General features: G+C 46.5%; 1 protein-coding gene across 1 annotated transcript; it reads right to left on the bottom strand.

Annotated features, from left to right (window-relative positions):
* Positions 1-51017: 51017 nt before the first annotated feature.
* Positions 51018-54848, bottom strand: LOC123091382 (protein transport protein Sec24-like CEF). Its single transcript, XM_044512878.1, has 3 exons — positions 53667-54848; positions 53401-53475; positions 51018-53316 (listed from the first exon to the last, which is right to left on the bottom strand). Exons 1-3 carry the CDS (start codon positions 54699-54701, stop codon positions 51193-51195), a joined length of 3234 nt encoding a protein of 1077 aa, XP_044368813.1. The 5' UTR covers positions 54702-54848; the 3' UTR covers positions 51018-51192.
* Positions 54849-72089: the final 17241 nt, after the last annotated feature.

Genomic DNA, 72089 nt, shown 5'->3' with positions numbered 1-72089 from the left:
CTCTAAGACTACTATGTATGTAGTACTGGTAGATGCTCGTAATTAATTATACAAACTTACGGGCGACACACGCACTAACTACTTCTCACATGCTTCCGTCGGGGCATGCTAGCCATACGCCGGCATTCTCCTACCCGGCCTTGTAGGCGGCTGCCCACCGTGCTTCGATCTCCGTGAAGCTGTCCTCAGCATGACGTGCGGCCTCTTCTTTCTTGCGGCGGCGGGACTCTCTTTTCTTGAGTGCTTTCTGCCTTTTCTGCCCCGCATCGAGACTGGCCATAGGCCCTGTTTGTATCGATGGGTTAGAGTTAGTTTGAGCTAGTTGGGGCTCAAATAGCCCTAAAGTATCCAAGCATGAGGGTTTAAATTGGAGCAAGTTGCACCGAACCCACCAAAAAAAACTATCCCACCCAAGAGGTGCTAACTGGAGATAGTTCTCATTGGGACCACTGAAAAATCACTTTTCTCTCTCCATCAAGTGCATTTATTGTCAATCTAACCCTGTCACCAAAACACCTCTTTGGCTACAGTTAGTTCAGGGTTAGTCATGAGTTAGTCTAACCTCTAGCTAAGTTAGAGTATCAAATAGGAGCAGTATATGACATGCAAAATGCTTAAAGCATACAGTCAAATTCGTACGTGAAAGGATTTTTTTCTTTTTGAAAACGGAACATGAAAGGAATTTTTTTAGAATGCTCTTGGCATGTCGCTAACATGTGATGAGTTAACCGACCTCAATAGACGGCAAAAACGCCAGTCCGCTGCACTTTGATAGAGACGAGGAGGGAGAAGCGATACAGGCTGCTGGATTACTAGAGATAGGTGTCGCACGGAAGCCAAGAAATATGATGATAGCATGGGTTAGCCATGTACTAGTATGATGTAACTACACTGGGCTGCCGTGTTTCGTACTCTTCCAGTCCACTGTGGAGATGATTGGTTGATTTTATATCGCTGAATAATATTAAATATTATGAGTGCAGACACTCCACCACGAGGTTCGTTGCTCCTTCTCGGTCGTCGGGAATCTATGTTCTTCCACTCTAACTTTTTACGTGAGATTTGTTCATCCTTTTGCCAACACGCGAGACATCTAGCACCAAGGTGCACGTGTTATGCAAGGATCGTTCCATCTATATGAAGAACACGTGGGACTGGAACTACAAGATGGACATGTACTAAGAAGTGGACGTACGAACCTGAGTAATGTAGCGCAGTAAGTGAAGTAGAAAGGCACAAATGGTATGAACATGCGTGGCATAAAGGGTGTGTTTGGTTGCGTTCTCGTCTCACCATAATTGTTCCCTCTTCATGCATGCTGAACTCAACACCCCTCTTCATGCATGCTCTCTTCATGCATGCTTCTAGTGTATTTGTGCTAAACTAGTGTGGACTCATGCAGGACTCATGCACCCTCCATACACTCTACCAAACACCCAAAAGTAGGTCGAGAAGGGAACTCTTGGGCGGCATTTGTCTCTTACTACGTACTACCACTAAATGTTGTACGTGCAATGCACGGTGATGTTATGGAGTACGTGCCTAAGTACTCTACTACTACTATATTAGTTGGAGGCACATATTAACTTTTATATTTGTTTACGTGTATGCCCCGAGTCCTTCCAACTAGACGTGACTTTCTCTCCAGGTTGCACTTTGTGTCGTTCATACCACTAAGTACTACTACGTGTGGTCTCCGACCCAGAAGTGGAAGAAGTGGAGACGCTCTACCATGCTGTTTTTTTACGCTGGGCTCTATCACGTTGTTCATGTCCCACTCCTTTCGCTGGCGTGTGGGACATCCAGCACATGCCGTGTTTGGCACCCTTCGTTGTAAGAGTTGAAACGCTAGCATTCATCAGAAATAAAAAATAATTATAAATCAGCAGTGATACTATTTTTTTGAGAACCAATCAGCAGTGATACTATACCACGCGGTTTCCTTGCTCCTCGATATCGAAAAGAATACTTCCGTTCGCCAACATGTGGGACGTCGACCATCCTGGTCCACTTGCCATTCATGCAGAACTCCAAGGGAGAGCCACCCCGGTCATCACACCGCAGTAACAATGACTAATGAGCCGTCAAATCACAAGCCCACTTCCCACTTTGAAGTTGCTCGAATGAAGGAACCATCATGACTTCGTTGAATTCCGCTTCTTGAAGAAAACTACTGTACCAGCAGTACTGCTAGCTACAGTAGATACTCCAACATAGGCCTCCTTTCGTTCATAGGATAGGAATTTCATAGGAATATGAACATCATAGGAAGTGAGATGACATGCATATCAATTCCTATACAGAAAGATATGCCATTTGATGCATAGGATAGGAATTTTTCCATTTAGTCTAGGCTAATGTACTGGTAATTTGCTCTAAAAACTACAGTAGTAACTAGTAGTACTGGTACATGCTCATACTCAGTCACAGACACACACACTAACTACTAGTACTACTACTTCTCACATGCTGGCCAGACGTCGTCGTTCTCCTTCCCGGCTTTGTCGGCGACACCCCACCGTGCTTGGATCTCCGTCGACCTCTCCGCAGCAGCGTGTGCGTCCTTTTCTTTCTTGTAGCGGCGGGCCTCTCTTTTATTGAGTGCTTTCTAACTTTTCCGCTCCCTCTGTGTGGCTTTGGCCGCCTCTTGCTCTACCGCCCATTCGGCCTTGGCATCTTCAAATTCCTTCCACATAGTTGTGAGGTCGCGAGCGGCGATGAACTTGGCATGGCGGGATGCCATCGCTTCCCTACCATTTTGTGTGCGATCGTGGGCGGCGAGGAACTCGGCGCGGCGAGATGCCGTCGCTACCTTATCGGTTAGTGTGTGGCGCGGTGGCATGAACAATGCTTGGTGAGAGCTCTGGGGTGGAGTGGCCGGACAATCGTATAGTGCATTGGTTTGTCAAGAGCTCAAGGATAGAAGACGAAGGAAATTTGGATTCCCCTTCAATCCTGGTCATTTATTACCGAGTAAAATGCAATGGCGGTCATCAAACTTGTCTTGATAGCTCACTTTGATCATTGTATACGAGATATTGTGATTATACAGTCACTAGATCAGCGTTTAGCTCTATATTTGTCTGGTTGGCCAGTCAAACAGTCCGCATGCGCCTCATCAGCTCGTGTTCTTTATCTATCTACGCGGGCCTACCTGTCAATGGAGAAAGAAATACTGTAAAAACCAAACTTATGCGTATGTGGGGAATCATACCACGGACTCGTCGCTGCAACGCACCCTCGTCAGCCAAATGAAAATGAAATACTTCGCGTCAGACACTCACGCTCATGCTGTCAAATCATGCTAATGCATGCACGTCGCCCTCTAAATCAAAGTCCTGCTCATGGCGCAACGCAAACGGCGAGCCCATCACCTGCGTGCCCCGACGGTGCCTGACATTACTGTTTAGACGTTTCATGGAGGCCTACGCGAACGCCGAGCATGTATTCACCTGGATCAACACCAATGGTCATACTCGGAGCGCCTTGCTCATGTATATCGTCCATCATAACGACAATCTATAAAACAGCCTAGCTAGAGAGGGTACTATGGTAGTATGGTACGGAGTATGTACTATCGTGAGCGACCGATCTTAGTGCCACTGCACACCGAAACCCCTTCCATCGCTAGCGCGCGCTTCCCGCTTGAAACGGTCACCGTCTCTCCAGAATGTCAATACCGCATTCACCGGACTTAACTGCAGGTGCAATTGGTGTGTCACTGACATGCGGGCCAGATGTCCGTTGGGCCCACATGTCAGTAACCCAACGCATCTGCAGTTAAGTCACTGAAGCAGTGTCCGCATTCATGCCCGACGAACCTACTCCGGCGCCAGTTGTCCATCCGTCTGCCGCGGCTCATTGCCATTCACCCGCTATATTAACTTGAGCCCCAGCTCCCAGCCATAGCCAAAGACCCACACTTATTCTCCTCCGGTCCCTTCCTTCTCTCGGCACCACTCCAACCATGGCCTCCTGGCGCTCCGAAGCACTCTTGGACATACTGTCGCAGGAGCAGACGAGGGACATCGGCGGCTCCGCTCTAGGCGCACTCCAAATCTCTCTTCGACGTACTGTCGTAGGAGAAAACGAAGGAGATCGCCGGCACCCCCCGGCCGCCCTCCACCTCCATGACCACGAAGCCGGCGCGCGTGTGCAGGCGCAACCGGCAACGAGGAAGAGTAGTACACGGTAGGTCGCTGCCGCTCTGGTCCCAAGAAGGCCACCGCTACTCCACTCAGTCGACGCCAAGCTTGGTGGGGTAAACATCGGCGGCCGATTAGCCACTTGATGGCGACGTGCAAGCGGAAATCTTCAAAACCTTGTGCTCTGGAGGAGGAGGTTCTCGAGGCGGATGAGGAGGAGGCAAAGGCAATGGCCGGCTTTCTTGGGTTCATGGCCGTACATGGTGGTCGGGCGCCGGCGATCGTTTAGATTAGGTTTACAGTAGGTTTTAGTACGGTTTGTGCGAAATATGTAATGAATTTCGTCCAGTTTGTAGGAAAAGTTTTCGAAATGTAATGAATTTCATCCGGTTAATTTGAAATTTTCTTTGTTTGCACGAATTTCGTCTGGTTAGTTCATATAGTTGTCGAAAGGTATGTGGGCAGCATCGGATGGCATCCATCAGTGTCCTCGGACAGATGCCGGTGTAAATTTGTGGGCCAGCGCTGGAGATGCCCTAACTATCATGCTATAATCGCTAATAGTCCTCCATTATTTGGCAGGGAACAGTTATCCCTCAATCAAAATCAGATCCGCGGTGTTTCGCACTCCTCCCGCGTAAGAGTGTAAACTCTTGCTTACATAAAAATGGAGCAAGTGGACGGCACTGTAGCATGTCATATCACTCGAACTAGCCCGCCTAACGAGCGGGAAAGCACCGCCCTCGTCATTTTGTTGTGGATTTCCATCGGTCCATCGCGCGAAAATGTTACGCTTCGCAAGTTCTAAAGGAAAAGGCGGCACACTTACGACTCATACGTGTCGGACCCCCGACAGTCCGGCTCGCACGCCGCTCACCAGAGGGGACACGCGTTGTCTTGCAATTTCACTGACATGTGGGACTGTAATTTAATAAACTATCGATAGCCGAAATCTAATCGCTCGGCGGGCGTCGGCTGAGAAGAGAGAATGGGGGAGGGAGAAGAGATCGCCCGCCCGCCGCGCACGGACTCCAAGAAATGTATGGTGATAATGTGAGGTGGGCCATGCTGGAGTCCGGACCGCTTCCGGAGCCTGCTCTGACTGCCCTGGCCCCTCAAGACGCCAGCTACCCGCCGCATGCATGCATAGCAAGTAGTACTAAAAAACTGGGCTATAAGCCCGCTTATGTGGAGGAGAGAGAGGCATTGACAAAGTCAAGGAGTGGGCTCTGCAAGAGCCCGTCTCTACACGTGCTCCTAGGTATAAAAAAATAATCCCAAAAAAGGCATAAAAACAATTATGTCTAAAAAAAGAAAGGTAAAAAACATTTGAGAGGAAATAGATAGAGAGAAAGTGAGAAAAAGTTGTAACCTTATAGCCAACCTTATAGTCAACAGTATGGTAGCATTACATGAGGAAGCAGGGAGTGGTGTACATGCCAAGTTCACTGGGCTGCCGTGTTTCACACTCCTCCGTCGTAACAGTGGAGACAATAGCTTTCATCAAAAATAAACAATGAATACTCGTTGCGCGTCCTCTATATCGGAAAGAATACTTTCATTCGCCGACATGTGGGACGTCGACCATCCTGGTCCACCTGCCATGCACAAAATTATCCTGGTCTACCCCGGTCGTATCGCAGGCCCAACCTTTCCCAGTGTAAGTTGTTCGGACAAAGGAACCATCATGACTTCGTTGAATTCCGCTTCTTCAAGAAAACTTACTGTACCCGCAATACTGCTACCACACGTGAAGACTGGACGGCACTGTACCACGTCATATCACTAAAACCCACTAGGCCAAACTAGCCCGCCTAGGTCATCTATTTTGGGACGGAGGGAGTACGTCTCTGCACTGCTATGATTTTGTGTTGTATGTCTCTGTACTTTTGCTACGATTTTCCTACCCTATGAACCAAATGAGGCCTGAATGTATCCATGTCGACTATTGTCTGATCGATCGCAAAGCCTACAATTTTAGGAGCTAGGGCTATTGGTCGATCAACGACGGATAAGTATAAGCGTACCACGAGCTCATCAACCCCAATGTTTCTCTTTGGTGAGTGTTTTGCAAGTACTATAGCTCGCACAGTAGCTAGCCTACTAACACCAAGAATCATCAAATAAGCCCTGCTGATATGATAAACAGTTCAAACTTACATCTAAGCATGTGATGTCTACTACACAACCTTCTTCTTGTAGACGTTGTTGGGCCTACAAGTGCACAGGTTTGTAGGACAGTAGCAAATTTCCCTCAAGTGGATGACCTAAGGTTTATCAATCCGTAGGAGGCGTAGGATGAAGATGGTCTCTCTCAAACAACCCTGCAACCAAATAACAAAGAGTCTCTTGTGTCCCCAACACACCCAATACAATGGTAAATTGTATAGGTGCACTAGTTCGGCGAAGAGATGGTGATACAAGTGCAAAATAGATAGTAGATATAGGTTTTTGTAATCTTAAATAATAAAAACAGCAAGGTAGCGAGCGATAAAAGTGAGCGTAAACGGTATTGCAATGATAGGAAACAAGGCCTAGGGTTCATACTTTCACTAGTGCAAGTTCTCTCAACAATAATAACATAGATAGATCATATAACAATCCCTCAACATGCAACAAAGAGTCACTCCAAAGACACTAATAGCGGAGAACAAACAAAGAGATTATGGTAGGGTACGAAACCACCTCAAAGTTATCCTTTCTGTTCTATCTATTCAAGAGTTCGTAGTAAAATAACATGAAGCTATTCTTTCCGCTCAATCCATCATAGAGTTCATACTAGAATAACACCTTAAGACACAAATCAACCAAAACCCTAATGTCACCTAGATACTCCATTGTCACCTCAAGTATCCGTGGGCATGATTATACGATATGCATCACACAATCTCAGATTCATCCAACCAACATAAAAGTACTTCAAAGAGTGCCCCAAAGCTACTACCGGAGAGTCAAGAACGTGTGCCAACCCCTATGCATAGGTTCCCAATGTCACGAAACCCGCAAGTTGATCACCAAAACATACATCAAGTGGATCAATAGAATAACCCATTTTCACCACGGTTATCCCATGCAAGACATACATCAAGTGTTCTCATAAAAGACTCAATCTGATAAGATAACTTCAAAGGGGAAAATCAATTCATCACAAGAGAGTAGAGGGGGATAAACATCATAAGATCCAACTATAATAGCAAAGATCAGGATACATCAAGATCGTGCCATAGAGGGAACACGAGAGGGAACACGAGAGAGAGAGAGATCGAACACATAGCTACTGGTACATACCCTCAGCCTCGAGGGTGAACTACTCCCTCCTCGTCATGGAGAGCGCCGGGATGATGAAGATGGCCACCGGTGAAGGATCCCCCCTCCGACAGGCTGCCAGGAAGGGCCCCCGAGAGGTTTTTGGTGGCTATAGACGCTTGCGGCGGCGGAACTCCCGATCTATCTTCTGTTCTAGAAGTTTTACGATACGTAGGTATATATGGGTGAAAGAAGTACGTCGGTGGACCGAAGGGGGGCCACGAGGCAGGGGGGCGCGCCCTAGGAGGGTGGGCACGCCCTCCACCCTCGTGAGCACCTCCCTTCTTTCCTGACATGCACACTACAAGAAATATGTCAACTTATGACCTTCTGTCAGTGACCCTGGAAGAATTGGTCATAGATTTATGACCATTTGAGACCAATTGGTCAAAAGCTGTTTGAGGGGCTCCAAACCCTAAACCATTGTGACCATTTTGGTCAGAAAGGTCATAATTTCCTTACATGAAATGGTCATAAAGCTAACATCGCTAGTCCGCTGCCTTATTTCTGTTGGGGAACGTAGCAGAAATTCAAAATTTTCCTACGTGTCACCAAGATCTATCTATGGAGAAACCAGCTACGAGTAGAAGGAGAGTGCATCTACATACCCTTGTAGATCGCTAAGCGGAAGCGTTCAAGTGAACGGGGTTGATGGAGTCGTACTCGTCGTGTTTCAAATCACCGATGATCAAGTGCCGAACGCACGGCACCTCCGCGTTCAACACACGTACAGCCCGGTGATGTCTCCCACGCCTTGATCCAGGAAGGAGAGAGGGAGAGGTTGAGGAAGACTCCATCCAACAGCAGCACAACGGCGTGGTGGTGGTGGAGGAGTGTGGCAATCCTGCAGGGCTTCGCCAAGCACCATGGGAGAGGAGGAGTAGGGAGAGAGGTAGGGCTGCACCAAGAGGGAGAGAACTCATGTGTATGGCAGCCCCAAAACTCATCTATATATAGGGGGAAGGGGGGCTGCGCCCCCTTTAGGGTTTCCCACCCCCAAGGGGTGCGGCCAGCCCTAGATGGCAAAGGGGAGGCGGCCAAGGGGGGGAGAGGAGAGGGAGGCGCACCAATATGGGCCTTAAGGCCCATCTGGACTAGGGTTTGCCCCCTCCCACTCTCTCTTGCGCCTTGGACTCCTTGTGGGGGGCGCACCAGCCCTCCTAGGGGCTGGTCCCCTCCCACACTTGGCCCACGCAGCCTTCTGGGGCAGGTGGCCCCACCTGGTGGACCCCGGGACCCTCCCGGTGGTCCCGGTACAATACCGATATCGCCCGAAACTTTTCCGGTGACCAAAACAGGACTTCCCATATATAAATCTTTACCTCCGGACCATTCCGGAACTCCTCGTGACGTCCGGGATCTCATCCGGGACTCCGAACAACATTCGGTAACCACATACAAGCTTCCTTTATAACCCTAGCGTCATCGAACCTTAAGTGTGTAGACCCTACGGGTTCGGGAGACATGTAGACATGACCGAGACGTTCTCCGGTCAATAACCAACAGCGGGATCTGGATACCCATGATGGCTCCCACATGTTCCACGATGATCTCATCGGATGAACCACGATGTCAAGGACTTAATCAATCCCGTATTCAATTCCCTTTGTCTATCGGTATGTTACTTGCCCGAGATTCGATCGTCGGTATCCAATACCTTGTTCAATCTCGTTACCGGCAAGTCACTTTACTCGTTCCGTAACACATCATCCCGTGATCAACTCCTTGGTCACATTGCGCATGTGATGATGTCCTACCGAGTGGGCCCAGAGATACCTCTCCGTTTACACGGAGTGACAAATCCCAGTCTCGATCCGCATAAAACAATAGATACTTTCGGAGATACCTGTAGTGCACCTTTATAGTCACCCAGTTACGTTGTGACGTTTGATACACCCAAAGCACTCCTACAGTATCCAGGAGTTACACGCTCTCATGGTCAAAGGAAGAGATACTTGACATTGGCAAAGCTCTAGCAAATGAACTACACGACCTTTTGTGCTAGGCTTAGGATTGGGTCTTGTCCATCACATCATTCTCCTAATGATGTGATCCCGTTATCAACGACATCCAATGTCCATAGTCAGGAAACCATGACTATCCGTTGATCACAACGAGCTAGTCAACTAGAGGCTCACCAGGGACATATTGTGGTCTATGTATTCACACGTGTATTACGATTTCCGGATAATACAGTTATAGCATGAATAAAAGACATTTATCATGAACATTGAAATATAATAATACTTTTATTATTGCCTCTAGGGCATATTTCCAACAGTCTCCCACTTGCACTAGAGTCAATAATCTAGTTCACATCGCCATGTGATTAACACTCACAGGTCACATCGCCATGTGACTAATACCCAAGAGTTTACTAGAGTCAGTAGTCTAGTTCACATCACTATGTGATTAACACTCAATGAGTTTTATGTTTGATCATGTTGCTTGTGAGAGAGGTTTTAGTCAACGGGTCTGAACCTTTCAGATCCGTGTGTGCTTTACAAATCTCCATGTCATCTCCTAGATGCAGCTACCACGCTCTATTTGGAGCTATTCCAAACAACTGTTCTACTTGGAGCTATTCTAAATTATTGCTCCATTATATGTATCCGGTCTCTCTACTCAGAGCTATTCGGATAGGTGTCAAGCTTGCATCGTCGTAACCTTTACGACGAACTCTTTTACCACCTCCATAATCGAGAAAATTCCTTAGTTCACTAGTTACTAAGGATAACTTTGACCGCTGTCCTATGATCCATTCATGGATCACTCTTGTACCCCTTGACTGACTCATGGCAAGGCACACTTTCGGTGCGGTACACAGCATAGCATACTGTAGAGCCTACGTCTAAAGCATAGGGGACGACCTTCGTCCTTTCTCTCTTTTCTGCCGTGGTCGAGCTTTAAGTCTTAACTTCGTACCTTACAACTCAGGCAAGAACTCCTTCTTTGACTGGTCCATCTTGAACACCTTCAAGATCATGTCAAGGTATGTGCTCATTTGAAAGTATTATTAAGCATTTTGATCTATCCTTATAGATCTTGATGCTCAATGTTCAAGTAGCTTAATCCAGGTTTTCTATTGAAAAAACACCTTTCAAATAACCCTATATGCTTTCTAGAAATTCTACATCATCTCTGATCATCAATATGTCAACAACATATACTCATCAGAAATTCTATAGTGCTCCCACTCACTTCTTTGGAAATACAAGTTTCTCATAAACTTTGTATAAATCCAAAATCTTTGATCATCTCATCAAAGCGTACATTCCAGCTCCGAGATGCTTACTCCAGTCCTTAGAAGGATCGCTGGAGCTAGCATACCTTTTAGCATCCTTAGGATCGACAAAACTTTTCTGATTGTATTGCATACAACCTTTCCTTACGAAAACTAGTAAGGAAACTTGTCTTGACATCCATCTGCCAGATTTCATAAATGCAGCTAATGCTAACATGATTCCGACGGACTTTAAGCATCGCTACGAGTGAGAAAATCTCATCGTAGTCAACTCCTTGAACTTGTCGGAAAACACTTCGCCACAAGTCGAGCTTCATAGATGGTGACATTACCATCCACGTCCGTCTTCTTCTTAAAAGATCCATTTATCTCAATGGATTGCCGATCATCGGGCAAGTCCATCAAAGTCCGTGCTTTGTTCTGATATATGGATACTATCTCGGATTTCATGGCTTCTAACCATTTGTCGGAATTCGGGCCCACCATCGCTTCTCCATAGCTCGTAGGTTCATTGTTGTCTAGCAACATGACCTTCAAGACAGGATCACCTTACCACTCCGAAGTAGTACGTGTCCTTGTCGTCCTACGAGGTTCGGTAGTGACTTGATCCGAAGCTTCATGATCACTATCATAAGCTTCCACTTCAATTGGTGTAGGTGCCACAGGAACAACTTCCTGTGCCCTGCCACACACTAGTTGAAGAGACGGTTCAATAACCTCATCAAGTTTCCACCATCCTCCCACTCAATTCTTTCGAGAGAAACTTTTCCTCGAGAAAGGACCTGATTCTCGAAACAATCCCTTATTGCTTTCGGATCTGAGACAGGAGGTATACCCAACTGTTTTGGGTGTCCTATGAAGATGCATTTTATCCGCTTTGGGTTCGAGCTTATCAATCCTGAAACTTTTCCACATAAGCGTCGCAGCCCCAAACTTTCAAGAAACGACAACTTAGGTTTCTCTAAACCATAATTCATACGGTGTCATCTCAACGGAATTATGTGGTGCCCTATTTAAAGTGAATGTGGTTGTCTCTAATGCCTAACCCATGAACGATAGTGGTAATTCGATAAGAGACATCATGGTACGCACCATATCCAATAGGGTGCAACTATGATGTTCGGACACACCATCACACTATGGTGTTCCAGGCGGTATTAATTGTGAAACATTTTCCACAATGTCTTAATTGTGTGCCAAAACTCGTAACTCAGATATTCATCTCTATGATCGTATCATAGACATTTTATCCTCTTGTCACAATGATCTTCTACTTCACTCTGAAATTACTTGAACCATTCAATAATTCAGACTTGTGTTTCATCAAGTAAATATTCTCAACATCTACTCGAATCATCTGTGAAGTAAGAACATAACGATATTCACTGCATGCCTCAGCACTTATTGGACTGCACACATCAAAATGTGTTACTTCCAACAAGTTGCTATCTTGTTCCATCTTATTGAAACCGAGGCTTTTCAGTCATCTTGCCTATGTGGTATGATTTGCATATCTCAAGTGATTCAAAATCAAGTGAGTCCGAACGGTCCATTTGCATGGAGTTTCTTCATGCATATACACCAATACACATGGTTCGCATGTCTCAAACTTTTCAAAAACGAGTGAGTCCAAAGATCCATCAACATGGAGCTTCTTCACGCGTTTTATACCAATATGACTTACACAGCAGTGCCACAAGTAAGTGGTACTATCATTACTATCTTATATCTTTTGGCATGAAAATGTGTATCACTACGATTGAGATTCAATAAACCATTCATTTTAGGTGTAAGACCATTGAAGGTATTACTCAAATAAACAGAGTAACCATTATTCTCCTTAAATGAATAATTGCGATAGACATAATCCAATCATGTCTATGCTCAACGCAAACACCAATCTCGGTGGTAGAGGGAGCGTGCGATGCTTGATCATATCAACCTTGGAAACACTTCCAACATATATCGTCAGCTCACCTTTAGCTAGTCTCCGTTTATTCCGTAGCTTTTATTTCGAGTTACTAATACTTAGCAACCGAACCGGTATCCAATACCCTGGTGCTACTAGGAGTACTAGTAAAGTACACATTAACATAATGTATATCCAATATACTTCTATCGACCTTGCCAGCCTTCTCATCTACCAAGTATCTAGGGTAATGCTGCTCCAGTGGTTGTTCCCCTTATTACAGAAGCACTTAGTCTCGGGTTTGGGTTCAACCTCGGGTTTCTTCACTGGTGCAGCAGCTGATTTGCCGTTTCATGAAGTATCCCTTCTTGCACTTGCCCTTCTTTAAACTAGTGGTTTCACCAACCATCAACAATTGATGCTCCTTCTTGATTTCTACTTTCGCGGTGTCAAACATCGCGAATACCTCAAGGATCATCATATCTATCCCTGATATGTTATAGTTCATCATGAAGCTCTAGCAGCTTCGTGGCAATGACTTTGGGGAAACATCACTATCTCATTTGGAAGATCAACTCCCACTCGATTCAAGTGATTGTTGCACTCAGACAATCTGAGCATAAGCTCAACGATTGAGCTTTTCTCCCTTAGTTTGTAGGCTAAGAAAATTGTCGGAGGTCTCATACCTCTTGACATGGGCACGAGCCTGAAATCCCAATTTCAGCCCTCGAAGCATCTCTTATGTTTCGCGATGTTTCGAAAACGTCTTTCGTGCCTCAACTCTAAACCGTTTAACTGAACTATCACGTAGTTATCAAGATGTGTATGTCCGATGTTCACAACATCCACAAACGACGTTTGGGGTTCAGCACACTGAGCGGTGCATTAAGGACATAAGCTTTCTACTGATCGCATAATCGCTACTATCAACTTTCAACTGTAATTTTCTCTAGGAACATATCTAAACAGTAGAACTATAGAGCGAGCTACGACATAATTTGCAAAAGGTCTTTTGACTATGTTCAGGATAATTAAGTTCATCTTATGAACTCCCACTTAGATAGACATCCCTCTGGTCATCTAAGTGATCACATGATCCGAGTCAACTAGGCCGTGTCCGATCATCACGTGAGACGGACTAGTCATCATCGGTGAACATCTTCATGTTGATCGTATCTACCATACGACTCATGCTCGACCTTTCGGTCTCCGTGTTCCGAGGCCATGTCTGCACATGCTAGGCTCGTCAAGTTAACCCTAAGTGTTTTCGCTGTGTAAAACTGTCTTACACCCGTTGTATGTGAACGTAAGAATCCATCACACCCGATCATCACGTGGTGCTTAGAAGCGACGAACTGTAGCAACGGTGCACAGTTAGGGGAGAACACTTCTTGAAATTTTGTAAGGGATCATCTTATTTACTACCGTCGTCCTAAGCAAACAAGATGCATAAACACGATAAACATCACATGCAATCAAATAGTGACATGATATGGCCAATATCATTTTGCTCCTTTTGATCTTCATCTTCAGGGCTCCATGATCATCATCGTCACTGGCATGACACCATGATCTCCATCATCATGATCTCCATCATCGTGTCTTCATGAAGTTGTCACGCCAACGACTACTTCTACTTCTATGACTAACGCGTTTAGCAATAAAGTAAACTAGTTTACATGGCGTTCTTCAATGACACGCAGGTCATACAATAAATAAAGACAACTCCTATGGCTCCTGCCGGTTGTCATACTCATCGACATGCAAGTCGTGAATCCTATTACAAGAACATGATCAATCTCATACATCACATATCATTCATCACATTCTTCTTGGCCATATCACATCACATAGCATACCCTGCAAAAACAAGTTAGACGTCCTCTAATTGTTGTTGCATGTTTTACGTGGCTGCTATGGGTTTCTAGCAAGAACGTTTCTTACCTACGCAAGACCACAACGTGATATGCCAATTGCTATTTACCCTTCATAAGGACCCTTTTCATCGAATCCGTTCCGACTAAAGTGGGAGAGACTGGCACCCGCTAGCCACCTTATGCACCAAGTGCATGTCAATCGGTGGAACCTGTCTCACGTAAGAGTACGTGTAAGGTCGGTTCGGGCCGCTTCATCCCACAATACCGTTGAAACAAGATTGGACTAGTAACGGTAAGCATATTGAACAACAACAACGCCCACAACTACTTTGTGTTCTACTCGTGCAAAGAATCTACGCAATAAACCTGGCTCTGATACCACTGTTGGGGAACGTAACAGAAATTCAAAATTTTCCTACGTGTCACCAAGATCTATCTATGGAGAAACCAGCTACGAGTAGAAGGAGAGTGCATCTACATACCCTTGTAGATCGCTAAGCGGAAGCGTTCAAGTGAACGGGGTTGATGGAGTCGTACTCGTCGTGATTCAAATCACCGATGATCAAGTGCCGAACGCACGGCACCTCCGCGTTCAACACACGTACAGCCCGGTGACGTCTCCCACGCCTTGATCCAGCAAGGAGAGAGGGAGAGGTTGAGGAAGACTCCATCCAACAGCAGCACAACGGCGTGGTGGTGGTGGAGGAGCGTGGCAATCCCGCAGGGCTTCGCCAAGCACCATGGGAGAGGAGGAGTAGGGAGAGAGGTAGGGCTGCACCAAGAGGGAGAGAACTCATGTGTATGGCAGCCCCAAAACTCATCTATATATAGGGGGAAGGGGGGCTGCACCCCCTTTAGGGTTTCCCACCCCCAAGGGGTGCGGCCAGCCCTAGATGGCAAAGGGGAGGCGGCCAAGGGGGGAGAGGAGAGGGAGGCGCACCAATATGGGCCTTAAGGCCCATCTGGACTAGGGTTTGCCCCCTCCCACTCTCTCTTGCGCCTTGGACTCCTTGTGGGGGGCGCACCAGCCCTCCTAGGGGCTGGTACCCTCCCACACTTGGCCCACGCAGCCTTCTGGGGCAGGTGGCCCCACCTGGTGGACCCCGGGACCCTCCCGGTGGTCCCGGTACAATACCGATATCGCCCGAAACTTTTCCGGTGACCAAAACAGGACTTCCCATATATAAATCTTTACCTCCGGACCATTCCGGAACTCCTCGTGACGTCCGGGATCTCATCCGGGACTCCGAACAACATTCGGTAACCACATACAAGCTTCCTTTATAACCCTAGCGTCATCGAACCTTAAGTGTGTAGACCCTACGGGTTCGGGAGACATGTAGACATGACCGAGACGTTCTCCGGTCAATAACCAACAGCGGGATCTGGATACCCATGATGGCTCCCACATGTTCCACGATGATCTCATCGGATGAACCACGATGTCAAGGACTTAATCAATCCCGTATTCAATTCCCTTTGTCTATCGGTATGTTACTTGCCCGAGATTCGATCGTCGGTATCCAATACCTTGTTCAATCTCGTTACCGGCAAGTCACTTTACTCGTTTCGTAACACATCATCCCGTGATCAACTCCTTGGTCACATTGCGCATGTGATGATGTCCTACCGAGTGGGCCCAAAGATACCTCTCCGTTTACACGGAGTGACAAATCCCAGTCTCGATCCGCATAAAACAATAGATACTTTCGGAGATACCTGTAGTGCACCTTTATAGTCACCCAGTTACGTTGTGACGTTTCATACACCCAAAGCACTCCTACGGTATCCAGGAGTTACACGCTCTCATGGTCAAAGGAAGAGATACTTGACATTGGCAAAGCTCTAGCAAATGAACTACACGACCTTTTGTGCTAGGCTTAGGATTGGGTCTTGTCCATCACATCATTCTCCTAATGATGTGATCCCGTTATCAACGACATCCAATGTCCATAGTCAGGAAACCATGACTATCTGTTGATCACAACGAGCTAGTCAACTAGAGGCTCACCAGGGACATATTGTGGTCTATGTATTCACACGTGTATTACGATTTCCGGATAATACAGTTATAGCATGAATAAAAGACATTTATCATGAACATTGAAATATAATAATACTTTTATTATTGCCTCTAAGGCATATTTCCAACAGTTTCTAGTTGTTAACGACCAATATAGATGGTCATAGCCTTGTAAATTGTGGTGGGTTGCTATGACTAGGCGCCACCTCATCAGTTTTGCCTATGTGTCATGTCCATGTGGCAGTTTTTGCCCTAGGTTGTGAAGCAACCTATATTTCTGTCATTCCCAAAATTCCCAAAAAAATCTCATAAATTCTTTGGGTCATATCTTCGTCAAATATGTAAAAACCTTCCTTGCCTAGTTCAAAAATAATTCAAAAATATTCATTTTCCTATTCTGTTCAGAGTAACAGTTTCTGAAGGAAGTACCACTTTGGCATGTCCAAATAGTATCCATTTTCTACAGTGCTTTCCTATGCCGACGCCCGGATATTTAAGCTACAGTGAACCTCTGCTAATGATGCCACGTCACCTCGATTACGGTTCCTAATCTCGTGTTAGTTCGAAACTGATTCAAATTCAAAATCAACCAAAGAATAAAAGTTTTTAAATATTAAAACTAAAATGTTCGGAGTGAACCAAATATTGCATAGGTTATTATTGGTGGAGTAACCACATCCTTATAAAATATTTAAATACGCTAAAGTGATTAAAACAACATCAAAACAATTAGTTATACTCCTAATATATTTTACCAAATGCTAAACTATTTTTATTCTGAGGTAAAACTTCTTAGAACAGTGAATTAATTTGACACACTATTTTTGGAGCTATTTTCATATTTTACTAAACTAAAAATATAGTGCAGCAGAAAAAAACAAAAAAAAACAAAAACAAAAGGGAAATGCACCCCCCACTGGGCCAGACGGCCCAGCCGGCCAGGCCACCAACCGGCCCAACTGGGCAAAGGCCCAGCCGCCCCCCCCCCATTCCCCATATCCCCCACGACCCAAACCCTAACCCCACCCCGTCACCCACTCGCCCCCTCCCCCAGTCGCTCTCCCCCCTCCTCCCCGATCCAGATCGGATCGAGGGGAACGGCCCCCCGATGACATCGCCCCGACGCGCGTCGCCGTCCTCGGCGCCCCCCCCCCACCGGAGCACCACCCCCCCATCGCCCCACTACCCCGATCCCCTCGCCCCTCTCCCCCGCGCCCACGTCGCCGCCTGGACCGCGCCTCCGCCTCGACCTCCCCGTCGCTGAAACCCCCCTCGCCGCGACGCCCTCCCGTCGCCTCGCCGCACTCGTCCCCGACGACCCGGACACCGCCCCTTCGTCGTCCTCCTTCCCGAGCCCACTGCCACGAACCCTACGCCGCCCCTGTGAGCTTCCCCCTCCTCTCTTCCTCGCGCTCACGCCATGGCCTCCTCCCCCCCCCCCGCGGCTCTGCTGACGCCGCCGTGGCCTCGCCGCGCCCGGCGTGCCCCGCGCCTATTGGTGCCCGCCCTGCTCGCCCCACTGCGCTGCGCTGTTGCTGCCGCCTCTCCCCGCTCGGCTTACGAGCCGCCGTCGATGCTCGTCGCTGCTTCACTGCTGCTGCCTAATGCTACTGCCGCTCAGCGCCGCGGCCCCTGCTCGCCTGCTGTCGCCGCAGGGTGCCGATGGAGCAGCGTGGCCACCGGCCTCCCCCTGCTCCGGCACTGCGCCGGTTCTGCCCGCCCATGGGCGTGTGCCCATTCGGGTGGCGCCCGTCGCCTGCACGCCCGACCCGATAGGCCTATGGGCCATTGACAAGGGCCCCCACCGCCCCAGAACGTTTTAATTAAAAAAAAGAAGAAAATAATTAAATAATAATAATAATAAAATTAATTAATTAATTAATTAAGGAATTAGTTAAGTTAATTAATTATAATTAGGTTAACCTAATCACTAATTAACCTAATTAACTGTCAGTTAATTAAAACAGTGTATGACATGCGGGACCCACACGTCAGATTGACCCAGTCAACTCCCTGTTGACTGCTGACGTCATGATGACGTCAGCGTGCACTATTCTGGATAATGTTAGAATTAAATAGTTAAATAAATTCTAAAAATGATTAAAACTTTAGAAAATCATATAAAATAAACCGTAGCTCAGATGAAAATACTTTCTACATGAAAGTTGCTCAGGACGACGAGACGAACCCGGATATGCAGCCCGTTCGTCCACCACACACCCCTAACATATCAAACCCGCAACTTTCCCCCTCCGGTTCATCTGTCAAAAAACACGAAACACCAGGAATACTTTCCCGGATGTTTTCCCCCCTTCACCGGTATCACCTACTACCGCGTTAGGGCACACCGAACACCGCGTATTGCCTTGTTATTTTGTGATGCTTTGTTTGCTCTGTATTCATTATTTCTTCCCCCTCTTCTCTCCGGTAGACTACGAGAGCGACGCTGCTGCTGACCAGTTCGACTACGGAGTTGACGACCCCTCTCTCTTGCCAGAGCAACCAGGCAAGCCCCCCCCTTGATCACCAGATATCGCCTATTCTCCTCTATACTGCTTGCATTAGAGTAGTGTAGCATGTTACTGCTTTCTGTTATACCTATCCTGATGCATAGCCTGTCCTTGTTACTACTGTTGATACCTTTACCTTCTATCATATATGCTTAGTATAGGATGCTAGTATTTTTCATCTGTGGCCCTACATTCTTGTCCGTCTGCTGTGCTATACTATTGGGCCGAGATCACTCGGGAGGTGATCTCGGGATATACTATATACTTATACATGATACATGTGGAGACTAAAGTCGCGTCGGCTGGTGGAGCACCCGCGAGTGGTTCTTTGTGGCGGAGCGTCAGGGCAGGTTGAGACCGCCTAGGAGAGAGGCAGGCCTGGCCCTGTTCGGTGTTCGCGGATACTTAACAAGCTTAACGAGATCTTGGTATTTGATCTGAGTTGGTTACGAGCCTATGCGCACTAACCATCTACGCGGGAGTAGTTATGGGTATCCCGGCGTCGTGGTATCAGCCAAAGCACTTCGTGACGTCAGCGACTGAGTGGCGCGCGCCGGATTGGACTGGAACGCCACTAGGCTAGGTCTGCTTCCGGCCGCGTACGCAACATGCAGGTGTGCTCAGGGCGATGGGCCTAGACCCCTGCGCGCTTAGGTTTAGACCGGCGTGCTGGCCTCTCCGTTGTGCCTAGGTGGGGCTGCGACGTGTTGATCTTCCGTCGCCGGGCATGACCCAGGAAAGTGTGTCCGGCCAAATGGGATCAAGCGTGCTGGGTAAGTTGGTGCACCCCTGCAGGGAAGTTAATCTATTCGAATAGCCGTGATCTTCAGTAACAGGACGACTTGGAGTTGTACCTTGACCTTATGACAACTAGAACCGGATACTTAATAAAACACACCTTCCAAGTTCCACAGACAACCCGGTGATCGCTTTTCCACAGGGCGACGAGGGGAGGATCGCCGGGTAGGGTTATGCTATGCGATGCTACTGGAGATGCTACTGGAGATGCTACTTGGAGATGCTATTCGGAGATGCTACTTGGAGATGCTACTTGGAGGACTTCAATCTATTCTCTTCTACATGCTGCAAGACGGAGGCTGCCAGAAGCGTAGTCTTCGACAGGATTAGCTATCCCCCTTTTATTCTGGCATTCTGCAGTTCAGTCCACCGATATGGCCCTTTACACATATACCCATGCATATGTAGTGTAGCTCCTTGCTTGCGAGTACTTTGGATGAGTACTCACGGTTGCTTTTCTCCCTCTTTTCCCCCTTTCCCTTTTACCTGGTTGTCGCAACCAGATGCTGGAGCCCTGGAGCCAAGACGCCACCGTCGACGATGATTCCTACTACACTGGAGGTGCCTACTACTACGTGCAGGCCGCTGACGACGACCAGGAGTAGTTAGGAGGATCCCAGGCAGGAGGTCTGTGCCTCTTTTGATCTGTATCCCAGTTTGTGCTGGCCTTCTTAAGGCAAACTTGTTTAACTTATGTCTGTACTCAGATATTGTTGCTTCCGCTGACTCGTCTATGATCGAGCACTTGTATTCGAGCCCTCGAGGCCCCTGGCTTGTATGATGATGCTTGTATGACTTATTTTATTTGTAGAGTTGTGTTGTGATATCTTCCCGTGAGTCCCTGATCTTGATCGTACATGTTTGCGTGTATGATTAGTGTACGATTGAATCGGGGGCGTCACAAGTTGGTATCAGAGCCGACTGCCTGTAGGAATTCCCCTTCCACACTCCTTGGCCGAAGTTGAGTCTAGACATTACAAAAACTTTTACTAACATGGTTGTGTGCCTTACGGGCCCACGTCGCCATCTGGGTGGTATTAGGATCTTTTACTCCTTGATCCTTACTCTGGGACTCTGAGCTCTCTTCTATTCGGGTTAAATGAATTTTTCTAAATCTAACATTAGGATCTCGTTAACTCTTTCACCCGGAGAGCCCCTTATTACTGATGATCGTCTGCTGTACGTGAAGACCCTGAAGATACCCTCCGCTGTTAACCCGAGAACTTGTGTTCATCGTATTAGCAATTCCCCTTCCACCGTCAACCCTTATGGATAACTATTTGCAGTTGTTATTCGTACATTCATCCCCAGTTGGTCTTGTTATTACAAGATAACCCGTAATACTTGTCGTTGTTTCGATAATCCTTTGAGCTTACTGCCTTGCTGTTCCTTGTCACCTGGATACCCCTATGGATAATTCTCGCACTTATCGAGTATCCGCTCACCCCCCAGTTGTTCATGTGTTTCACAATGGTCTTCAAAATACTATTCGATCTTCCGAAAATCCTTAGCAGCTTATTGCTCTTGAAATTCTTTGCTTGCTTGCATTATGGTTAATCCCATAAGTATAGTAATCTTATTGGCATTCTTTGCCACCGTCATTTTGATCCTATTGATTCAACATGAGTGCGAATGCACACAATCATCAGTCAGATCCTAGAATTCATCCTTCCGGCTCAGACGCCAGTTTAAACATGAGCTGGATCTCGACCAATCAATTGACCATCGATCATACCCCTAAGGCTATTCAACTTATCCATCACTGATCAGAGCCATTGCTTCTGATCCCTTGTCTTGGAATTGATAATTCCTTTGCATTTGAGCCTTGAATTAGTCAGTTGTTTCTAAAGTCTGATCTCCTTGCATTGTTTCTCCCTCTGGTTGAGTACCGATGCTCACACCAGATCCCTTGAGGACCACCAGACCCTTTGCCGGATTTTATCCAACAACGTCCTCAATATTCAATAAGCCTGTGAGCCTTTTCCTTGGATACATAATGCCTTTAGTAAATTGTATCCTCTGTTTCCTCAACCATGCTTTGTTTCCGAGCTGGTGGTATTTACGATTGAAGCTTGTGGTATATGTTCCTAAGATGCCCCTATGGGTTGAACCTATACCTGCCCTAAAACTGTGTGAACTCGAAAGTTTTCACGAGTCATACACTTCTGGTATTTTGCCAGATAAAATTTCAACACTACAACTTCTTCTAAAGTGAGAAGTGAATGAAAGGTTATGCATTGGAGAAGTGGGAGTCGACCTTGAACTTTGTGTTCATGCCCATGGACACGATGTAGATCTTATCGTTAAAGCTTCTCTTAAGTTAAATTATTCCTTTGGTATAAGTTCATCTTATATCTGGGATCTGGCCTTTTGCAATCGTGGTTCCGACCATGTCCTCCTTTAAATACCATTTCGCGTGCAAGTTTAAGTGCTTGTCTTCTGTAGAGCAATACCCCAGTCCATCCTCTACTTTGATCTGTCATCGAGTATTACCCCCCTGGTATCTCGAGATTATCACGGAACTGCATAACTTCTTATGAGTTCTTATTCAAGTATTATTTCACTTTCGCCGCATCATCATTTGACTTGATGTCATCGCCGAGCGATTACATCTTCATGAAATCTCTCGACAAATGTGTCGTGGTCATCATCAACATCCTGAGCTCTTCCAAGATATATATCGAATTCTTGATGAGAAATACCATCCTCACCCCTTGATGATTTGTTTTATCATCTACCACTTTATTGCCTTCCGTTCGACACAAACTTGTTCGTGTTTTGAGTTATACTTGGAGATCCTTTCTATCCAACATTTGTTCTTCTTTACCTTAGAGTATTACCATCTTTTATATCAAGGATGTCGTGCTTAGCACACCCGGCCGGAGGCCCTATGGGTATAGATTCCTTTTCAGCAAGGTTATCCATTCTTCCACGAGGAAACTATAAGACTTGTTCTACAAGTTATTCCTGATGGATCCTTTGTGTTTCCAGAGTCTGACCTTTGCCTGAATACCATGTCAAAGCTATCTCAAAGCATATATATGGTACTCCAATTTTCAACAAGAACATTTAAATCCTAATGTTAAATGTTTCCTGCTCAATTATTCAAACACCGTTGTACGGGTAATGTCATGAAAATTCTCTCCCCTACCTACAGAGTTTTCTACATTATATCCTGTCATGGATAATATGTTCTGCTTGTCCTTGGGAAGAATATACCCTTGAAATACGTGTTTAAACACGTTCTCCTTTCCATTGTTCTGTTTAAACCTGATAATCACTTTTCCTTTCCATTGGTTTGTTTAAACCTTCTTGTGATCTATATTGTATAAGTAGTAATATATCCCTGCTTATGTAAACACCTCGTTGTACCATTCTGTTAGAAAGACCCTGTTACTTTTGTTGATGGCATTCCGATAACCACCGATGGACGAGAATCTTGCCTACTGGTCCGCCTTGTTCAACGAGCAGGAAAATGGTTCTCTTCGTCCCTCGCCCTTGGTACCAACGTTGTTGCCAACATAACCGACAGTCTCTTCTCTGACATGCCTGGCTATCATGATGCCTTGCTATCATGACCGTGCAAGATGTCAGTGCCCTCCTACTTTACCCACATGGTGCGCCCATAACCCACAGTTCCACAAGATCGAAACCTGACTCTCCTGTACATCCCTGCTTCAAAGTTATCCCTTATGCTTGGCTTCATAGGTAATTCGTGAGCCACCTTCCTACTGCTCTATTCTGGTATCAGACGCAATGCTTACTCTCGCCGCTCTGAACCCCTTTCTCACTCTGGTTCAGACTTTGAGCAGCTATCTATCTGCTTGGACCCTCCCATTATACCTTCGTATCGTACTCTCGATGTGTTTTATATGTTCAACTTGAGAGATAATCTTATGCTCATTCATGGTTAACCCCAGATTGTTTCCCTCGTAAGCATGCTGTCGTAGCTGAGCTGCCCCCTTACCTATTCGTAAGTACGTTGGAGTTCCGGAGAAAAATATGATGATTTCCTCATGGTGACCCAAAGCTGAGGTATGAAGAAATCAATGTTATGGATCGACCTCTTCGAGAAGAGCATCCAAGACCGAGAAGATTCGTTAGAATTTCGTGACCAGATCTTTCCCCCTTACTCCCCCTCTTAAATCTCGGGACGAGATTTCTTGTAGTGGAGGAGAATTGTGACGCCCGGATATTTAAGCTACAGTGAACCTCTGCTAATGATGCCACGTCACCTCGATTACGGTTCCTAATCTCGTGTTAGTTCGAAACTGATTCAAATTCAAAATCAACCAAAGAATAAAAGTTTTTAAATATTAAAACTAAAATGTTCGGAGTGAACCAAATATTGCATAGGTTATTATTGGTGGAGTAACCACATCCTTATAAAATATTTAAATACGCTAAAGTGATTAAAACAACATCAAAACAATTAGTTATACTCCTAATATATTTTACCAAATGCTAAACTATTTTTATTCTGAGGTAAAACTTCTTAGAACAGTGAATTAATTTGACACACTATTTTTGGAGCTATTTTCATATTTTACTAAACCAAAAATATAGTGCAGCAGAAAAAAAAACAAAAAACAAAAACAAAAACAAAAGGGAAACGCACCCCCCACTGGGCCAGACGGCCCAGCCGGCCAGGCCACCAACCGGCCCAACTGGGCAAAGGCCCAGCCGCCCCCCCCCCCATTCCCCATATCCCCCACGACCCAAACCCTAACCCCACCCCGTCACCCACTCGCCCCCTTCCCCCAGTCGCTCTCCCCCCTCCTCCCCGATCCAGATCGGATCGAGGGGAACGGCCCCCCCGACGACATCGCCCCGACGCGCGTCGCCGTCCTCGGCGCCCCCCCCCCACCGGAGCACCACCCCCCATCGCCCCACTACCCCGATCCCCTCGCCCCTCTCCCCGCGCGCACGTCGCCGCCTGGACCGCGCCTCCGCCTCGACCTCCCCGTCGCCGAAACCCCCCTCGCCGCGACGCCCTCCCGTCGCCTCGCCGCACTCGTCCCCGACGACCCGGACACCGCCCCTTCGTCGTCCTCCTTCCCGAGCCCACTGCCACGAACCCTACGCCGCCCCTGTGAGCTTCCCCCTCCTCTCTTCCTCGCGCTCACGCCATGGCCTCCCCCCCCCGCGGCTCTGCTGACGCCGCCGTGGCCTCGCCGCGCCCGGCGTGCCCCGCGCCTATTGGTGCCCGCCCTGCTCGCCCTACTGCGCTGGGCTGTTGCTGCCGCCTCTCCCCGCTCGGCTTACGAGCCGCCGTCGATGCTCGTCGCCGCTTCACTGCTGCTGCCTAATGCTACTGCTGCTCAGCGCCGCGGCCCCTGCTCGCCTGCTGCCGCCGCAGGGTGCCGATGGAGCGCCGTGGCCACCGGCCTCCCCCTGCTCCGGCACTGCGCCGGTTCTGCCCGCCCATGGGCGTGTGCCCATTCGGGTGGCGCCCGTCGCCTGCACGCCCGACCCGATAGGCCTATGGGCCATTGACAAGGGCCCCCACCGCCCCAGAACATTTTAATTAAAAAAAGTAGAAAAGAATTAAATAATAATAATAATAAAATTAATTAATTAATTAATTAATTAATTAAGGAATTAATTAAGTTAATTAATTATAATTAGGTTAACCTAATCACTAATTAACCTAATTAACTGTTAGTTAATTAAAACAGTGTATGACATGCGGGACCCACACGTCAGATTGACCCAGTCAACTCCCTGTTGACTGCTGATGTCATGATGACGTCAGCGTGCACTATTCTGGATAATGTTAGAATTAAATAGTTAAATAAATTCTAAAAATGATTAAAACTTTAGAAAATCATATAAAATAAACCGTAGCTCAGATGAAAATACTTTCTACATGAAAGTTGCTCAGGACGACGAGACGAATCCGGATACGCAGCCCGTTCGTCCACCACACACCCCTAACATATCAAACCCGCAACTTTCCCCCTCCGGTTCATCTGTCAAAAAACACGAAACACCGGGAATACTTTCCCGGATGTTTTCCCCCCTTCACCGGTATCACCTACTACCGCGTTAGGGCACATCGAACACCGCGTATTGCCTTATTATATTTTGTGATGCTTTGTTTGCTCTGTATTCATTATTTCTTCCCCCTCTTCTCTCCGGTAGACTACGAGACCGACGCTGCTGCTGACCAGTTCAACTACGGAGTTGACGACCCCTCTCTCTTGCCAGAGCAACCAGGCAAGCCCCCCCTTGATCACCAGATATCGCCTATTCTCCTCTATACTGCTTGCATTAGAGTAGTGTAGCATGTTACTGCTTTCTGTTATACCTATCCTGATGCATAGCCTGTCCTTGTTACTACTGCTGATACCTTTACCTTCTATCCTATATGCTTAGTATAGGATGCTAGTATTTTTCATCTGTGGCCCTACATTCTTGTCCGTCTGCTGTGCTATACTATTGGGCCGAGATCACTCGGGAGGTGATCTCGGGTATATACTATATACTTATACATGATACATGTGGAGACTAAAGTCGGGTCGGCTGGTGGAGCACCCGCGAGTGGTTCTTTGTGGCGGAGCATCAGGGCAGGTTGAGACCGCCTAGGAGAGAGGCGGGCCTGGCCCTGTTCGGCATTCACGGATACTTAACACGCTTAACGAGATCTTGGTATTTGATCTGAGTTAGTTACGAGCCTATACGCACTAACCATCTACGCAGGAGTAGTTATGGGTATCCCGGCGTCGTGGTATCAGCCGAAGCACTTCGTGACGTCAGCGACTGAGTGGCGCGCGCCTGATTGGACTGGAACGCCACTAGGCTAGGTCTGCTTCCGGCCGCGTACGCAACGTGCAGGTGTGCTCAGGGCGATGGGCCCAGACCCCTGCGCGCTTAGGTTTAGACCGGCGTGCTGGCCTCTCCATTGAGCCTAGGTGGGGCTGCGACGTGTTGATCTTCCGTGGCCGGGCATGACCCAGGAAAGTGTGTCCGGCCAAATGGGATCAAGCGTGCTGGGTAAGTTGGTGCACCCCTGCAGGGAAGTTAATCTATTCGAATAGCCGTGATCTTCAGTAACAGGACGACTTGGAGTTGTACCTTGACCTTATGACAACTAGAACCGGATACTTAATAAAACACACCCTTCCAAGTTCCACAGACAACCCGGTGATCGCTTTTCCACAGGGCGACGAGGGGAGGATCGCCGGGTAGGGTTATGCTATGCGATGCTACTGGAGATGCTACTGGAGATGCTACTTGGAGATGCTATTCGGAGATGCTACTTGGAGATGCTACTTGGAGGACTTCAATCTATTCTCTTCTACATGCTGCAAGACGGAGGCTGCCAGAAGCGTAGTCTTCGACAGGATTAGCTATCCCCCTTTTATTCTGGCATTCTGCAGTTCAGTCCACCGATATGGCCCTTTACACATATACCCATGCATATGTAGTGTAGCTCCTTGCTTGCGAGTACTTTGGATGAGTACTCACGGTTGCTTTTCTCCCTCTTTTCCCCCTTTCCCTTTTACCTGGTTGTCGCAACCAGATGCTGGAGCCCTGGAGCCAGACGCCACCGTCGACGATGATTCCTACTACACTGGAGGTGCCTACTACTACGTGCAGGCCGCTGACGACGACCAGGAGTAGTTAGGAGGATCCCAGGCAGGAGGCCTGCGCCTCTTTCGATCTGTATCCCAGTTTGTGCTAGCCTTCTTAAGGCAAACTTGTTTAACTTATGTCTGTACTCAGATATTGTTGCTTCTGCTGACTCGTCTATGATCGAGCACTTGTATTCGAGCCCTCGAGGCCCCTGGCTTGTATTATGATGCTTGTATGACTTATTTTATTTGTAGAGTTGTGTTGTGATATCTTCCCATGAGTCCCTGATCTTGATCGTACACGTTTGCGTGTATGATTAGTGTACGATTGAATCGGGGGCGTCACACGATCTATCTTCTATTCTGGAAGTTTTACGATACGTAGGTATATATGGGTGAAAGAAGTTTGTCGGTGGACCGAAGGGGGGCCACGAGGCAGGGGGCGCGCCCTAGGAGGGTGGGCACGCCCTCCACCCTCGTGAGCACCTCCCTTCTTTCCTGACATGCACACTACAAGAAATATGTCAACTTATGACCTTCTGTCAGTGACCCTGGAAGAATTGGTCATAGATTTATGACCATTTGAGACCAATTGGTCAAAAGCTGTTCGAGGGGCTCCAAACCCTAAACCATTGCGACCATTTTGGTCAGAAAGGTCATAATTTCCTTACATGAAATGGTCATAAAGCTAACAGCGCTAGTCCGCTGCCTTATTTCTAGTTGTTAACGACCAATATAGATGGTCATAGCCTTGTAAATTGTGGTGGGTTGCTATGACTAGGCGCCACCTCATCAGTTTTGCCTATGTGTCATGTCCATGTGGCAGTTTTTGCCCTAGGTTGTGAAGCAACCTATATTTCTGTCATTCCCAAAATTCCCAAAAAAATCTCATAAATTCTTTGGGTCATATCTTCGTCAAATATGTAAAAACCTTCCTTGCCTAGTTCAAAAATAATTCAAAAATATTCATTTTCCTATTCTGTTCAGAGTAACAGTTTGTGAAGGAAGTACCACTTTGGCATGTCCAAATAGTATCCATTTTCTACAGTGCTTTCCTATGCCCAAATAACCATCCTCCACCAAATGCCAGCTCAATCCATTCATTATTTTGAGCCGAGCTTCAACATTCGTATTTATGTCCAGTGTGGTGGTTTGCAAAGCAAGTACCACCTAGGCTCCTCCTTTTGAGCTGAAAATTTGTGAAGACGGTCTTCTTAGTAACTGATCATCCTCAGCCAAAACTCACGCCCATTAGCCATGTACATTCCCGTACCGCTAATCAAACACTTGGCTGCTAATTCATGTTTGAGCATCGATCGGTCTCCTCGTGAGAATCTTATGTTGTAATTTTCTTCCTAGCACCTACCTGGGGAGTGCCCAACCCACTAGACATGCCTAGGCCGCCCAGAACACATGGCAACGCCACGGTCACGCGGTGACCACGCGGCGGGCATGCGAGTTTACGCGCTCTAGAGTTGGGGCCCTCGGCCACCGCCCAAACCTCGACGTATCGCCACCAAACCATGTATTTATGATTAAATAGGTCCTTATGTAACTAGAAATGATTTTTGGAAAAAATAAATAGCAAACTATGAGGCAGCTGCAGTTCAAATTTGACCCGCTTCAAGCTGAATCGGCAGAAATTTGTCTTTTTCACGAGAGGTGGATCAAAACTTTTTACACCAGACCATTTTGTCAATTGTGCATTAAATATGGCCTAGTATTTTATAAAATTGATTTGGTCCAATTTTGCAACAATTATTTGGTAGTTCCTTCACAAAAAACCTCCTTTCGGGCACTCGAAAATGGAAAATGGTTTTTCGTCCAACGAAAATGAAAACTTCCTTAGGCAACATTGTTTGCCATTCTAATATGCACCCTTGTGCACAATATGAGATCATTTGAACAAACTATGCCATGAATGTGGCCATAAGATTGATCATTTGGCTTGAAAGCCATTGATCTCCACACTTGATAGCTCGTTTCTGAGAACACTTTTTTAAAATAATTGCCGTATTACAAGTTTGTTATTTTTCCTGGAAACTTGGTCCACATATAATGACACAATGCGAAGGTTTCCAATTTTTGATTTTTTGAATTTTTTATGCCCGTTTCAAAATGCGGTCAAAACGGCGGGAATGACCGTTCCTAGCTAGTGGTTGAATCTTGGAATTTTTTTGGTGTTTCTATGATTAAATAGATACTTATGTACCTAGAAATGATTTTTGGAAAAAATAAATAGCAAACTATGAGGCACCTACAATTCAAATTTGACCCGCTTCCAGCTGAATCGGCGGGAATTTGTCTTTTTCACCAGAGGTGGATCAAAACTTTTGACACCCAACCATTTTGTCAATTGTACATTAAATATGGCCTAGTATTTTAGAAAAATGATTTGGTCCAATTTTGCAACAATTATTTGGGAGGTCCTTCACAAAAAACCTCCTTTCGGGCACTCGAAAAATGGAAAATGGTTTTTTCGTCCAAAGAAAATGAAAACTTCCTTAGGCAACATTGTTTGCCATTCCAATATGCACTCTTGTGCACAGTATGAGATCATTTGAACAAACTATGCCATGAATGTGGCCATAAGATTGATCATTTGGCTTGAAAGCCATTGATCTCCACACGTGATAGCTCGTTTCTGAGAACACTTTTTTAAAATAATTGCCGTATTACAAGTTTGTTATTTTTCCTGGGAACTTGGCCACATATAATGACACAATGCGAAGGTTTCCCAATTTTTTGAATTTTTTTGAATTTTTTATGCCCGTTTCAAAATGCGGTCAAAACGGCGGGAATGACCGTTCCTAGCTAGTGGTTGAATCTTGGAATTTTTTTGGCGTTTCTCTGATTAAATAGGTACTTATGTACCTAGAAATGATTTTTGGAAAAAATAAATAGCAAACTATGAGGCACCTACAGTTCAAATTTGACCCGCTTCCAGCTGAATCGGCGGGAATTTGTCTTTTTCACCAGAGGTGGATCAAAACTTTTGACACCCAACCATTTTGTCAATTGTGCATTAAATATGGCCTAGTATTTTAGAAAAATGATTTGGTCCGATTTTGCAACAATTATTTGGGAGGTCCTTCACAAAATACCTCCTTTTGGGCACTCAAAAAATGAAAAATGTTTATTTTTGCAAAAAAAACTCATTTCTCACTACACCTTTTTGAAGATATTTATCTTTTTTCATGTTTGTTATTTTTTTCTGAAAACTCGTTCACATTTTGGTGACACAATGAGAAGGTTTTCTATTTTCTTTTTGAATTTCTCAGGTCATAAAATAGTTGTCATGACTTTAACATATTATTTTTAAACAACTATGACCAATTTAGATGGTCATAGCATCATACTGCATTCTGATTGGTCTGTAGACCCTTCACGCGGATCGTGCATCATACGCCGTCGGATGCTCGTGGATCCAACGGCTGTCCACACCAACCCCGAAACCCTAGCTGGTCATTTTCCATCCCCCCCCCCCCCCCCGCCTCCTTTCTTTCCCACCCCCACACCAACCCATCCATCTCCTCGCTGCCTCCTCCCTTCCAGATCTCCTCGCTGCCCGACGGAGAGAGAGAGCTGCCTCCTCCCTTCCAGATCGCCGCTGGCACCTCCCTCCGGCGGAGCTGGCCGCCGTCCATGGCCTCTCGCACGCCCTAATCCTCTCACCCCTCCCCTTCCCTCACCCAACCAAACCGCACGTCCATGGCCACATCCCAGCTCGATCTCGTCGGGAACGAGGCCACCTGCAACCACCGGCCTCCATCAATCCAACTATCCATCCATGCCCGCGGCAGCACTCCCACCGCCCGTGCTCCTTCCCCAGCACCGAGAGGCTTCGAGAGAGCCGAGGCGCGCTCCGAGCGGGGCGATCCACCATCCGTCCCAACCTCCTCCGCCCGCCTCCTTCTGTTTTCTGCGGGTCCTGCAGATGGCGGCAACGGGCGTCGGCGCCGGGTGCCTCGCCCCAGCGTCCGCCTACGCGCTGATCCGGCAACGGCGGCCCGGGCGTCCGCCTGCGTCGTCCGCACGTGGCTCCGGCGCGTCACGCGGGGCCGCTACGTCGTCGAGCTCAGCAGGGAGGACCCCGCGGCGCGCCCCGCGCAGCAGCAGCAGCAGCTGGCCCCGCCCGTCATGCCCGGCTTCCTCGCGCCGCCCCTGCCCGCGCCTGCCCAGTCGCCGGCCCCGACGCAGCCGAGACGGACTTCAGGAAGGCGCTGGACTCGGCGTTGTTCCGGCGATGGCTGGAGAACCTGCAGGCGGAGAAGGGCCTGCTCGCCCACGGGAAGCTCAGCCTCCGGCAGATCCTCATCCAGGTGCGGTCCTAGTGCTTCCCCCCTCCCTCTGAATCGAAATGTTTGAGCTGGTACGATTTCCTTGGGGAATCTGTCTGTCGACGGCGCATTTGAAATATACTCTGCAATGTGTTGCAGGGGGTGGACATGTTTGGCAGCGCGTGGGGTTCCTCAAGTTCAAAGCCGACATCGTCGACGAGGAAACCAAAGCCAAGGTGATCACAATGTCCCAGGATTCTATCTCCTTTTACTGGCAGTAGTAACAATTTGCGATTCATACAATTTTAAGGTGTTTCTCCAACTAAAATAGATGTGACCTTGTCATGTCTAGTTTGTTATCTATGTTAAGATTGCTTAGACACAAACAGGGTTTGGAGTATGAGTAAGTGGAGACCATAAGGTAGGTGCAGATATGATAGAACCGGGTGAGGAGCCGCGATAGACCAGGGCAGGCAGTATATGTGCTTCACCAGGGTTTGCCAAATCGTTTGTGTTAGCATGATGGATTTAGAGCTAGTTAATTGACATGATCACGAAATCTTTGTTCTAGACAGTTCCTAAATAATCATCGGTACTCTGTCTTACCTATTAAAATTAGTATGTATTGTGGATTTTCGTTCATCTTATTGATCTACAATATATTTAGATTCCAGGGATTGTCTTTGCAAGAGGGCTTGCTGTTGCTGTGTTGATTCTTTTGGAGTCCAAAGGGCAAACTTATGATGTTCTCACTGAACAGGTATATATATTACTGTGATTTGCAGTGAATTGTTGCATATGCGAATAGTAATATTGTGTAGCTTGATTATTTGTATTCAACTATGTGATGCATGAGGAGAAACGGGTTGTTGCCCACAGCACGCTGCGGCGACGTCTTCTCCTCTCTTCGTGGGTGCTCGCCGGTCCACGCTGCCACCCATCAATGTTGACAAGTCACCATCTAAAAGGTTGTCCGAGGAGGTATAGCCGAATCCTGAATCTGATTGATGTATTCTCATACACCTTTAGATTTCTTTTTCTTTACGTTTACATAGTTTCAGTTACTTGTTACAGAAACTGCTGGTTTCGAACACTAGCAAGCTCCTGGCATGGACAAGACAGAAGTGGGAAGGCTATTGCTGCTCCATGCTCCCGGCTTGACTTAAATATATGGACCTGATTATCTTGTTTCTGTGCCGATTTACTTGTTTCTGTCTTACTTTGCCTAGTGTTCAAACCAGTTGGTCTGTTAGATTTTGAATGGCAAGTCGATAGACTCCGTTGCTCCATCTGTACATAATTCTGTTTGTGTTCGTTGTAGTGGTAATTATGGCTTTAATAGTTATTGAAGATTGCACCTGTAAATCTAGATCTACTTGGATCCTGGTGGCTTCTTTTGCCAAGCAATATCATGTGCTTATTAGTTGCAAGCTGTATTGGTTCGCTCTGCTGCCATGTTAATTCTGCAACATATTTGGTTTTGTCTGATTAAAAAATTGGTCATGCTCACGAGCAGTATATATGCACTTGGTTGGTTCGTTGTTGGCAGTTTAGCTACACAAACTGACTGACATTGCACAATAAAATGTAGCAGATTTGCTAGCAATCCTTCTTTCTCTCGTATAGAAGTACATGCTATCTAACGTGAGCAAAATCATTGCGTAACTACAGGTACATCATATGACTAATTTACACAGAATACTGATACTCGACCCCATGCATTCAGTTTCAGAACTTGAAACTAATTAACCTGTGGAAACTAACCTGACTAGTAGCTTCTCTGGCTTCCAGTTTACAACTTCTAGGATATCAATCATTCATTCTCAAGTTGCTGCTGGTAGCTACAAGTCGCCTTTTTCTGGAATTTTCATGTTCTTTTTTTGTGTGTATATGCCTTCCTCTTCGATTTCGAGCTTGTGATTGAGGTCAATTGATGGTGGTGGTTGTGTGATGCAGATGTTCGGGGTGGTGGAGAAGGAGATGGAGTACCGGGTCGAGTTTTTCAACCGGTGAGTGATGAGCCTTCTAGCTGCTGTACTACCACCAGTCCACCACCTGGGTGGGGCTTGTGAGATCAGATCGCTTGTGAGATCAGATCGCTGATTGATGCAATGAATTGTGGTTATTGCAGGCAAATTTGGGGCTGAGGAAAGAAGACGAGGAGCAACTTCTCCCTGGTCTGGTCGTTGGAACTTCAGGACAAGGTACGTAGCATCCCCATCTCCCTCCCTCTCTTTCTCTGCTTACAAATGCCGCTAAATTAAGGAATATTTGATGCAAATCCTGGCTGTGTAAGGAATTCAAGAGGGATTTGTATGAACAAGACCAGTTTTTTTAGTTAGTACCAAACAGAGAAGATGCGGTCCAGATTGGCCAATTTTGCTGCTACCACATGGATTTGTATCTATGCAACCATCTTCCTACTGTTTGTGTTGTTTGGATTGCAAGAAATTCAGCTTTGGGTGACCTGCACTTAGTTTAATTTCTTTGAATAATCAACTGTATTGTTTCTGTATTGTTTTGCTGCTATATTGTTTCTCACTCATGATTGATCTACTCCCAGGTGAAGGTTTTCAAATGTTGAAGGAGGAGGACAATAGGAACTTCTGTGATGTCTTGTCATCTATTTTCTTTTCTTTGTTGTAGAATAGTTCTGTTTGGCACTTACTGGTTGGATGTAAAGATATGTACTGCTAGAATGAATGCATGTAACTATATTTTGGGCTCCTATAATATTTCATGTTGCTTTGAAAATGTATCGGAACTGGGCTAGGCCCAAGATAACTTGTAGTGTGATGTGTTGTAATGTCAATGGCATAATAAAAGAAGTTGGATTGGATCAATTATTTCGGCCCAGCCCAAGATATATTGAACAATTATTTTTGAGGGGAAAACTTGAGAGGCCCAGCAAAGAAATGGCCCAGAGAAAACAAGACCAAAAAATCTGTCAAAAGGGATAGGCAAAGAAATTTAAAAGGCCGAATTACTGGGCCAGGCCCATGTAGCTAGTGAAAATTAACAGAAATAAATATATATTGAAAAGGTCGAATTGTTGGGCTCGGCCCATGTAGAAAATCGAATTGGACCGGGCTGAATCTTGTGCCACATCAGCTTGCCACGCTGGATGCCTACGTGGCCTGGGGGAGGTTGCTAGTGACCAAAACACCACAGTAGTAATATTTTGGTCGTAAACGTCTTTGACCATTCCAGAAGAAAGGTCGCTATAGTCAGTTTACGACGCCCAGCTTTTGACCTTCTGTTTTTTGTCACAAAAAGGTCATAAATGGAAATTTGTGACCTTTCAGTGACCAATAGTGGTGGTCATAAGTTGACATATTTCTTGTAGTGGCACTCCAAGTCCATCGGGTGGCTTCCCTTCCAAAAATAACTTCTCCAGTTGATTTTGTTTTTTTACTCCATCTGATATTCCTTTTCCTCGAAACACTGAAATAGGCATAAAACAGCAAATATGGGTTGGGCCTCCGGTTAATAGGTTAGTCCCAAAAATAATATAAAAGTGGAAAATAAAGCCCAATATTGCCTAAAATAGTAGATAAAGTAGCATGGATGCTTCATAAATTATAGATACATTGGAGACGTATCAGCATGCCATATATTACATCAAAAGTTGGTGAGGATACATTTGTTTCCATAACTCGGAGAGGGTTTGCATGATTCACTATCAAACAAAAGTAGCAAGTACCGCCCACACAAGACAGTGCACTAGCCCTAAGATGGTTTGATAACACACATCGTTCTAGTAATTGAACATAGGGAAATGCAAACTACCTTGAAGGATTAGCGCGACCAACTATTTCTTGTCATCGATCTCTCAGTCAATGACCACAGCACGGACAGCGGCATGGGAATCGATCTCTGGGGCGATGTCCACAGGACTGACCGCGACATCGGAATCGATCTCTGGGGCGATGTCCACAGGATGGACAGCGGCATCGGAATCGATCTCCGGGGCGATGCCAACAGGAAGGGCCGTGACATCAGAATCATCAAGGACGTTCACCGGCACCTGCACAACCCTAACATATTAGCAAGCACATTGCAAATAATCAAAAACCACAACTATGGTAATAAGCCATTATTTTTACCTTGTGCAGCTCACCGGGGGATCTCATCCTCCAAGGGCCATCTCCTTGTCCTTGATGGGGGCCATCACCTTGCCAGGGGAATACTGCTTCTCAACGGCGACTATCTCCTCAAACTCGGCCTTGAGCCTCGCATAGGTGGCCATCAGAGTTCTTGGGGTAGGCACGGTGGGGCCCTTGCTGTTCTTCCAACTTTCTTTGAGGAGTTCGTCCGCCAACGTCGTCAACTCTTCGGCCAGTGCTTGTTTCTTGGAGTTCTTCGTCTCCATGGGTTGGCCCGCCAACATGGTCAACTCGTTGGTCGGTGCTCGCTTCCTATAGATCGCTGTCTCCAGTGGGTTGTCCGCCGGCAACTCTTTGCCTAGTGCTCCAGGATCCATCAATGAACTGACAAACAAAAAGCAATCAAAAGGAAACCACAATCGCAATGAAAACGGGAAAAGAATAGGATGTGAGAATCGGTCGGTGCTTCGCAAAAAGAAGATTCTTGGAATGAAAATATAGCAGCATAACTGATTCGCCCACCTTTCCTTCGTCGGTACGGAAGAAAAATGGCAGAAGTGAGTAGCCTGGAGTGAGGTTTTCTTCAAGAAAGGGAAGAAAGGGCTTGAACGAGCATTCCAGTTAAATGATGGTTGCTTCGTCCATTCCAACTTGGAGGCCACCTTAACACTGCTGGTAAAGGTGTGGGTTTTGTGATATGACGGGTCATGACGGCCACAACGGGGTGACAGGTGAGTCTCGACTGTAGCACCTCGCTGTGATTTGGTGGATGGCACGCGGGCCCGGATGCTTTGAAATGTCCCGCGTGTAGATAGAGCGGCTAGTCATATAGGAGTGCTTAATATTGTGCACCGCGACCAAGGCGGAGAGGAAAACAAGAGAACTACGTAATTAATGCATGAGTTTAATTAGGGTAGTTTTGTAAAGTATGAGATACATTCCTCCAATCACAAAATGCCTTGGTTCATGAGATTTGAGATTTGAGCCCTATAAACCGGAAGGGAGGGAGTACTGCACGCGGTGTAGTCTAGTCACTTGTTGAAATCTCTAGAAAGGCAAATACTCCTTTCTGGTTTACAGGGCTATACTACTCCCTCCGTCTAGGTGTGTAAGTCATCTTACGAAAACCAAATAGTCCCAAAACACTTAGGCGCGGTGCATTAACTTCTACCTTGTTTCTTGTTTCTTGACATGTCAACCAATAAGGGATGAGAGGTGTGCATGCTTTTAATGACTTGCAATGGCTAGTTCATTGCATGCAATGCTATTAATTAGCAAATAAACATTGGTGACCCCAGGAGGAAACGGTGCTAAGCGCGTGGACCTATGCAGAATGAGTATCAACCAATAGATGATGGAGTTTAATTGTTAAACAATAGCAATTTTGTCTCATGCAAGAGCCTGGCTAGTATATGTGTGCTCCAAGGCACCGCACCACGCGAGCGTTCGCAACTGCCACGTTCAGGTTGCGCTTGGCTCTTCACCTCTTCGAGAAGACGAACAATGATGTTACTCCTACTTCTACAGTATCGAATCCACTGCTGCATGTCCGTCCACCTAGTGCGGGAGGGATAGCGTGTAGCGAAAGCTTCTACTTACTGCTCCTGCCTTTGCGTCTATGACAGGTGGGCCCAATAGGTTGTTGGCCCTCTTGTCATGCAGCCAAAGGCAGGTGCAGTTAAGGCACCGGAGCTCAGTCATGCCTGATAAGGATCTCAAAGTGTATCACGAGGCGAGAAGCATAAATACCACCATAAATAACACATTTCGAACGGTTAGTGTATAACCGTTGTGCAACATAGCTCCCAAACTAAAAAGTCCTATCACTTAGAAGAGTATGGCGTAATATAGCAAGATCAGGTGAACTAAGAATTCCACTCTCCCATCTACCAGTCAAACACCTCCCAAAAAATAATGAATAATAGGGTAAAATGAGAAAAATGCAAACTAGCAACTCTAGCATTAGAGACTCATCTTGTCTCTCCCACAGTTACGTCCATCACAAAGTCCTCAAAATCTCTAGTGTGTGGTTCTAGTGGGCTCCCCTCATTAGCGATTTTGCATACTTGACTAAATCTATCAAGTGTTATTTCATAAGATTCATCATAGAGGTGAAACGATATGGTAGGTGGGTTGCTCCTAGACATGAATCAAAAAATTTGCACAAAACTATAAGTGGGAGCATCTCCAACAGGCGCCGAACGCGGCACGTGAAAAAAACTGGTTTCTCGCGCGTGCTTCGGCCAGTTTGGCGCGGCGCGTAGCGCTGGCTCCAGCAGCCGCGCTAAACTGCAGCACGCGCGCACCGCTCCAGCTGCGTGCAAGAATACAGCGCGCGTGACTCGTCGGGCATTTTAACATATATGGCATTTTGGACACAAAATGAGTTTGAAACATTCATCAAAATGCAATGAACATGTGAAATTTGACACAAACAAGTTCATGAATAAAAGTTCATGCCCACAAGTTCATCCAACCAAGTTCAAAATGCAAACTAAAGTTCAAGACACAAAAAAGACACATCAATCCTCTTCCTCGTCTTCGTCCTCATCTTCTGAAGACGATTCTTCCGCCTCCGAAGATGAATCTTCCTCCCTCATCTCACCATGCACCGCATCACGTGAAGCTCCAATGGTGTTGGCAAGATCTTCAATGACATCTTCATGGGAATGTGTGTGAGGAGGCACATCAAAAGACATTCCACCCATGGCCGGAGGTGCACCCATGCCTCCCATGAGAGAAGCAAAACTCATGCCTCCCATGGCGACCATAGCGTCGGAGGGTGCTCCAAAGCCACCCATGCCTCCCATGGCGGCCGGAGATGCACCCATGCCTCCCATGGCTCCCAAGCCACCCATGCCTCCCATGGCGCCAAGGCCACCGCCACCCATGCCGCCGAGGCCACCGCCACCCATGCCGCCGAGGCCACCGCCACCCATGCCGTCGAGGCCACCGCCACCCATGCCGCCAAGGCCACCGCCACCCATTGTGCGGATCATGGCTCTCTTTTGGATCAAGACTTCTTCATGGTCAAGGTTGACATATTCCTTTTGCGCATCATTGGACAAAGATGTGTCCAAGAAGAACAAGTGCTTCTCCCATTCCAACAACTTAGCTCGCTCCTCCATGCCCACCTTCCTCTCCTCCAATGCCACTTTCCTCTCCTCGGCAGCCACCCTCCTCTCCTCGGCCACCAACCTCCTCTCCTCGACCGCGGCATCTTGGTTCCTTGCCATTTTCCTCACCTCGTTGGCTTCTTTTCTTGCCTTCACAATAGCTTCCATAGCATTTTTGAGCTCATCATCTCCTTTCCTCTTCTTCTTTTCGGTTTTGTCTTTCTTGCACCCATCCGGTCATTTCTTTGGAACTCAGCCTTCACAATAGCTTCCATAGTGAGCTCGCTGGCGCTTTGGTAGCCGTCACGCCCGTCGAACGCCCTGCGAGCTTCTTTCCCCTCACCCTCGAGCTGCCGGAGCCGTCCGCCGCCTTGTTCTTCTTCGCGGATGTTTTGCCCTTCTTCGGCCGCACCGCATTGGGGAGCTTCGACGGTGCGGCGGTGGCACGGGACGGCGCCGGCGCGACGCCACCCGTCATCGTGGTCATCCACGACAGAAGAAGAGGCTGCGCGCGAGGCCGACGCTCAGCGAAGCTTCGGCGGTGGCGACACCAACGCTCCCCGCGCTAGGGTTTCTGGCGGCTGCGGCGGCGGGGGGGGGGGTCGCGGCTGTACAGCGGGGTGAGCGGGGTGCCGGTGTGCACGTCCATGGGTGGCAGGGTGCCGGCGCGGGGCGTAGGAGGAGGAGAGGAGAGAGTGCGGCGCGAGCGCTCGAGTGTGCCGCAGGCGGAAGCGGGTGCCCCAAATACACCGCGCGGGATAGTGCTTCCGACCGCGCACCCAACTCCTTATAGCGCGCGCGTCGTTTTTGTGCGCCTGCTGGAGCCACTCGCCGCGTCGCGCGCGTGCTAAAACGGCCTAATTTTTGGCGCGGCGCTAGTTTAGTGCGGCTGTTGGAGATGCTCTGAGTAGGAGGTATTGATCACACTTATCTTGGAGGAATGCGGTGAGTCCAGCATTGCTCGCCAAATAATAGAAATCCTCTTGAATACCCGCATCTCTCAAGAAAGTACCGCACGACTGCACCTCGGCTTCATGGGGGAGGTTGTACTTGGGCTTCTCCTCCGGAATTTTTGTGGAACCCCAGCTAGAGGAACCTCTCAAGAGCCTCCTTAACATTTTCTTCCCTTTGAAAATTTCTGGATTTTTTAGTCCCCCAAATAAAAGTGAATGAAGCTCAACAAAATTGATAGCAACTACTCCCACAAGTGTCTAGAGGCTGTATCATGCATCAAAACTACTTTGAACCAAGCAGATTCAACATGCAAGCTCATATACATGGTCACCAATAGTAGCAAACTTTGCAGAACATAAAGCACTAGAACAAAAACTAATTGGGCCAATGGAGGAGTCGCATACCAAGAAGCTATTCCTCCGAACAGTTTCGAAATAGAGCTCCGAGCAAAGAGATCAAAAATCTCACGAAAATGAGCAAGAACACGGGAGTGAGAGCAAGTTTGATTTTTGTGGAGGTTTCAAAAGGTTATGGGCATGAGGAATAAGTGAGTGGGTTCTTGCGGGGCCCACAAGCCTGCAGGCGCGCCCAGGAGGGTGGGCACGCCATGTGAGCTTGTGGCTCACAGGTGCACCCTCCTGGGGTGTGTTTAGTGCCAAAAAATCTTAAATATTCTAGAAAAATCATACTAATTTTTTAGGACATTCTGAGGACTTGTATTTTCAAGACATTTTTATTGCACGTATAATTCAGAAAACAAAATAAGCATGGCATTCTACTTTATTAACCTTTAAACAACAGAGAGCTAACTAGAAGTCCAGTAGGTTGTGCTTACTAAATTCATCGACCACATGCCCCTCCAAAATAATCCATTAATAAGGTTGATCAAGTCTTATTAACAAACTATTTCCAAGTAACACGAACCCGAAGAACTTTCGTATAACACTAGGTTACCTCACCGGGGATATGTATTTCCCGAAAAATAAGAGTTTGATATTTCTTTTTGGGTTTGGGAAGAGGAAATTCGAAACCTCCAATAGTGATTATCATAAGTCTTTCAATAGAGTTGATTCTATTCACTGAGCTTTGTTTCTTCGGAAAGTATAATGTATGCTCATTACCATTGACATTCAAAAGTGACCTTGCTTTTTTTGGAATCAATAACAACCCCTACAGTATTCAAAAAGGGTCTACCAAGGATAATCGACATGTTGTCGTCTTCGGATATCAAGAATAACAAAGTCTGTTAAGATAGTAGCATTTGCAACAACAACGGGGACATCCTCACAAATTCCTATAGGAATGCCAGTTGGTTTATCAGCCATTTGCAAAGATATTTCAGTGGGTGTCAGTTTACCTAAATCAAGTCTTCTATATAAAGAGAAAGGCATAACACTAAGAGCGGCTCCTAAATCACACAAAACAGTTTTAACATTTTTTATTGGAGCATGGTATAGTAGGTATTCCTGGATCTCCTAATTTCCGTGGTACTTTTTTGTCAAAACAGTAATTTGCAAGCATGGTGGAAATTTTAGCTTCCGGTATCTTTCTTTTATTAGTGACAATATCCTTCAAATATTTAGAGTATGGAGGCATTTTCAGAATATCAGTAAAACGTGTTTGCAAGAACAAAGGTCTTATCATTTCAACAAAGCGATTAAAAGCCTCCTCATCTTTATATTTCACAGCCTTACTAGGAAATGGCATGGGTTTTTGAACCCATGGTTCTTTTTCTTTACCATGTTTCCTAGCAACAAAATACTTTTTATCATATCTTTTATTTTTAGGAGGTGGGTTATCAAGATCAACTGCATGTTCTATTTCTACATCATTATCAGATTCTTTATTATTGTCTAGTGGAGCATCATTATGATCATTATTAGCATTATCACTAGGCAAATGTTCACTACCGGACTATGTCTCAGCATTAGAAATAGAAACATTATTATGATTCTCAAAGATTTTTCTACCACAGGTTCACTAGAAGCATGCAAAGTTCTATCCTTATTTTTTTTTGTTTTTCTTTTTCTTCTTCTTAACTGAACTAGGTGCATCATTATTAGTTCTCTGAGAATCTTGTTCAATTCTTTTAGGGTTACCTTCAAGATATAAAGGATCCTGAATCATTTTACCTGCTCTGGTCACTACTCAAACAGCACGACCATTCATTTCATTAAGCAAATCATTCTGTGACTTAGAGACTTGTTCTAACTGAGTGTGAACCATGGATGAGTGTTCATATAAACCCTTAATATCATTAGCAATCCTAAATATCAAATCACTCAAACGTTCAATCATGATAGCATTATGTTTCAGTTGGTTGCTTACATATATATTAAAGTTTTATTGCTTCACAACAAAGTTATCAAATTCATCCAAACACTGACTAGGAGATTTATTGTATGAATATAACCCCCATAAAATCTATAAAGAGAATTTACCTCTACTACCTGTGTCGGAATATCAAGTCCATGTATTTGTTCAATACTTGGTAGATTCTTAATGTCTTCAGATTTAATACCTTTTTCCTTCATAGATTTCTTTGCTTCTTGCATATCTTCTAGACTGAGGAATAGAATACTTCTCTTCTTTGGAGTTGATTTAGGTGGTGGTTCATGTAGGAGATATGCCCTAGAGGCAATAATAAATGTTATTATTTATCTCCATGTTCATAATTAAGTTTATATTCCGTGCTTAACTGCTCTAGTTCTTGTGTCTGCAATAACCACGAGGCTAAGAGGCAAACCCATATGCACGTGTGGAATAATAAATGGTAAAATTTATTCCTAGTCATGCCTCTAAGACTAGCTCAAGTGTTGCATGATGATTATGTTTTCCTGATCATGGGCATTTATATGCCAGCAACTTCAAGGGCACAATGTTTGAAGAACATTTGTGTTGAATCGACCCGATTTGATGTTATGCTATGAGATACATTCGTCGCAAGTTAATGGTTAATAACACAGAGAAATTTAACATTTGCATAATTCCTTAGACCATGAGAGTATCGAGTTCCTTCATACTTGCTTCGTGAACTTTCGGGTTTGTTAAACGACATCTGTAATAGGGTGGCTATTATGGCGGCTTACGAGTTCATGGAAAAGTATGACAAGGAACGAGATAGCTCAAGATTGGGATTTTCTCCTCCGACGATAGATAGGTATTCTTAGGGCCCTCTTGGTGTCATGGTATCCATCATCGTATGGCCAGACACAATGTGATTTGATCACTGAGATACTGGAACGCGGGAACAAGAAAAGAGAAAAAAAACAATAATGAGGTAACTGGCATAGTGGACAAAAGTTGTTTATCCACGGGGATTCCGATAAGTCTCACCTCGAGTGTTTGTAACATATCACGAAGCAACAGGGATAGCACACGACAACTACAAGTTCACCCGAATATTCATTCGTGTGGGTATAGGGATCAATATGGGTGTCCATGGTTCCACTATTGATCATTGATCGGAAAGTGTTCTCGTCATGTCTATACTTCATCAAAACTACAGGGTTACGCGCTTAAGGGTCATCTATCTGCTGAATTCTAGACAGGGAGTCTGAGAGAAAGTCACCGGAATAGTTTCGGAGACAACGGAAGAGTTCCTGAGAGAGAACACTGGAATAGTTTCGTAAAACCGAGAACTTATTTCGGAGTATACCATTAAGTCAAAATGGTTTCAGCACATGCCTGGAAATTCTTGGAGGGTGCCAGAATTGTTCTGGGAACTTCTGAAATTTTTTCGAAGAAAAAAATTGGAAACGTTCCGGAGCTGCCTGATACGTCTCTAATGTATCTATAATTTATGAAGTATTCATGCCATGTTTACAACAATTTAATATGGTTTTTGGATGATTTGCATGGAACTAACCCGGACTGACGTTATTTTTAGCAGAACTACCGTGGCGTTGTTTCTTGTGTAGAAATAAAAGTTCTCCAAATGTAACTTTTTGACGATTTTTTTTTGGAACAAAAGAGGCGCTAGAAGATTCGTGGGAGGGCCAGAAGAGCCACGAGGTGGCCACAACCCACCAGGGTGCGCCAGCCCCCTCTGGCGAGCCCTGGTGTCCCATGGGCCCCTTGTGGCCCATCTTCGCGTGAAACCGACGCCAAAAATCCTATAAATACAGAAACCCCCAGAAATAACCCTAGATCAAAAGTTCCGCTGCCGCGAGCCTCTGTAGCCATGAAAAACCAATCTAGACCCCGTTCCGGCACCCTACCAGAGGGGAAAATCATCACCGGAGGCCATCTTCATCATCCCTATGGTCTCCATGATGAGGAGGGAGTAGTCCACCCTCGGGGCTGACAGTTTGTACCAGTAGCTATGCGTTTAATCTCTCTCTCTCTCTCTCTCTCTCTTGTTCTTGATTTGGCACGATCTTGATGTATCGCAGGCTTTGTTAACATATGTGTATCATATGGTGTTTTCCCCTCTCTATCTTGTTGTGATGAATTGAGTTTTCCCTTTGAGATTTCATTATCATCGGATTGAATACTTTTATGAATTTCAGAGCACTTGATATATGTCTTGCATATGAATACCCGTGTGACAATGGGGTATTATATTGATTCACTTGATATATGTTTTGGCACTCAACTCGCGGATTCCCGAGGTGACATTGGGGTAATCTATGCATAGGGGTTGATGCACATTTTTTGTCCTTGTTTCTTCGGTAGAAATCTTGGGGCACTCTTTGAGGTTCTTTCTGTTGGGTCGAGTATTATGAATCTGAAATTGTTTGATGGGTATCGTATAATTAACTCATGGATACTTGTGGTGACATTGGAGTATCTAGCTGACATTAGAGTTGGCTGATGCATATCATATGGTGTTATTTTAATATGAACTCTTAGATAGATTGATCGGAAAGGATAACCTGGTGTTATTTTGGTACGAACTCTTGGATAGATTGATCGAAAAGGATGACTTTGAGGTGGTTTCGTACCCTACAAACAATTTCTTCTTATGTTCTCTGCTAGATAAGAACTTTGGAGTGATTCTTCATCGCACGTTGAGGATGGTTATGTGATCCAATTATATTAGCATTGTTGAGAGGTTGCACTTGCGAAATTACGGACCCTTGGCCTTGTTTCTAAGCATTGCAATACTGTTTGTGCTCACTTTTGTTACTTGCTACCTTGTTATTTTTTTACTATTACTATTACAAAAATCAATATCTACTAGCATTACTACACTTGTATCACCATCTCTTCGCTGAACTAGTGCACCTATACAATTTACCATTGTTTTTTGTGTTTTGGGGACACAAGAGACTTTTTATTATTCGGTTGCAGGGATGTTTGAGAGAGACCATCTTCATCCTACGCCTCCCACGGATTGATAAACCTTAGGTCATCCACTTGAGGGAAATTTTCTACTATCCTACAGAACTCTGCGCTTGGAGGCCCAACACGAGTCTACAAGTTGTGTAGTAGACATCACTGCCGGAACCGCTTTGGTTGCTTTTATGATGAAAATCACTAATCCGAAAATGTTTCGGAATGCGTCCAGAATTATTTCAGTGGGTACTGGAATTATTCTAAGACCCATTGAATTATTTTTGGTTTTAACGGTCGTAGAAAAATGGTTTCGTGAATAGTGAAAAGCACTTTACAGAAAGCCACATTTTTGGGCTTTGTCCCAAAATATCTTAGGGATGACGTGGATGTCATGGGTATTTTGGTTTTTTCAAGTGCCACCCTGCCCCTTCGGTTTTCCTATAAATAGAGGTGGAGAGGAGCTCTCCACACTCACTCTTTCTCTCATACAATATGCCATGCATGATCTGGCTTCTTCTCTCCCTCACACAAAATAGTTTCGTAGAGTCGAAAGGTTGTCTGGGTTCCGGTGGGAACTAGTTCTGGACGGCGAAGCCCTGCCGGATAGCTGACACCGTATGTGTGCAACTTGGTAGAGAGGTCGTAGTTTCGATCTTAGTTTGAGTTTGCCTCCCGAAGGGCTGTCTAAGTAACCGTCTGAGATTCTAGGTGCCTCCCGAAGGGATGTCCGAGGATCCGTCCGGTGGGATCTTCGGAGGGACTGCCTGAGGCCTTCTGAAGGGTTGTCCGGAGATCCGTCCGGCGAGCTGCGAGGGAGTACATCCTCGTGGTTGGGAGGTTGTAAAATCCTAGCTGCAGGGATCTGCACCAACGATCTTCACCAACTCTACTTCCACTGCGCTACGAGTTGGTAACGATCAGATCAAAAACCTTGTATGCATCTCCATAGTGATCCTGGGCGTGCTCGCAGTCGGAAATTTTTTGTCTACTGCGTTACCCAACAGTGGCATCATGAGTCGTACTATGCGTAGATGTAGGTTACAATCTAGAATACATAGAGATGTATGGGTATTGCATAATATAATTTTGTAGTAGATGAGACCTATTGGAGTGTCCAATCATTGACATTTCTTAATATATTATTTAATAGTTCTTGTGCTTGTTCAATAGTTTGTTCGCTGAAAACACAACCAGCGCAACTATCTAGGTAATCCCTAGAAGCATTGGTTAGTCCATTGTAAAAGATATGACACCTTAAGTAAGAGTATGTTATGCGGAGCATCCTACGGTCATCCCCATGGACCTACCTACGTATCCCCAACTGCCAAGTGGACCGATGACATGAGCACGTGCAAGAGCTCTCGAGACCGAGGTGACATCTCTCCTTAGTGACATTCTGTATGACCCACATGAGATATGGCTTCTACCTCAATCCGGAATGTTGTGTGTGCTTAGGTACCAAGAAGTCCCCCTCGGAGATGCTCGGATAATGAACAAGTCCACAAGTGCAAGGACGACAAGACACAAGAAGGAAGACCGTTGAGATGCTACAGGACCCGGATATTCGGCCCCTGGAGATCACAACTACACCAACAGGCCAGCTGTGAACAGGCTACAAGACCCGGACATCCGGCAACACCCGGACATCCGGCCCGATGCCCGGAAATCCTGCCCCGTCCTATCCAGATCAGTTCAGGCTGAACCCAGCCCAGACATCCGACACCTGCCTGTGCACAGAGAACGGGTCGAAGACCCATGTATCCCTCCAACTCACCCCAACTTGTACTAGCACTATATATAAACCTCTCCCTCCTCCATCTAGGGTTAGTAAAGGATTAGCTCATTAGAGATAGAATTTTTCTCATCCACTTACCTAATCCCATGGAAATCAAGGCCTCCACGTGAGAAGATCCCCCAAGTGGATTCAAGACCCCTTCATGGGAAGATCCTCCAAGGAGACCTCTCTCCTCAGGGATTGGGATGAAGTAGCTACTGTTTGTATCATATGTGTTGACTTTGGATCATGTATCTCTCCGTGTGTATGTGGATTTAGCACATGTGTGATTGTGTCTTGTCTATTTTAGAGACTTCCCTCTTGTGTTCTTCATGGTCTTCCCTGTTTCCCCTCCAAATCGTGAAAGATTGACACCATAGGGTTCCACCCTACATCATCATGGATCAGATCTTAGGTTGATCACGATTTTGGAGTCTTCCACATCGTTTTCTAGCCTAATTTTGTTGTGTTTTGTCCCAATTTTGAAAATCCCCACAAAAATAGCCCTACCAATTTTTTTGTGATTTGTTGGTTTGATGATGTTCCCTCCACTTATCCCCAATTTCCATCCATGAAATTCCACGAATTTTGACCAAATATTTTGGTTTCCCATCTTGTTCATCAAGTTCATCCACGGATCCCACCGACCGGACTTTCGGCCCGTGTCCTCGGACATCCGCCCCCCACCCCCCACCCCGGACATCTGACGCCTGATAGCCGAAATCATCCCCAACTTCGTCATTTTTTCTCGAAATTTGATCGGGTTTCCGCCTACTCTTCTGCATACCACCACCGTTATCCGCTACCACCTCTAATTTTGACCATTTGTTTTGAGAACTTGAGTTGCGGTTTCCGTTTCCTAATGTGTTTCGGCTACTTAGGGACGGTTCGTCACCGACATCACCGCCGCTCATCTTCGCCATGAATTCGTCAATGACAACAACCACTTCACCATTTTGACACCACCAACTGTAAGCAAGGACGATAACCTCGACAACATATTGTATATTCTCCCTTGCCATTGCATTGTTAACCCCGAGCCCATTTTGCGTCACTTTCCTATCGAGACTATCCATTTGAGTATTGTTGGGAATGTTACTTGTGCACATCAGTGATACGTGTTCCGCATAGCTATCATAGGGTGCATATGTCATCATATCATCTCTTGTGTCATACATTGTTCCCGCGTATACACAATTGCTATCTTGGTTTGAGCATTTAAGCAAAGAGAAAAGAGAGAGAAGAAAATCTTTTAAGCAAAGAGAAAACAAAGAGCTTGTAAGCAATAGTCATAGCATCGCCACATTGCATATCAATTTCTATACTCGGTCATCTTGGATCATCGTGAGAGAATCACTAGGAATCATACATACATAGCATACTTGGGATAGAAAGTCGATATGTTTTGTTTCTCATAGGTTTGGTGCACAAGTGTCTCATCTTGCCTATTGATCAATCGTGCTAGCGTCTCTCTAGTTTTGTTAAACAAGAGCATTTTTCGTGGATTCCACATTTTGAGCTCATTCCTTGCTTGCATGATCCCATTTATCTATTCGTGCATGTGTTTCCGTGTGCCACATATTGCTATTGGTCTACTTGTTTGACTTGCAAATTTGTGAATCTATTTCAACATTATTGATATCTTGCTAACAATTGCATAAATTTTGTGCCACCATCCTCACCAAACTACTACAAAAGCTTTACTTGTGTAGGTGTGATAATAGACAAGATCTGGTAGCAATTGTGCTACTTCCATAATACATTATTGAGTGATCATTGATCCATCTTCAACATTGGATAAGGTACATTTGGTCTAGTTCTTTCCTTTCTTCCACTCACATATTTGCTTAAGATGATGGATAGGCCGAGCACTTCTATCAATCCACTCTTCATCGAGCAAGAAGAGGAACCGAACAACTACGTCACCAAGAATCAACTATTCGGCGCGCATAGAGCTTTGCATCAAGAGAATGAAGCATTGGGCGACCGCATCAATCAACTCGCCACTGACTTGCGACAATCCAAGCAACGTACAAGGGACTACCTTGACGACAAGCTATCATAAAGAATGTAAGAGATTCGTGCCTTGATGGTCAACCGCTCTTCTACAACTTCATCATCATCAAGACGACGACATTCAAGCCGACACTCTTCGGACACTTCTTCAGATGCAAGTCTTCCCCGAGCTCATCTGCATCGTCGCAAAGATCATGAAGATCATCAAGCTCCACAAAATCCATTTCACGACAATGGTTTACAAAACCGCCTTCGGGAACGTGAGCGACATGGTCGCCAAGCTAATGACCCCATGGAACGAGAGCAAGCTCCACGACGCCAAGATCACCAAGAAAACCAAGATGGCAACGCCCTCTGACACGAGCAACAACGTCGTGAGGAACAAGCCCTTGGAGCCCAACGTGCTCTACGTGAAGCAACTCACGCCGTACAAGAGCGCAATCGCCAAGTACATCTACAAGAGGCCCTTCGACGAGAGTGACAAGAAGAAGCCGCACGCCTTGAGGAGCGCCAAGAGATGAGGAACCGTGCACGAATTCCACGCCCTCAACGTCAAGCTAATCAAGCGGAGCACGAGGACCAAGCGGTTGAAGACCCTCAACCACGGCAAGACCGTCATCGCCATCGCGCCCACACGATGAAGAGCAACGCTACGGCAATCTCAAGCTCACCATGCCTAAGTTTTTCGGTGGAACCGACCCCGAAGACTACCTCTCATGGGCATTGAAGATCGACAAGATATTCCGTCTCCACAACTATGAAGAGGAGAGGAAGATCGCCATGGCCTCACTTGAATTCCAAGACTACATTCTCATTTGGAGGAAGCTGGTTTGCAGACCCTTAAACCTGCGTGGATTAGGAATCCTCGACCTCGATAAGTTCTCTAGAGCACTCAGGGTTCGGTGGCTATGGTTTCAATTGGTGGACCCCCAAAGAGCTTGGGTTGGTTTTGACATCCCCTGTGAGGATGACGACTTGCATCTTTTCTACTCTACAACGACTGTTACCTTGGGTGACGGCATGAAGGCGAGTTTCTGGTTCGCGCCTTGGCTACAGGGGCAAAAGCCAAAGGACTTGGCCCTGGGTATCTTCACCCTTTTAAAACACAAGAATGCATGTGTGGCAAAGGCTCTGAGAAAGAGTGACTGCATCCGCCACATTGACATGCAGGGAGGCCTCTCTGTCGACCACATACAACAATTCGTTAATCTCTGGAGCAAGGACCAGGAGGTACGACTTGTGGCGGGCACAGAGGATGTCATTCGATGGAAATTTACGATGGATGGATGCCACTCTGGTGCCATGGTGTACTTAATGCAATTTGTTGAACTGATAAAGTCAGACATGCCTAGGGTGGTCTGGAAGGTTTTGGCGCCGCCTAAAATTAAATTATTCTCATGGCTTATTCTCCAAGGCAGAGTTTGGACGGCGGAGGATAGACGTGCTTGTAGGGGCCCCTTCTCCAAATATCAGACAATCCCTACGCACCGGAAATCTTGCTTTTGCTGCTCACGGGCAACAACCGCCGAGCGCTGGAAGACGCAGCTGTTTCGCTCGTTCCAAAGCATCCAAACGGTGAGGAGAGCAAGGGAATGGGAACGTTTCCGCTGTGCTTTAGAATCAGGGCACGGCTTTCCAAATTCCAGCCACCACTCCACCTGGCTTGAATCAGTGGCAGGGATCAGCTGACACAGGCCGCAACGAGAGAGCACAGGTTGCCAAAAGCGACACAACCCAAGGCAAGGTGATCCGCTCGATAGTCACAAAGGACTAAGCTGTTGAAGATATAGTCAACTTATGTCTTCCAAGTAATTTGTCTAGATACGAATGTATCAAATACAAAAACATGACTTGATACATCCGTATAAGACAAGAATTTTGGGACGGAGGAAGTATTCAGTATTGTAAGATCTGCCAAAATGATCTTCCAGCCACTCCATGTTCCCATGATACACCATGGATACAGGATTGATAAGCTGTAGGCCTGTAGCCTGTAGAAGACTCAGATAAGTCCCTCGAGTAGGCAAGGAAACCATACCAAATATAAACCGCTTTATGTAACAACAGCATGGGTGTAGGGATAAAAACAGCACTGCAAGCCATACCACGAAGGAGCCTTTATATGAAAATCTCAGTACAAACAGGGTAATTAAGTACGAGTACAACTCTTTTTTCAGAAAGAAAAACGGTCCATATAATCTTTGTATACCCACATGCGGGAATCAATTTCTTCTTGATCTCTACCAACCAAAATATCACACCAATGAAGCGGCCACCTCAGGTCATCTTGCTCTGGATTTGCCTGTGAACATGCACGAGGAACTCCACATAGGAAAGGCCACCCGGTGCTTTGTCCTCGACCAACAGCGAACGGAAGAAATCTCCAGATGGGTCGCCCTTTCGGCACAGTCTCAGTCTCAAGTAAGAGCATCTCTGTCGCCTTATTTCATTCACAACTTCATTTACTTTCCTGGACAATGCATGATCAAATTGCTCCAATGCCAACAGATTTGGTGCACCAGCTAAAGATGAGAAACCAAATATTTGCTCCAGGGTGGCAGGGTTCACCGCATTTCCGACATAAATAAAACCATCCTCGCCATTTTCCAATAAATAAATCCCATCATCCTGTATATTCTCACTATTGAGAGTAAGGGGATTTGGAATAAGGGAATCCTCATCGTCCCTTGATGTAAGATCATGGAGAGCAATCATCCTAGGGAACACCAATGGAATGGCTAATAACACAGAAACTGAGGAGACAGCAGAGACCCAATAGGACCGATCATCTACTCTCCCATCATTCCTCAGTCCTATGCTTTTAATCAAGGCCAGAGTATACAAAGGCAGAAGTTTTAAAGCCTCCGGAAGAATTAACTGTCCAGAAGAACTTACAGATGCACAATGTTTTCGGTAGGACTGGAGAATATTGATGCAGGTACTTATTACCTGGTCCCTAACTTGGGACAGAGAACTTGATGGAATGCCATTTGCAGCTTGCTTAACAACATAAGTAAACTGTGCTTCCTGATCAGCATATCGGAAAAGATTGTTGAGCGTGCTTGTGCATGGAAGTGAAATATTTATGACCCTTATCCTTCTTTGCCCATATACCGTGGTGTAAAGAAGTGCGCACTGAAAACCACATTCTGTGTTCTCCTGAAACTTATCATCATGCTTGAAGGTAACCATTATGGTTTTGTCGGAGTCAATAGCAGGCAAATCAATATCAGTAGGAACACGCTTGCAGAAGTTGCCAGAATAGTCTTGAACTTGAAGCCCCTGACTGCACCTGACACGCATGACAGCCTCAAAACCCTGGGGTTTAGTGATATTCCATCTGAGATCATTGAAGAGTTTGGCTGGATCAGAAACAGCAGAAAATGGGAAGTAGTAGTAAACCCTGCCACCAGTGGTACTGGGAACAACTGATATCGAAGCAATATCGGTGTATGACTGTGTGGCAAGGAACACATCCACACAAACTTGATACTCAGCAAATTCTAGTGCCATTGTCTTGAGTGTCTTATCAACAGGCTGCAGGAGCTTATGTGCTTCCTTATCTCCAGTGGAGATGTTAGATCTAGCTTCAGTTTCCCTTGCAGATAATGAGCCAGTCCCAACTGATGGTAGCACTGACTGAAACACAAGCAACTTTCCACCAGTGGGCTTCATAGCTAAGAAACCTGCCTTCATAGCTGCCCCAAATGCTGAATCGGCAACTCTATTGTTCTCAAACATGCTGGGGATGCTCTCCAGAAGCTGCTCCAAACTATCACGGCACTCGGAAACTGGGAGAATCAAGTCCATCTGAAGTGGAGTATACACATCTTGGATGTCGGGAACAATAAACATCAAAGGCTGTTGTCGAGCATTTTTCAGACTATAGAAGTGAATAGTTGAATCAAATGTCGCAATTCCAACCATCGTTCGGGGACCTTCAGGAAGATCAGAAAGAACCTGGGATATTGCACTGCAAGACGCAGCAGTTACACCAGTCTGTACGGCATTCATGGAGACATCAACAAGGAAGAAATACACAGCTGGCATTGGTTCCCGGACCAGAAATTCCTTGGTGGCAATGAACTCAACTGTTCCTCTGCATAACTCAGGCCTATCATCAGCATCACGTCGCCTACCATCAGGCCCTAAGTTGCACAAGTACTCCCTCGGAGTATCATTGCTAAATCCACATAAGTTACAGATGAAAATTTTCCCTTGATCAACGAATCTCATGAAAGGATTTATGTATGCTTTGCAGCGAGAACACCTGACAGGGCCCATCTCTCCAAAATCCACGAGCTGGATAGCCTCCTCGGAAGGATGAGGAAGAGCAAAAGGTTGCACCATTAAAGCCAATGGCATTGCTGATGTTGTCAGGAGATCACCTGTACATGGTATCTAACAGCACAGGGAAAAGAAGCAGTTTAGAAAGGAAAATTATGGTGACCAAAGGAGAGAACAAAATACTGAAACAAATCGAACCTGATTCAAGGTGCACCGCATCAAACGGGGACTGCAGTTGCCGGTGTCCTTCACAATAAACTCACTTGATGCAGCCTACAATCAGCAGCAATGCTGTTAGATGAAATTGGCCAGTAAAGTTATTGAGAAACATCTAATTCACTTGATGCAGCCTACAATCAGCACTAATGCTATTTGACGAAATTAACAAGTACAGTTATTGAGAAACATCTGGAATCAGTATTGTCAGAGCAGACACAGATATTTCTAGTTACATATGCACATACCGGTGGAACAGCTGCTTGGCCACCTTGCCGGGTCTCAAAAATGATGACTGATGTCTCGGCGATAGGACGCGGAATCTGATTAGGGTCAATATTGGATGGCGTAGAGACCTGGGCTCCAGCATGGGGAGAGTATGGCATGGTGGGCGTGGACGGCATCCCGTGGCCTAGTGCATTAGGCGGCATGCCACCAGGCATTCTCACGCCTCCAGGTCGTGCCTGCCCTTGCCACCCTGGAGGCCCAAATGCTGGTGCATTAGCCCCAGGAACCCCCATGAACGGTGGTGGCTGAGATGCAGGAGCAGTCTGAGCCCCAAATGGCGGAGGCTGCAATCCTGGTCTCTGCCCCCCAAACTGGGGAGGCCCACCATAAGGACCCTGCTGCAAGGGCGCCGGTGCAGCCCCAAACGGGGGGATCGGCCCTCCGGAGTACGCCTGGGGAGGCACTGCCCCAGGTGGCCCGCCAAACGGTGGTGGCGGAGCTGCTGAATACGGAGCTGATTGAGCTGTTGCTACAGAAGAGCCACCGAAAGGGGCAGGCTGCGACACCGCAGCAGGTGGGCCACCGAACGGACGAGCCTGGGATGCCCCAGGCGGACCTCCGAACGGTGCCCGCTGCACCTGCGGCGGCAGCACGGACGGCGGGCCATTGAAGGGAGATCTCTGCTGCGGCAGCAACGGCTGCGCAGCGGGTGGGCCGCCAAAGGGAGGGGACTGCTGGACCGACGCCGCGGGTGGACCGCCAAAGGGAGGGGACTGCTGGACCGGCGCCGCAGGCCGGGCGAAGAGCGAGCCCGGCTGCAACGGCGGCGGCGGACTGCCAGGGAACGGGCGGGCGCCAGGAGGCGGTGCCTGCGGACCTCGGATCGACGACGGCACGGGGCCATCCCCTAGCGGCGGCCCGGCGGAAGCAGATGGCGGTGGAGCGCGCGAGATCTGGAGGTTGGAGAAGGAGGCCGGGAGAGTGGAGGCGGGACCCCCAGGGTTGGGGGCGGGGGTAGGGTTTTGCGGCGAGAAAGGGGGCGGCGGCCTCGACATGGGAGGCGACGGCGGCGGGGGCGGCGACGGCGAGAAGAATCGATAGCGCAGATCGGGATCTGGGGAGAACACGCCGGGTATGAGTACAACGTGACTCTTCCCTCCTACTCCGTCCAGACAAAAGGAAACACTTAACCCGGACGCTAAAAATAAGGGAGGGGTCCTTCATCAAAACAAAATAATAAAAGAGAGAGAGAGGAGAGGAGAGGGTGGGGGTGGGGGAGGGGGGGCACACGGATTGTATGGGTGCATCCCATCAGAGCAAAGCTGGCCCAACAGGTCGTGCTTGGCGGACCGGCACGGGACGTGCTTGGGCCTGAGGTCGCAGTACACAGGCCAGCCCGGCACGATTAGCTTTTTAAAAAAAAAATCCAAAAACCGAGGAAATAGATATGTGCCTCTCACGAGAAGACAAAAGAACGCGTTTTTTCGCATCAAAAATTCTAAATCCTAAAAAAAATCGATAAAAATGGATCCGCAAAACCCCTCGCCATTACCGTATGAGCAGGTTTGAAAGACTGCAAGTTAAGTTGTTGGCCAACTCTCGGATATTTACTCATCATCTATACGATTACCTCCGAACCTACCGTTCAAACAATTGTGGAAAGGTAATTGATACTATTGCGCCGTCCTCTCAGCGGTCATAATTGAATAAAAGGGATCGTATAGCTTTCCAATCCAGCAACATACATCTATCACCTAAGCCAAAAAAAGATAAAAATCATCTAAAAACCGCAAACGCATACAGAAAAAGAAAAATAAAATAAAATTCGGAGGGAACGGGCAGAGCACGATACGTGGCGGCAGCTGAGAGCGCGTCAACAGGTTGTAGTCCTTTCGATAAGTAAGAGTGTCGAATCCAACAAGGAGGAGAAGGAAATGACAAGCGGTTTTCAGTAAAGTATTCTCTGCAAGCACTGAAATTGTAGGTTACAGATAGTTTTGTGATAAGATAATTTATAAAGAGTAACAAGCAATGAAAGTAAATAAGGTGCAGCAAGGTGGCCCAATCCTTTTTGTAACAAATGACAAGCCTGAACAATTTCTTATAATGAGAAAAGCGCTCCCGAGGACACATGGAAATTATCGTCAAGCTAGTTTTCATCATGCTCATATGATTCACGTTCGTTAATTTGATAGTTTGATATATGGGTGGACCGATGTTTGGGTACTGTCCTTTTTTGGACAAGCATCCCACTTATGATGAACCCCTATTGCAAGCATCCGCAACTACAAAAGAAGTATTAAGGTAAACCTAACCATAACATGAAACTAGTGGATCCAAATCAGCCCCTTACGAAGCAACGCATAAACTAGGATTTTAGCTTCTGTCACTCTAGCAACCCATCATCTACTTATTAATTCTCAATGCCTTTCTCTAGGCCCAAATAATGGTGAAATGTCATGTAATCGACGTTCCCATAACACCACTAGAGGAGAGACAACATACATCTCATCAAAATATCGAACGAATACCAAATTCACATGACTACTAATAGCAAGACTTCGCCCATGTCCTCAGGAACAAACGTAAGCATATTCATGTTCATGATCAGAAGAGTATTAATATGCATTAAGGATCTGAACATATGATCTTCCACCAAGTAAACCAATTAGCATCAACTACAAGGAGTAATCAACACTACTAGCAACTCATAGGTACCAATTTGTGGTTTTGATACAAGATTGGATACAAGAGATGAACTAGGGTTTTGAGAGGAGATGGTGCTGATGAAGATGTTGGTGGAGATTGACCCCCTCCTGATGAGAGGATCGTTGGTGATGACGATGGTGATGATTTCCCCCTCCCGGAGGGAAGTTTCCCCGGCAGAACAGCTCCGCCGGAGCCCTAGATTGGTTCCGCCTCGTGGCGGCGGAGTTTCGTCCCGTAAGCTTGCTTATGATTTTTTTTCAGGCTAAAAGCCCTCATATAGCAGAAGATGGGCACCGGAGGGCCACCAGGGGGCCCACGAGACAGGGGGTGCGCCCAGAAGGGGGGGTGTGCCCCCACCCTCGTGGCCAGGGTGTGGGCCCCCTCTGGTACTTTCTTTGCTCAATAATTCTTATTAATTCCAAAAATGATTTTCATGGAGTTTCAGGATTTTTGGAGTTGTGCAGAATAGGTTTCCAATATTTGCTCCTTTTCCAGCCAGAATCCCAACTGCCGGCATTCTCCCTCTTCATGATAAACCTTATAAAATAAGAGAGAATAGCCATAAGTATTGTAACATAACGTGTAATAACAGCCCATAATGCAATAAATATCGATATAAAAGCTTGATGCCACTACAAAAAAGACACATCCGTGACATTTTGAGCCGAACGGAAAAAAAATCTGTCATACTTATGACACTTCTATGACGATAATTGTGACAAAACCCGGTATCATCATAGATGTGGTGGGCTCCTACTTCTATGACAAAAAAGCATGACAGAAAATAAGCTTTTCGTCCTGGGCGGGCCGGAGACGCAACTGCATGACATTCTTTGGGTCGTCCATGACGGAAAAAACCGTGGTAGAAGCGAGGGCGAGGAAAATTTCGGGGAGTTCCTGGTTACGGTGGGCGGTCGGAGGCCGAGCGATGCGTGTTTCTCTCGTACACGTACGCGCGTGTGTGCGAGGCGTGTTGGAAATATGAGCAATTTACCGAATGATTTTATTAACAGAAATACTAGATAAAGCATGAGTAGCATAGCAGTAATAAAACAAGCCATGCGATTTAAAAAAGAGAAGGTAAATAATATATGCATATATGAGCTAGAACCTATCATCTCTAGAGCAGACAGTAGATCAAGATGCATATATGAAGTAGAGCCTAACATGTCTAGGGCAAACACTAGAAGAAGGAACTGTTGCAGGACTTCTAACAGGAAAGATAAGAACACGTATTGGACAGCAGCTGGAGCAGAGGCACTGGACTTGGGGTCGGTGTTCTCCATGTCGTCGAGGAGGCTGTCGACGTCGGGGAAGTAGTCGTCATCGGAGAAGTAGTCGTCGGAGTCCGGGGCGTCCGTGACGAAGAAGTCAGTAGTCACGCAGAGCGCTCCCCAAAAACCTTATCATCCTTCTCCCGTACAGGACTCAAAAGGTGCGGTTTCAGAGGCCTACTGTCCCGACCTGTGGTGCACGCCGCAAGCCGGGATGGGGAAGAACGTAGCAGCAGCGTAGTGCTCAGGAACTTGTGGCGAGAGGAGGAACAGATTCTAGTGTGTCTCTCTGAGAGGAGCGACCTCCCTTTTATAGGCACAAGAGAAGGAGGCAAGAGGCTGCGTTGGGATCTCAAGAGAACGAGGGAGACGAAACGAACAGGCAGCAGGCGAAGAGGTGCGTCATTCGTATTCAATCTCCACTACAGCAAAATGTTTCAGCTTTCGCGTGACCTTTCGTATACCCGTAGTGCGTGGCAAAAATTTACATCGGCTCGGCTCATTCCCGCAACCCGCAACCCGCAGCGCGACGAGGCGTGGCGAGGCGGGCGGCGGAGGAGGAGCGCGCGTGGATGTCCCTCTTGTTCTCATGCTCATACAAGTGGGGAAAGAACCTCCCTTATAAGGAGTTCAACTCCCACTAAACTAGCAATGTGGGACTAAACTTTAGTAGCATCCCTTGCCTTGCACAAATGGGCTAAGTGGGCCTCTAGGATTTATTTAGGAATTTCTGAAATAGTTATTGGGTTGTCCCAGAATAGACTGAATTCCAGCAATTCTCCACCAGATCCCAGAGGCACACAAAACTTGCCTTTGGTTCCAAAACACTATTTTATATACCGGTACTGCAGTGGAGACTGTTAAGTTGAACTTCCACCTAGAACTCTATGCTACACTAGTAAGCAACTTGAACAGTGGACTCGGCCTTGAACTGCAAGTTTTCTGCGAATCTAGCTTCACATAAAGCCTTGACCGGTACGTGGCTACCGTGGGTCTTCCCCGCGGGTGGAGCTTATGCATCATACTCTGAGACCTTTCATGAGTTTACTAGAGAGAACCCTACTCTCACAGATTGCGACGTTTAACAATCAGACTCATATAGGTGCGTTCTTCAAAAGATGTTCTGCATGACAACATCTCTGCTTCAAAGAGCCAATTAGAACATGTTAAGATATATGCATCAACCTTCCATGCAGATTAGGAGAGTATTGCATCTTCATGGAGTGGTATTTTTAATAGTAAGGGTACTCTCCTCCCAGTTGACCAACAACTTGTCTTCCACATCTAATTCACGGGATCTCCGATCACAAAGAATAGGTTACCACTGTGAACAACTCATATTGTGGGTCTCATACCCATCTCCCTCGATGAATTATCTATCACATTACGTGATAGACCCTTAGTAAAAGGATCTGCCAGATTTTTAGATGTTTGGATATAATCCAATGCAATAACTCCGGAGTTTCTCATTTTTCTGACAGACTTTAACCCTCTGTGAACGTGTCTTGATGACTTCATGTTATCCTTTGAACTGTTCACTTCCGTGATCACAGTTTGATTATCACAGTTCATAAGGATACCCGGTACAGGTTTCTCAACAACCGGCAAGTCATTCAAGAGCTGACGAAGCCAATCTGCTTCGACCGTAGTTGTATCTAGTGCTGTGAGTTCTGCTTCTATTGTTGACCTCGTTAAGATGGTCTGCTTGCAAGACTTCCAAGAAACAGCGCCACCTCCATGAGTGAATACATATCCGCTCATGGCCTTTATCTCATCAGCATCTGAGATCCATTTTGAGTCACTATACCCTTCAAGCACCTTTGGGTGGCCAGTGTAGTGAATTCCATAATTCGCAGTGCCTTTCAAATAACGCAAGACTCTCTCTAGAGTTTTCCAATGCACATCTCCTGGTTTTGAAACAAACCAACTCAGTTTGCTAACAGCAAAAGAAATGCCAGGTCTTGTAGCACTGGCTAAGTACATAAGCGAGCCAATAATCTGAGAATACTTCAATTGATCTCTGGCAATTCTTCGATTCTTTCGAAGCAGCACGCTAGCATCATATGGTGTTGGAGAGGGCTTCCAGTCACTATAGCCAAAGCGACTCAAGATCTTTTCCACATAGTGAGATTGAAGCAATGTAATCCCACCATCATCATCTCTCAACAACTTGATCGAAAATCAGTATGTCATCAACATACAAGCAAAGCATAACTCCCTCGCCCCCATCATGGTGATAGTACACACAACAAAGCATGTAGCTGTTAAAGTTCTTTCGAACTTCTCATGCCACTATTTGGGTGCTTGCTTGAGTCCATACAAAGACTTCAGCAACTTGCACACTTTCCCTTCCTGACCATCTATTACAAACCCATCTGGTTGTTCCATATAAATTTCCTCATCCAACTCTCCATTTAGGAAAGCAGTCTTAACATCCATTTGATGAATGAGAAGACCATGTGAGGCAGCTAGTGAAGGTAGAACTCGAATAGTGGTCAGTCGAGCCACAGGTGAGTAAGTATCAAAGAAGTCTTCACCTTCCTTTTGGGTATAACCCTTAGCCACGAGCCGAGCCTTGTACTTTTCGATAGTACCATCAGGCCTAAGCTTCTTCTTGAATACCCATTTGCATCCTATAGGTTTGCACCCATAAGGATGATCAGTTATCTCCCAAGTTTTATTCGCCAAGATGGAATCCATCTCGCTACGAACTTCTTCCTTCCAGTAGTCAGCATCTTCCGATGCATAGGCCTCCGAAATAGAACTGGGAGTATTATCTATGAGATACACAAGAAAATCATCACCAAAGGACTTTGTTGTCCTCTGTCTCTTGCTCCTAGTAGGAACTTCATTGTTCTCCTCCATAGGACTTTCAAAGTGTTCCATCGAAATGGCAGGTTCGGTAATTGTAACTGGTTCATGATTTGATGAACTAGGCATCTCCTGATTAGACGATGTAGCCATATCCTTCATGGGAAAGATATCTTCAAAGAAAGTCGCATCATTCGACTCCATGATCGTATCGACATGCATGTCAAATACCTCAGATTTTACAACCAAGAATCTATAGCCAATGCTATGAAAAGCATATCCCAGGAAAACACAATCCACAGTCTTTGGTCCAAGCTTCCGCTTCTTTGGAATTGGAACATTGACTTTCGCCAAACAACCCCATGTTCGCAGATAAGAGAGTTTTAACCTTTTCTTCTCCCATTCCTGGAATGGAGTTATCTCTTTGTTCTTTGTGGGGACTCGATTTAGGACATGACATGCTGTCAATATTGCCTCCCCCCACCATGCCTTGGAGAGACCCGATGTGTCTAACATGGTGTTAACCAAATCAGTTAGAGTACGGTTCTTTCTTTCGGCCACCCCATTTGACTGAGGTGAGTAGGGAGGCGTCCTCTCATGGATTATACCATGTTCCGCACAAAAAGCATCAAATTCATTGGAAAAATACTCTCCACCATGGTCGGACCTAAGCCTCTTGATTTTTCGATCAAGTTGGTTTTCCACTTCAGCTTTATAGATCTTGAAAAAGTTCAAAGCCTCATCCTTAGATTTCAGAAGATACACACGGCAGTATCTAGTGGAGTCGTCAATTAATGTCATGAAATATTTCTTTCCACCTTTTGTCAAAACACCATTCATTTCACATAGATCTGAATGTATAAGTTCTAGTGGTGCAAGATTTCTTGTCTCCGCAGTCATGTGAGACTTACGAGGTTGCTTAGCTTGCACACACACTTGACACTTAGATCCCTTGACAGTGGTGAAACTAGGGATTAAGTTCAACTTCGCTAGTCGCGACATGCAACCAAAGTTAACATGACAAAGACGTGAATGCCACACATTTGATTCACTACTATTGCAAATATGATTAACAACTTTATTGCAAATGCCTGATAAGGATAAATGAAACAGGCCTCCTGACTCATAGCCTTTACCAACAAAGGTTCCGTACTTGGATATTACAAATTTATTCGACTCAAAGACAAGCTTATAGCCATCTCTACACAGAAGAGATCCGCTAACAAGATTTTTATTGACGGAGGGGACACAATGCACGTTCTTCAGCCGCACGATCTTCCCCGAAGTAAACTTTAGATCGGCCGTGCCAACACCATGAACAGAAGCACTTGAATCGTTGCCCATCAGCACGGTTGAAGTCCCTGCGGTCTGATAAGATGAAAACATGGAAATATCACCGCATACATGCACATTAGCACCCGTGTCAATCAACCAATCAGGAGAATGACATACTGAAAGAATAGTGGGAAATATACCATACCCAGCATCCTTCATGTCAGTGTCTCCAATGACAACATTAGCGGTCTTGCCGCCTTTCCCAGGATGACGCTTGTCATAGCGATTAGGGCAACTTGGAGCCCAATGATCAGGATCTCCACACACATGACAAGCACATTTCTTCTTGTCGCTCTTCTTCTTGAAGTTTGTGTGTTGTACAACCTTGTTCTTCCCATCAAAATTTGCTTTACCATCAAGCTTGCCCTTGTTCTTGAACTTGTGGGACTGGAAGTTTTTATTTTGTACCAGATTGGCACTATGTCCTCCCTCAATACCTCGAGCATGTGTTTCCTTTGCTCTTGCCTTTTCTTCCACATCAAGAGTACCAATGAGATCCGGAACGGAAAACTCCTGTCTCTTATGCTTCAGTAAGGTAGCAAAGTTCCTCCATGAAGGAGGAAGCTTAGTGATGATACCCCCGGCAACAAACTTGTCCGGTAGCATGCAATTGAAGTGCTCAAGTTCTCTAGCAAATGATTGTATCTCATGAGCCTCCTCAACCACGGAGCACTCTTCAGTCATCCTGTAATCATAGAATTGCTCCATGATGTACATCTCAGTGCCGGCATCCGAGACCCCAAACTTGGCCTCGAGTGCGTCCCACATATCTTTTCCATTGTCAATTGACGCATAAGCATCAACTATGTTCTCACCAAGAACACTCAAGAGAGCAACCTTAAATAGAGTATCCATTTTCTGAAAAGCTTGTGCCTATTGAGCATCAAGTTCTCCTTCAGGTCTGCCAAGAGTGACGTCATAGCAGCTCATGGTCTGAAACCATAAGACTGCTCTCACGTGTCACCTCTTATAGTGGATACCCTCAAACATAGGAGGTCTCATGGAAGCAGCAAAACCACTCAGGGTAAATTGCCTATAATAAGGTTTTTGGATTGTTGGAAATATGAGCAATTTACCGAATGATTTTATTAACAGAAATACTAGATAAAGCATGAGTAGTATAGCAGTAATAAAACAAGCCATGCGATTTGAAAAAGAGAAGGTAAATAATATCTGCATATATGAGCTAGAACCGATCATCTCTAGAGTAGACAGTAGATCAAGATGCATATATGAAGTAGAGCCTAACATGTCTAGGGCAAACACTAGAAGAAGGAACTGTTGCAGGACTTCTAACAGGAAATATAAGAACACGTACTGGACAGCAGCTGGAGCAGAGGCACTGGACTTGGGGTCGGTGTCCTCCATGTCGTCGAGGAGGTTGTCGACGTCGGGGAAGTAGTCGTCGGAGTCCGGGGCGTCCGTGACGAAGAAGTCAGTAGTCACGCAGAGCGCTCCCCAAAAACCTTATCACCCTTCTCCCGTACAGGACTCAAAAGGTGCGGTTTCATAGGCCTACTGTCCCGACCTGTGGTGCACTCCGCAAGCCGGGATGGGGAGGAACATAGCAGCAGCGCAGTGCTTAGGAACTTGTGACGAGAGGAGGAAGACATTCTAGTGTGTCTCTCTGAGAGGAGCGACCTCCCTTTTATAGGCGCAAGAGAAGGAGGCGAGAGGCTGTGCTGGGAGCTGAAGAGAACGAGGGAGATGAAACGAACAGGTAGCAGGCGAAGAGGTGCGTCGTTCGTATTCAATCTCCACTACAGCAAAACGTTTCGGCTTTTGCGTGACCTTTTGTATACCCGTAGTGCGTGGCAAAAACTTACATCGGCTCGGCTCATTCCCACAACCCGCGGCGCGTCGTGATGAGGCGTGGCGAGGCGGGTGGCGGAGGAGGAGCGCACGTGGATGTCCCTCTTGTTCTCATGCTCATACAAGTGGGGAAAGAACCTCCCTTATAAGGAGGTCCAACTCCCACTAAACTAGCAATGTGGGACTAAACTTTAGTAGTATCCCTTACCTTGCACAAATGGGCTAAGTGGGCCTCTAGGATTTATTTAGGAATTTCTGAAATAGTTATTGGGCTATCCCAGAATAGACTAAATTCCAGCAAGGCGTTGGCTCTAACTGAACCCGAGCGAGGCGTTGGGCTCTAACTGAACCCGAGGGATTGCACTGCAGGCTACGGGTTACTGAAACTGAGCAATCGATTGATGGCTGTTAACTAAACCTGATCGAGCGATTCCTTCGCTACTGCTGTTAACTAAAGCCGATCGATGCTGCCTCTCTGGATGAACAGTGAGTGTTGCGGGGGGGGGGGGGGTGGATGAACATTGAGTGGTAGCGTTGCCTCGGATGAACAGGACCCCGATCGATCGAGCCAGTTGGGGATGGATGAATAGGACCCCATGGAGTGGAGGGCTGGATGAACAGGACGACCCCGTGGAGGGCTGGATGAACAGTAGACGGCGGAGGGGTGCCCGTGGAGGGGTGGTTGAACAGTAGCTGGTGGAGTAGCGCGCGGTGGAGGCTGGATGAAGAGGAGCCCGTGGAGGCTGGAGGAGGTTGACGGTAGCCCGTGGAGGCTGGAGGAGGTCGACGGTAGCCCGTGGAGGCTGGAGGAGGTCGACGGTAGCCCGTGGAGGCTGGAGGAGGTCGACGGTAGCCCGTGGAGGCTGGAGGAGGTCGACGGTGGAGATGAACAATATCCCGTGGAGTCCCGTTTTGCGGTACGCCACACCCCTCCCGATCAACAGGACCCCCGTTTCGACCGTAGCGCTCCAACACAAGTCCGTTTCGTCCGTTTTGCGGTACGCCACACCCCTCCTAATCAACAGGACCCCCGTTTCGACCGTAGGAGGTCCGTTTCCTTCGTTTTGCGGTACGCCAGACCCCTCCCAATGAACAGGATCCCGTTTCGAACGTGGCCGGTCGAACACAAGGTCGTTTCCTCCGTTCTGCGGTACGCCAGGCCTCGTTTCCATCGCCTGTTCCGTCCAAGCCCTCCCGATGAACATGACGACGCATTTCGTTCCGACCCAGCCGGTTGGCTCCCCATGAACGATGACGACGTTGTTTCTCCGTTCTGACCCAGCCATGTACATGAGCCCTGGCCGTACGTATGCGCGAGTAGGCATTCGAGACCCCGCCCGTATGTACACATACGTGGCCTTATTTCCTTTCTTGCACACTGGCCGCTGTACGTACGTGTACATGCTACGTGCGCGCCTCTACTACGACACGTACGCGCCTCTACTATGACATGTGCGCGCCTCTACTACGACACGTGTGCGCCTCTACATCCACCAGTATGTACGTACATGTTCGCGACCAGAATGACAACGGTACGTACGCTTCGACCAGGTGGGTCCCGATTGTCAGGCACTTCCTTGCGTGCGAAAATGTAGCTGGTGGGTCGCAGCAGTCAGGAGGGCGAATCGTTTTTTCTGCCCGGGCGCACTTCCTTGCGGGCGAAGATGTAGCTGGTGGGTCCCAACAGTCAGGGGGGGGGGAATCATTTTTTTTTGCCCGGACACACTTCCTTGCGTGCGAAGATGTAGCTGGTGGGTCCCAGCAGTCAGGGGGGAAAGTTTTTTTCGCGAAATACAGTGGCCCGTCCAGTGGGTCCCAGCTGTTAGGTGGAGGAATCATTATTTTCTGCGTAATAAGGAGGCACTTCCTTGCTGCGACCGTGGGCCCAGCTGTCAGCATCTCCACGTACAGTCCACGTCCGATGGAAGTCATTCCTTGACCACGTTGACCACACTGCACCGAGAGCACCACGGCGGTGGACGACGGCGAGGCCTAGGAAGGGGACGATGCGGAGCCGGGGAAGACGCGGCAGTGGAAGCCCGCGCGGAGAGGAGTATGAGGGTTCACTGGTTCGGCTGCGGTGTGAGGCTGCCGTTGCCGCAGGGCCTGGCCAGCGGTGGGAACAGTAGGGGCGGTGAGGCCTCTGCGGCAGCACAGCCGGCCACGGGAGGCAGGAGCATGCAGCACGACCGGCGCTGCTTTGGGCGGCTGGAGCAAGAAGACCAGAGGTTGAAGAAGCACTACGGCCGTTGGATGGACATCGTACGGTCACTGGAGCTAGAATCGTTCATATTGACTAAGTTGACAAAGCCCTCCGTCCCCGTCAACTTAGTTGGCCCACAAGTCATCCTCCCACTATGGTGGGTCCCAGCTAGCAGGGGGTATTCATTTTTTTGGCGTAATAAGGAGGCACTTCCTTGCGTGCGAAGATATAGCTAGTGGGTCCGACATGTCAGCGGGGGGAATGTTTTTTTCGTAAAATACAGAGGCCCTTCCGGTGGGTCCCAGCTGTCAGGTGGAGGAATAATTATTTTGCGCGTAATAAGGAGGCATTTCCTTGTGTGTGGCCGTGGACCCAGCTGTCAGCCTCTCCATGTACAGTCCACGTCCAATGGATGTCGTTCATTGACCACGTTGACCAGGCCGCGCTGAGAGCACCATGGAGGTGGACGACGGCGAGGCCTAGGAAGGGAACGACACGGAGCCGGGGAAGACTCGGCAATGGTTGCCCACGCGGTGGGGAGTACGAGGGTTTACTGGTCAGGCTGCCGTCGCCGGAAAATAACAGCAGGTGTGGGTGAGTAGAGGAATGGCCTGGCCAGCAATGAAGTAGGGTGGGGCGGTGCGGCGTGTGCGGCAGCACAACGGCCACGGGAGGCGGGAGCAGGCAGTCCCACCGGAGCTGGTTTGGGCGGCTGGAGCAAGAAGATCAGATATTGAAGAAGCAGCACGGTCGTTGGATTAACATCCAACGGTCACTGCTGCTAGAATTGTTTGTGGACTAAGTTGACAAAGCCAAAGTACACGTCAATCTAGTAGACCCACAAGTCAGCCTCCAAATCTGTCCCAAACAGCATACAACCCGAAATTTCTAGCCAGATTCAAATTAATTTAAAATCTAAATATACCTTAATTTAAATTCAATGAAATTTTACCCGCACAAAAACAATGAAATTTAAAATATCAAAATCCAAAAGAAAACAATATTTTGGAACTAATTGCATGTTTGCTGTATTTTTTTCATTTTACAACCCATTTATTATTACTTATAGCCCATTCTTATTACTTATAGCCCATTTCTTATTACTTATAGCCCATTTTCTGGGCAAAATGCATCCCTCCTCGTCTTGAAAGATTTCCGGCCCAGTAGGGCGTAGAAAAGCAAGTAGGCCTACGTTGGTTATTCTGCAAAAAACAAAATAGCTGGCTAGCCATTTTCAGAAAGGAAAAAAACAAACTGGGCTGGTCATGTGCTAAACATATGAAATAAAAGCCTGGGCTAGACGGGCCACGGGTCCCGCACAACCCAGTTGATACCCTTCTCCGTCCCGAAAAAACAAAATTACTGTGTGCGCTGCTGGGTCCCTACTGTCATCCTCACCATGTATAGTCATCTCCTTGTTCCTCCCGGTTGTTGACCATGTTGACAACACCGGAGGGCGGCGCCGCGGCGAGCGAACCAAGGCGAAGGACGATGGTGAGGCCTCGAACGGGAACAAACAGGAGCCGGGGAAGATGCGCAGAGTTTTAGGGTGCGATGTGGCCATGATGCGTGCGCGGCAGCACAGCCAGCCGTGGGAGGCGGGAGCAGGCGGTTCCGCCGACGCTGGTTTGGCTTTGGCGGCTCGAGGAAGAAGAGACTGAAGAAATGCGACAGATGTTGAATGTCAATCCAACGGTCAAGGTTGGCACAATCATTTGTTGACTAAGTGGACACCAAGTAGCATACTTTTTTATATATAGGAAGAAAACTGCGAGGAAAATGCGTTCGTCTGCCATCCTCCTCACAGGGAACGTTCGCCACATAAGTGACTAGCACCCTTGGTTTTCAACCGAGAGGTCTTGGGTTCGAGTCCCAGGAACTCTCAATTTTGTCCTCCTTCCTTCCTCGCAAAAAAGGGGAAAGAAAATCAAAGACTTGGGAAGGCGTACAGACAAGCTAGTGTACCAGTAAAGAGACGTTACCGAGTTTTAGAAAAAAGATAGACGTGCTCCTGTAGCTGGTTCGAATCCAAACCTAGACTATGACTATATATGGTGCTATGCTACTCTGCAAGTAATGAAACTGACATATCCAACGTTCGCTTCTCCTCTTCTCTACTTACTCTGCCTAGCATCAGAAGCTCTGGCCGCAGCAACCATGTCCGCTGGCTGCTCGTCCACCTGCTCTTCAGCAGGCAACAACCAGATATGCGCCAAGTCGCCACCCGTACCATCGCCTGTGGGTCTCATCACACCCCCGCCGGCACGCGCACCGCAGCCGATTGCTCATCGCAACCCGCTGCCGTTGGTGTGGTGCCACTGCTGCAAATCACGCAGAGTCATCCGTCGCGTCTCAACCACAATCCTCAACCCTGGCCGAGTCTTCTACAAATGCCCGAATCATGGGGTAATAATATGTTTAAGTGTTGTTCTGCTGCTTTCAGTTGCTGATTTTTTTAATAGTTTGGTTGATGATCTTCCAATTTGATTCGTGCAGAAAAGGGAAGATTCGTGTGATTTGTATTTCTGGGAAGTTGCTGATGTGGGGGAATGCAACTACGCTGATTATTTGGTTAGCCGAGGAATCCCAATACCAGCAGGTTGGGGTGTTGGACAAGTAACTGAAGGAACGACAGAAGAGGAAGATGCAGAGCAGAAGGTTAAAGATGCAGTTCCTCTGATCATGGCCAAGCAACAGCTGCTGAACGGCCTTGACAGCAATGAGGAGATGAAAGAGCTTGTGAAGATAATGGGCAAAATCGATGTGCTCTGTAGGATGATTGTCTCTTTATTTGCAGTGTATGTAGCACTCGTGATGTATTCAGTGGCTATGACATGAGCACTTTGCTGAAACTAGTAATGAATGAAACCTGTGTAGCAGGCTGGGCGTAGTGTTGTGAACATCTAATGATTTCTATTAACGGAAATCAGGGGGTATCCCCTTTTGCTCATAAATAAATAAATAGCAGAGGCCCTGTCGGGTCAGCTTTGTTCTCATTCGAAGACGTCGAGCAAATTGCAGTCCAACAGCAAACTATGTCATCAAATTCAAGTTTCACAGCCAAATATGAGTACAACTAAACAACAATGTCATCATGTTTTAGTTGTCATACAATCACCAAACACAAATCAGCATACATAACAAGTGATGTTCTCACAGCAAAATACTAAACAACATGTTCATCAGGTTTCAGTTGTCATAGCAAACACAATTTCACATAGTAGATAAAAAACGTCTTCTGACAGGCAAATACGACAAAAGCAATGTAATCATCATCCGCAGCAGCAGCGTCAACATCTTCGCCATGTGTATCAGTCTGAATCGTAATTCCCCATGGTGTCATCTTCTTCTTCGTCCTCAACGTCCTCGAACGTTGGCTTCTTCTTGATCAACTCTTGTATGTCCACAGCACGACAGGCAATCTTTTCGCCGGCGTCATTGACGTGATGGTTCTCAAAGATATTAGGAACATCTGTGTTATCTTGTACATCAGGAGCAGTGTAAGCATCATCTTGTTGTGCAACTTCATTAAACGAATTCCTCTGCTCAAACCTTTGCAATACTCTCCAGTCATCGCTACGTGCAAATGTGTCTTCCAAGAAAAATATCTGTGTTGCTTGATTTGCCAAAATAAAAGGCTCGTTGGTCTGGTACGCCGCCTTGACATTGATGGATTTGAAATAATCATCAGCTCTGGGTTTTGCGATCCTGGAAAACAGGTTATACCAACGACAGCACAACAGAACCACACACCGATGATCCTCGAAACTGGAGATATACTGCAACTGAACAATGTCTGTTATGTTAGCATACATTTCAGTTGTCTCTTTGTCATACGTATCCGTGCTCATGATGGCACTGTTTTGTGTCTTCCTGCCTTCGTCTCGTGCAAGGGTGTTGTAGCGCACATCTCCAACAACGCAAGATTCATAATGTCTTACCCGAGTATCAGGACCCATTGCTAGTGAGTAAAGGGCATCATCAACTGCCTGCCCATCCTCCCGCATCTTCTTAACCTATGGTTAGAAAATAGACAAGCTGATCATCTTATGTACTCAATATATTAAAAAAACTGACAGTGCAATTCAAAAGCTTACATGGTTCTTGAACCATTTCGCAAATCCTGCCATAACCAGTTTGTCAATGTTTCTTGGATTTTGCGGCAGTAACTCCTTTTTGTAGATGCTGCACAACATAGTGATCGCGTCAAACATCTAAATATATAAGAATGTGCTGCAAGTTTAGTAGATTACGATGTATAAGCTGCAGTACTGCACTTACTTGATATAAGGTAGTATCTCAGGACAGTTATTCAACACATACCAAACCATTTTGTCCAAATCTTTAGGTTTGTCCTCTTGTCGACTCTTCCCTGTAACTCGAACAGAATAATCGAAAACATTGAGCCCGGGATTGTCTTCACCCACCTCTTTGCTAAGCTGATCAGCTGTTTCAATGTATTTTGAGCAGAATGTCAACGCTTCTGTAGCAATGTAGGCCTCTGCAATGGAACCCTCGGGTCTAGCTCTGTTCCTAACATAGCCCTTGAAAGTGCCTAGCCGCCTTTCAATAGGGTACATCCAGCCATACTGTACTGGACCTCTAAGTAGTGCCTCATCAGGTAGATGAACAGCCAAATGCACCATCACATCAAAGAAGGCTGGAGGATATATCTTCTCAAGGTCGCATAGGATAGTTGGTATCTTGTCTCTAAGACGCTCCAAAGCATCTATCCTGATATTTCTACTGCAGAGTTCCCTGAAGAATTGTCCCAACTCTGCAACTGCTCTGTATAAGTCAGGGCGGCCCAATCCTCTAAGGATAACAGGTAAAACCCTTTGAAGTAGGACGTGGCAGTCATGAGTTTTCAACCCTTGTACCTTGTTTCCATCTGCACTGACTCTCCTTTCAGGGTTGGAAGCAAATCCATGTGGGAATCTCACACGTGACAGGACCTCGCAGAATTCTTTTCTTTTTACCTTGTCCAAGACGTACACAGCTGGTGCCATATCCCGTGGTTTACCTTCATCTTGCACCTGCAAATCCTTTCTGATACCCAGGTGTGTCAAATCAATCCTAGATTTTAAGGTATCTTTCGTCTTGCCTTCAATATTAAGAAGTGTGCCGATAATGCTGTCACATATATTTTTCTCGATGTGCATCACATCAAGATTATGCCGCAGATCCAAATCTTTCCAATACTCCAAGTCCCACAAAGTGGACCTGCGGGTAAACAATAATCTCTCTTCTGCCCTGCCATGCTTCCTTTTCCCGCTACCATTACCAGGATGGTTTCCTGGTGTAATATGCCTGACCTTCTCTAATTCCACTTGCAACTCATCGGCGGTGAGCCTCTTTGGCGCATCACGGTTTTCATGCTTTGCATTGAACACATGTCTTCGGTATTTTCTAGGATGCGGCTTGTCCTTGGCAAGGAAACGGCGGTGTCCAATGTAACAGATCTTGCTAAGTATTGCGTATGACAGCGGATTCCTGTCACAGCGAACACATGCATTGTAACCATGTGTCGTTCGCCCTGACATAGTGCCCAAAGCCGGATAATCATGGATGCACCAAATTATAACAGCACGCAGAAAGAAATCAGCTGGTGGGCTGCTATATAGGTCTCGAGTGAGAACACCCCTCCATAGCTGTTGAAGTTCCTCCACAAGAGGCTCCATGAACAAATCAAAATCCTTTCCAGGACTTTTTGGACCTGGGATGAGCAAGGCCATCATGTAGTTTGATTCTTTGGTGCAGACATTTGGAGGCATGTTGTAAGGGATAACAAGCACTGGCCACATGCTATATGTGGCGCTCTGGTGGCCAAATGGGTTAAATCCATCTGAAGCTAAGCCAAGTCTAATGTTTCTCGGGTCAGCAGCAAACTTTTTGTGTTTATCATTGAAGCTTTTCCACTCACTACCATGAGATGGATGGCTCATTACATTCTGATCTCTGTACTCCTGGTTCCTAGAATGCCACAGTACATCCTCTCTTGTTTCAGCATCATGAAACAACCTCTGCAATCTTGGTGTAATTGGAAAATGTCTCAGAACATTATGAGGAATCCTCTTCACAGCATCGCCATCTTTCCATCTTGATGATTTGCATTTCGGGCATTCACTTAAGTTGGCATAATCCTTCCGGAACAGAACACAATTATTCTTACAAACATGGATCATATCATATCCAATTCCAACTGCACGAAGGAAATTCTTCATTTTACTGTAGGTGTGTGGCAGCTCAGACGCATCTGGGAAAGATTTGCGGAAAGCAGCCAACATCGCATCGAATGA

This window comes from Triticum aestivum, chromosome 4B (genome assembly GCF_018294505.1).
Source record: "Triticum aestivum cultivar Chinese Spring chromosome 4B, IWGSC CS RefSeq v2.1, whole genome shotgun sequence".
NCBI classification, from domain to species: Eukaryota; Viridiplantae; Streptophyta; class Magnoliopsida; order Poales; family Poaceae; genus Triticum; species Triticum aestivum.
Note: the sequence above shows the minus strand (reverse complement) of the source record. Positions and strands in the feature narration are given on the sequence as shown.

Bases quoted from the DNA above. Each gene is read 5' to 3' on its own strand.
- LOC123091382 (XM_044512878.1), bottom strand. From the start codon at position 54,701: ATGTCGAGGCCGCCGCCCCCTTTCTCGCCGCAAAACCCTACCCCCGCC. The intron at 53,476-53,666 runs GTATGTGCATAT...TGCTGATTGTAG, and splicing joins GCCAAGCAGCTGTTCCACCG to GCTGCATCAAGTGAGTTTAT. The intron at 53,317-53,400 runs GTTCGATTTGTT...CTGTGCTGTTAG, and splicing joins TGCGGTGCACCTTGAATCAG to ATACCATGTACAGGTGATCT.